Genomic DNA, 72089 nt, shown 5'->3' with positions numbered 1-72089 from the left:
GTTGCAAGGACATACACATGTGTGACTGCATATGACATTTTAACATTACTATAAGCTTGTTATTTTTTTAAGTTTAGCATTGTTAACATTAAAACGACTGAAAGGATGTATATATACATCAAAATGTCAAATTAATTTTATAAAAAAGCAGTTGTTAGTAATATCACAACAGTGTTTTTAGAGTTTAGGGTCTAAAATAAAACATGTTATAAAGAAGCGATTAGGATTTTTTGCTTGCGAGCAAAGGAATGTATATACTAAATGCCACACTGCATGTTTCTAACACACTATTATTATTAAAAAAAAAGTGTGAATATCAGTTTTAGAATAGTTTCTCTGGTGGATGAAATGGTGTTTCTGAAACTGCTGTGTACATCCTATCCAGTATATAACATTTCGTACAATATTATTGTTTACTTTTCAGCAAATATGAAAAAACGTGTTTTATTTCATAGGAGTAAAATGTACTACATACAATAAAAACAAAAAACCAAAAAAACAAAAAAAGAAAAGGACTTGATATGTTTTTCTGTTAAGGGCCAGGTAATAAATACTTTAGACTTTGTGGACTGCACAGATTCTCCTGAAAGTATTCAACTCTGCTATTCTAGTGCCAAAGAAGCCATAGAAAATTGGTAAACTAATGGCTGTGAATGAGATCCAGTACTTTTTTTACAAAATATGTGGTGTCTAGATTTGGCCTGAGTGGTTGTTTGCTGACTCGTGTTCTAGAGGTCACCATCCTAGAGGTGACCATCAGTCTGAACTTATTGACCTCCCCCAAGTCAAAGCAGAAAATGGGAAAATAAATGAACAAATATTCCTCTGGTTTCCATTATGTTCCAGGAACTGTGCCAGGAGTGCTACTAACCGTCCTGCAGTGCAGGCACAGGGCTCCGTGACAAAGACTTAGCTGGGCCACGATGTCAGTGTTGCTGAGGATGAGCCCCTCCCTACTCCTTGCTAGAGAACGTAGTCCCAAACTTGGCAGCATCAGTGTCAACTGAACGTGTGTTAGAAATGGAGACTCTCAGGCTCCACCCAAGACCTCCTGAATCAGCACCTGCATTTTAACAAGACCCCACAGATGAATGTCTCTACACATTGAAGTTGGATGCACACTGGTGCAGCCCAGCATAAGTAATGCAAACCCCTTAAAGGCAGTCACATTATTAGGAAAATTAGCATAAGAATAGTTAAAAACCTGCTCACCTGGCAAAGGTTTGTGAAAGAATTTGAAGCCATCTTTCTAATTCAGAGGATACACTCTGTCTGCTGTACCAAATTACCTCTGTGACCAATATCTGAAAAACAAAACAAAAATGTCTTTTAATCACTGAACTTTTCACTAGAGTTAAAGTAGTATACACCTGCGAGTTCATGCATAATTTTACATATGTATTCAATAACTTTACATATATTAATGGGCACCTACCATATGTGCCATTACCTATTCCAAAAACAATAAATGACAAATCTTGTTCCCATGGGGAAAATACCCTTGCCATTTCAGAAATCATTGATCATTATTTGTATACTGACTGACTGTATAGTCTTAAGTGCTGCCCATTACAAAGAAGTGGAAAAGTCAAAGTTAGAGTCAGATAGACTCAAATTCAAATCCTAACATAGTGGCATTGATCAAAGCATTTAACTCCTCTGGGCTGGGGCTACTTATTGTCGAGTATTATTGTAAAGACCCAATTAGAGAATGGTGATCAGATATCGCTTTTTGAATGTCCTCATGTGGACTGAATTGCCTGCTCCTGGAGGAAAATAATGATTTAAAAGACTCAACTCATGGTAAAGGAGCAACTTCTCCCCAAGAGTTTTATTTTAAAAGGTAGCTCTCTACCTGTCCCCTCCCCTGACCAGCCCTGTCCAGGGGAAGGGACAATGGGGAACCCTTATGTCTAAGGGATGACTTTGTCATGCAAGAAGGGTTTTTGAAATCACCATCTACCTTACAGCAGTGCTTGACACAGTGAGACACCATTCACCATGACACAAGATGCATTCTGGAGAACAGGCTTCAGTGGGAACTTTTATAAAGCCAGCATTAAGAAAAAGAAAAAGCAAATCACTTCTTGTAGCCCTGTTTAGCTGGGGAGATAAATTCTAGAACAAGAGTATTCTGTTGGTCATGCTGTGGGTTGTCTCAGGAAGTGGAGAAACTTTGTCTCTATGTAGCTCTGTTCTCATGGAACAGATGTGAAGGCAACTTTGCCAGTGAAGAAAAAAACCTGACTACTTGGACACCAGCAGTCTGTGTTTAGATGCCAGCTTTTTGCAAGAACTGTATAGTAAAGCCAAATTCAGGAGACCTCTAGGCCTGGAGAATACTGAAGCTTCAGCCAGAGCAAGTGATTGGTCCTATGAGAAGTTCAGCACAAGTGTGGCCCCCTCCAGCCAGATGGGTGGGGGTGTTCAGACCCTTGATAGCTCATTGCCTAGGATCTCCATGTTAGTTACCAAAGGTAATTTAGAGAATTAAATTTGTTGCATCACAGACATAATTTCAAGCATCAGATGCATAGCATCTGAGCCAATATTGTACAAGATACCTTCCAAAATCTTATACCACCACAGAATAAGCAAGTATTTTTTTCACTGCCGCACACAGCTCTTCAGGCTGTCTGTGTACAAAAGGCTATAATCTGAACAAGGGCCACTTATGAGCCCACTCAGTTACTACCGTTCACTTCTTTAGAAAAATATAGTGAGGGAGTGTTTATTTACTTATTCATTCACTTATAAACCAAATATCTTCCCAAATATTTACAATGTCATGCATGGAAATATCCTCTGGGGATATGAAGGTAGACAAAACATCTCTGATTATGAAGTAAAAAAGTTTAGCATGCATGGCATATATGTCTGGAGGTCAAACTGAACATGAATTAAAGTATTGTTTAAAAATCAGTAGACCTTAGACCCCATCAAAGAACATAAGCATTAGTATATATTAAAATTGTATAGCATATTTGGATGTTTAAGTTTTGGTGGAATATGGTGGCCCTGAAAGTAGATAGAACATCATATACCTATTTAGCGCTCTTCCTATCCACCTCTTCTAGGACTGCATAATACAATTTGTTAAATCAGTCCTAAATATCTTGACTACTGATTATGTTTTCAGCAATGCCATATTTTGAGTTAGTTTTCAGTTTTGTATTACCAGGATTCTACTAATATATAAGACTTTCTGGTAGAATAAATGGTATCATTTCTTAAGGGTCAACAATTAATTCAGTCTCCCAGTAAACAAAACCATTACCAGTTGTCCCATTCTCTTTTTAGAGACCTCATTGGGAGTCCTTCAGCTCTACATTACAGTCAGCCTGTGGACTGAGTGAGGCCATGTATTCCACATGGACCAGCAGGCGACTTTCAGTTCTATTGAAATCAGGGCCCATATAGTTCAGGCTCAAAGTACTTTGGTTGAAAAAAAAATAGTCCATTGATTAAAACAAGTTTGAAAACAATATAATTCTTTGCACATGTTTCTCAAACATAGTGAAGGGGATATGCAGTCCTCATTTAAAAATCACATTCTTTTTGCATTTATATCTTTTTTTACTGGTGCCTCTTTCTTCATGACTCCCCCCCCCCCCAAATAGTGCAAACCAGCTCTAGGCCATGTGCATCTTATCTTTCTATTGCTCTCTCTTTCTCTCTCTTTTTTTTTTTGTACTACTATAATTTTATTTCCCTTTCCCTACTTTCTCAATGTTTTGTGCCTCTCTGTTTAAAAGGAAAATAAAAGATATAGTTAGCAATGATAGAAAATGTCTGGGTGGGAGCGGGGGTAGGGGGAAGGATAAAGGAGGCAAATTTGAGCCTAGTCTGGATGTCAGAGGAAGAAAGACTGGGGCCACTCATGAATATTACTGGTCCATAACAGAACATGTATTTTTAAAGGCTTTTAGAAATGTTCTCATTTGACTAAGGATTTTAAGAACAACATTGGACAAATGTTTGGTAGCATTTAAAATTTACAGATCTGGCTGAATTACTAATAACAATCTGTAAATTTTTCTCAGTTCACTGCCAGTTGGTTTGAAATTTTCCCAGTTCTAATTAAATGATTCTTATGCTGACTTTTGCTATCATCAGATTTTCTACAGCCCAAGCTTCGGGGTACTTATTTAGATGAGGGACATAAAACTGCAAAATGGAGCAAGGAATAATTATACAACAGGTTTGCCTTGAGAGACAATGCAGAAATGGTCTGGTCACCAGAGCAGACTGGACTGAATCAACCTCAGAGGGTCATCGTTCCTAAGACCTGGAAAACCTGGTTACCTACTATGTTCATTCTCCAGCGTATAACAGCATTGCAGTGGCCTAGGGCTATCGTGGTTTCATTGACCAGGCAGTAGTTTATCATTGGGGGATGTTTGTATTTAGCTGTAAAATCTTTGTGAAGCTTAGTACAAGGCTCTTCCAGTAGACATACACACACACACAGGCACATACTTTCTGGGTTCAGAAGATTGTTCAGACTCAGGCCCATATTCTACCAAGAGTGACCCCTTTTTCCTTCCTATGCCTCCTGGTACTTAGTCTTGATAAAGATCCCTCTATTTCAATCCAGAATCTACCGTAGTATTTTTTGTTGGGCTACGTAACACTTCTAGCTCAGGAAAACACTGTATTTCTGTTGCATGAAATATCCTGCATATGTACCTGTCACTCTTATCTTAAATTCTTAATATTAATCCATCGTTGAATTATTGGGGATTATCTCAATTTCTCGGGCAACAGTAGGTACTTTATAAATACTGGTTGAACTGAGAAGAACTGAATTACAAAGAAGCGTCCTTGGACACTTTTCCTTCCATACTGGCTAATAAAATAGGAATAGAGTTTTAGTATTCTTTCCAATAGTTCATAGACTTTGTGGAGGAGGCAGGTACATATGCAATAGACTATGATCAAAGTGACAAGCTCTGGAATATAGATTTGAAACTACAAACCATGTTCACTGAGGTCAGTGATAGAGAATGATTCACATTGGGAAGCAGAAGGTGTAAGAATGTTTTATGATGAAAAGGACATTTGCAACGGGCCTTGAAGTCCCAGCTGACCTTTGTCAGGCTGAGAGGATGGGCGGTGGAAATGGGATGAATGGGAAGAGAGTGTTTGAGAAAGGAGGTGGTATGAAGGGCCTGAACACATTAATGATGTACTGTGAGGAGATAACAACCTCAGAGCGCTTCTGTTTGAATTGAATAAGATGATACACCTGAAGATGCTTCACAGCAACCGGGCAGAACAGGGGCTGGGAATTGTTGAACGAGTCTGTGTGTTAAATCACAACTTTTGCTTTCTCCCCTCATACTCCTTCTCTCTATCCTGGTGGTAATTTTTCAGTATTTAATGAAGGATCAGTGATGTTCCTTATATACCCAGCTTTTAAAACCATGTCAAGTTGAAATCTCTTAAAACCAGAAAATTTGTGGCAAATCACAAAGGCTGAATTGGAATATAACACTTAGTTAAAAACTAGAGCATTGGAATATCTGGGATTTCAGCGAAAAGGAAGTGTCCATCATGTAGGCAAAAATAGATTAACAATAAGACAGATTTGGGGAGAAAAGTTTTATTAGTAAGTATAAATTGACCCTAAAGAAGTATTTATTTTTTTTCAGGCTAAATACTTAAATTGCATTATTTAAATGTCTCTAATAAGAGAAAATTTATTTTAGTCTTTAGCTTCCTTTGAATTTTAAGGGATGAAACACAGTGAAGTTTAGAGACAGAGCATTCTTGTTCCGGTGTTTTACTTATCATATGTTGTCCCCGTTCATGTCTCAGTCTTACTGATGTAATTGAATCCTCAGTGAAGAAAGAGACTTTGTATAGTTGTCTCTGATCCTTACCATCCAAACTTATGCATCAGAATGAAAAGATTACACAGCTAATGGAATCACTTAGCTTTCTTAATTCTGATGCCTTTAAAGGCCCAGGGTACATGCTGTAGTAGAGTTCATCTCTTTTCAGTCAGTTTACATAATTCTCCTCAGTGTCCTTGGAAAATAAAGTGCCCTTTTTATGTGGATTTAAATGCGCCCTCAGAATAGAAAATGGCATGTTTGTTCCGTGGGAATAAATACCGTCCTGCAGTTTAGTGCATTTCTTTGTTACCCTGCTCCCCCCGTAAGTGCAAACATTCATCTGATTTTAAAAACGTCCCTCCACAAATGGCTTTTTTACCTGTAGTGTAGACACAGGCAAGAACTGAATAAAAAGGTTTCTCCACAAAACATTGTTTATTCAAAGGCAGTAAAGTGTATATAAAAAAAGTATAAAGTTTTGTTGTTGTTGTTGTTTTGTTTTGTTTTTTAACCAAGCTGACTTACAAGAATTTTCTTTTTATTCCAGCTCCGTGAACCTCTTGGAAATACCTTGCTTGTTGCACAGAAAAATTCTGGTTTCATACTTGAAAGTATTTTAGCGAATATTTATAAACAAATATAGTTATTCTTGCTGTATGTGCACAGATCATTAATGCACACGCACACATTTTTACCCTTCACACGCCCTGATCTAGCAGCCAAAAGCTGTTTCACATGAATTATCCCCGAGGACATCTGTTTGTGCAATAAATAGCCTTTGCACCCAGCTCCTTTCAAATTAATGATAACTTATAGCTACAGGCATACCCCTCAAAATAAAATAAAATAGAATTAAATTGAATTAAATTAAAAAGTGCTTATCTGTCAGGTATTTTCTAATTAACCACCTCGATATAGTCACCTGGTTAAAAACTAGTTAATGAGAGGGCAAGGCCGTTCCAAGTTTAGGCATGACTGAAACCTAACAAGTTCATTTGTTGATGAAATGAATGGTTGATAACATGAGAAAACTGTGATTTTTTGAATAAGACTAAAGACATCAAAAATATTTGAATATGTGTACATGTGGCTTATGCTATTGTCCTCTACTCACATCCTCTAGGTCATTGATTCTTCAGATTCAGTCCTGAGACCCCAGCCTCCACATCAGGTAGGAATTTATGAAAATGCAAGTCCTCGGACTGCCCCGCAGACCCGCCGAATGAGAAGCCGCTGGGCGCGGGCCCCGCCGTCTGTGCTGTGGTTCCCTCACGTAGCTCTGAGGTGCCCTGACATCTGAGAGCCACTGCTCTCGCCCATAGAGAGCACTGAAAAGAGCTCCCATACAGAGCAGTCGTTCAGGGGACTTTCTGGGATCACCTCTTTGACAATTACTTGAACCCAAATCCCTGCTTAGCATCTGTTTTGGGGGCAACCCAAATTAAGACAATGAACTTACATTATGTCAACACACACACACACAATCTAGTCCTAACAACATGGTCTCACAGCAGACATTACTTTGAGTTAAAATATATTTTCACATTTGTTTTCCTTATTTGAATAAGGAATGAGTCTTTTAAGGGCAGAGGATAGCAGGTGTAACATTTTAAAAAATATCTGCTGGGCCTAGGGAAGTGTCTGGCAAATAATAGTTGTTCAAGGAATCTTTGTGAAATAAATGTATAAATGGATGAACTTGATGATTTTAAAAATATTTGTATTAATATTGATGATAAGAAGTATATCAGAAGTTATAGCTGAATCAAGAAATGCTTAGAGTTGCTGGCACACAGCTGTGAAGCCCCAAGCTAGTTAGGCACAGCCTAATAAGAAACATATATAACCATAGTGCCTTTTAAGATTATGTAAACTATTTCTGAGAATTGACAGTGAACTGTATGTGTAGAAGGACACGTGTCATCTTGTTTCAAGTAATGTGTTGCTGTGTTTGAAAGGTAATGTTTTGTATTCATATTGGAACATTTGTTGCTACAAACATAAATGGTTGAAGTATCTAAAAAGTTATTTTTCACATAAGAACTGAGATTTCTAGGTTAGAATACTTTATTCCCATAGAGAGAAGACATAAATGAAAATATTACCAAACTTCCAGCCCGGGTGAAGGTCATGACAATGCTGCTGTGTCAAAGAAAGGAAGAAAGTATTTTGTCTAAATAGGACTGTCCCCACTGTGAGAAGTTATTTATTTCTGCCATACAGTCTGTGTGGCACAAATCTCCATTTGCTGCCTACAGGTTTTTAATTTTGTAACTTTAAATGGGTACAGTAATTTATAGCTTGTGTCCACAATATCTCTCAGAGAGATACATATTAAGAAGAAAATTATTATTACCTGTATATCTTCCCTTGAGTCACTCTTTCCTTGGTTACTGTAAACATCAAAGGAAAATACGTGAGTAGTATAACTGGCATACTTAATACTTTCCAGCAATCCTGTATATTGGATTTGACATAGACCAGGGAACTTATGAAGCAATTCCTTGCAGAGCTCCATCAAATATATTTTTAAGTATATAAAATAATTGAAACAATTCTTTCTAGTGAAACTAGGGAAGGCACAAGTTTCATTTATTCCAAAGATAATATCCTAGACCATGATCTAGAGTTCTTTCATGAAGAATAAAGAAGCCAATGGAATTCCCTATTTGGGGTGGATTAAATTTAATTCCCCAATCTTTCCTCTGTCTCCAGCTCTTTGGCACCTTTGCACCATCTTTCGTCCCTTTTTTTTTTTTCTTTTCACTTGTCTTCCTTGCACCCTGGTTAGAATAAATGTCTGTCTACTGCATGGATTCCCCTTCACTGTCATTCCGCCAGCAGAGAGGTTTCCATCTTATCCTAGATCCTGGAGGTGGCCTTGCCCTTGTTTAAAGAGCCATGGGGAGCTTATTATGGGAGTACAGCTTTAACATTCTCACCATAACAGCAACAGCAAACTGGTAATTATGTGAGGGAAAGAAAGTGTTACCTAACTTTGTTGCGGTAAAATTTCTCAATAAAAACATATCAAATTATCTCATTGTACACCTTGAACTTGCAGTGTTATATATGAATTATATTCCTATAAAGCTTGAAAAAAGTTATACTTTTTGAAAACAAACAAAAGCTCTGGAATTCCAATCCTCCAGTTCCTTCTTGGTGATTCTTCTAACCAAGATTAGAATACCCAGATTACATTTCTTTTCTGTGATAACCATAGCAGGTGATTCTATGTTACTTCAGAAATACTAAATAGCAAAGAGAATCTCGTAACTTCAGGGTGAAAGCTGAACCCCTTCAATAACAGAATTCCTAGGCAGAGATTTTTGCAAAGCAAGAAAAAAGGCAAGTAGCGGTTTTCTTAACTGCTCATTTGCTGGCTCAGTTTTTTTTTTTTTTTCCCATTGGAGAGTATCTGGAAATCTTTAGTTTGTCAATTGGAGGGTTGAGCTTTTCCAATTTTGCACTTGGTATAAAAGATCATATTTTGAGCCCAAAACTGAGCTGTTAAGTTTTGAGGTGATGCGTACTCTTAACTATTTATTTCTCCTTCAACACAGAACCACTGAGGAAAATTATACCAAAAGATTGCAGTTAAGCCAAACAAAACTTATCTTCCCCTGGAAAAGAAACAATGTGGGAAAAACATTTTCCCTTTGGTGGAGTTACTGCAGATTAAAAACAAAAATCTCCACATCAGTTGGTGATGTTTTTTGCCCCCCCCAAAAGCTATCAAGTCACTCAAATGAGTAAAAGAACAAACACAACAATAAAATATGTGGCAGACTTGCAAAGCACTTTTGGAATCTGGGGGTTAGAAATGTTACAGGTGAATATCCAAATGGTAAGAAAATAAATCTCAGGGGACTGGCAGAAGAGTTAATAAAGTAGCAGAGGATGAATCAATGTTTAACAATTTAATCATCAGTTAATGAACATTTTAAGAGTCACAATTTCTTTAAGTAGCGTAGCATACATGTCAAATTGAGAACAGTAGGGATAAATATGAAAATCAGAATAAAAGTGTTTCCACTATCTGCAGAGAAACAAACAGCCAGATGTTGCACTGTGACAGGGCTTGGACTATAAAGTGATTTCTACAATAATTAATATTAAATAATTGTTGTATTTTTTTTCATTTTCTTTGAACCCTTCTTCTGGTGGAGACATCGATAGAATACAAAGTCGTAACTTAAGCTGTTTGCTAAAAAAGGGGCGTTATGAGCTTTATTTATTTGAATTTTTAATTTTTTTTTTGTGAGTGTGACCAGTCTCTGGAGGAAGTAGAAAGGGCATCTACAAAATAACTTTATTCAGGTTATATCTAAAAGAAAATTAGTGGGAACTTCTGAATAACTTATTAGGCTAAGAGCATATATTACTGTGCTTCAGCTCGTTAATCTGATCCTGAATAAAGTTGCAAATTCCATTAGCATTTTGTATACAATTATTGTGCTGTATGAAATTAGGGTCTCAGATACCTCCAGCAACAAAGAGCTCTCTGGACCCCAAAGAACAATTGATAAATAACTATTTGCAAAAACTACGAAGTGCAACAAAAATCAACCTTAATTAGGTTTTTATTGAATTCCAGAATACAATTTATTTTCCTAATAAACGGAGCACATTTTCATACGTTTGGTGCTATATTATTCTAGTTACCTTTTAGTTTTTCAATTTCATTTTATTGTTATGATATTTTTATCCTGCAAAACAATTGCTTCCTTTCCTAAGGTACATCCCCAGAAGCAATTAATACTTTAACTTTGACTCATTAATCTCTTCCTCTTCCACTTTGCTGCCAAGTGGAGGACTCCCACCCCCTCATACAGCATAATACAAATATCACAATACATTTCTGTTCATTTCTTCACCATATTTTAAAATTAAGATAATAGACTCTTTTTAGAGGCTTTAGTAAAACATAATGTGAAGTATAGAGATTTCCCATGTCATCACTGTCCCCCACACATGTGTATCTTCTCCCATTATCAACATTCCCCACCACAGTGGTGTATTTGTTACAATTGCTAAAGCTACATTGATGCATCATTATCTCTCAATATCCATAGTTCACATTAGGGGTCACTCTGTGTAGAACATGCTATGAATTTGAACAAATTTATATTGACAAGTATCCATTATTGCACTGTCAAAAAGTAGTTTGATGGCTCTAAAAATTCTCTGTGGTCCACCTACTCTTCCCTCTCCTCCCCAGAACTCATGGTAACCACTCATCTTTTTTGTTGTCTCCATAATTTTGTCTTTTTCAGAATGTCATGGAATTAAAATCATACAGTTTGTAGCTTTTTCAGATTGACTTATTTCACTTAGTACTATGCACTGAAGTTTCCTCCATAACATTACATGGCTTGGTAGCTTTTTTAAAGTGCTGAATGATATTCCATTGTTCGGATTTACCAGTTTTCCCATTCTCATAGTGAAGGCTATTTTGGTTACTTCAAAGTCTGGCAATTATGAATAAAACTGATATAAACATATATATGCAAGATCATTCAGATGACTAAAATATCTTCCTTATATAGATTTTGTCTTTGTCCTTGTTCCTAGCTCCCAGCTCCCAAAAGATGGGAGCATCTTTTGTGATAATATTTGATCTCTTGTCCTCAGTTCCTGAAAAGGCTTCAGAGCCATAAAGGTGAAATTGGTGTCTTGTTATTCATAACAAGTACCCTTCAATCACAAATAAATTTATGTTAATGAGGTGACTTTTTGAAAACTCTTAAAGATGGGGGGTTGGTTTCTAGGGGACCAAACTACAAATAGAGGGTTGGAACTTTCAGTCCCACTCCCTGAATTCTGGGTGGGAAGGGGGCTGGAAATTGAATCAATCATCAATAGCCAATTACTTAATCAGTAATGCCTGTGTAACAAAACCTCCATGAACATTCCAAAGTAGGGGGTTTGGAGAGCTTCCAGGTTGGGAAACCAGAAGGCGTCCATGTACCGCCACAGTATGTGGGCCCCAAACTCCGTGAGGACAGAAGCGCCTTTGTTCTCTTCATCTGGCTATTGATTTGTATTCTTTCATATATGTTTTTTGTAGTAAACCGGTCATCTAATGAGTTTCCTGAGTTCTGTGAGCCACTCTAGCAAATTAATTAAACACAAGGAGGGGTCATGGGACCCTCCAATCAGGAGCACAAGTGAAAAGAGCAGCCAGTTATTGGCATCTAAAGTGGAGGGCAGTGTTGTGGGTCTGCGCTCTTACCCAGTGGAATCTGAGGCTATCTCTGGATAGGTAGTCAGAACTGAGTTGAATTGTAGGACATCCAGCTGGGATAGAGTTGCTTGTTATAAACTCACACACGCACGCGCACACACACACACACGCACACATTGGAAACTGAGGTACAGAACACTTTTAGCTGCATTATATGATAGCTTTATATTTAAACTGTTTGAAGAATATCCATACTCTTTTCCAGACAATGATTGTGAAAGTTTACATTTCTGTTAACGATGCACAAGTGTTCTTTTTCACCACATCCTGGCCAACACTCATCTCTCCTATGTTATAGTAGCTATTCTAACAGGTAAGATGTGATAAGATTTCTCATTGTGGTTTTTCATTTGCACTTCCCTGATGATAAATGATGTTCAGCAGTTTTTCAAATCTGGGCAATTTGCATGTAGTCTTTGAAAAAAATGGCTATTCAGTTCCTCATCTTAAAAACAGATTATTTTATTTGCATTTGAATTATATGAGTTCCATATATATTCTGGATATTAAACCCTTATCAGATATATGCTTTTAAAAACTTTTCTCCATTCAGTTTGCCTTTTACTTTTTTGGTTGTATCATTGTGCAGGCTTTTTTCTTTTCTTTTCTTTTTTTTTAAATATATAACCTTCCTATTTATTCCTGTTTTTGTTGCCTTTCCTTTTTGGTGTCATATTCAAAAGAATCATTGGCAATACTGAAGTCAAAAAGCTTTCTCCTTCTTTTATTTTAGAAATTTTATAGTTTCATGTCATATTTAAGTATTTAATCCATTGCAAGTTTATTTTTGCATGGTATAATACAGGGCTTTGATTTTATTCTTTTATATCCGATTATCCAGTTTTCTCTACACCATTGATTGAATAGACTATCTTTCCCCACTGAGTAAATTTGGCTCCACTGTCAAATATTACTCAACCATATATGACAGGGTTTCTTTCTGAGCTCTCCATTCTGTTCCATTGGTCTATGTGGCCATTAATAGAGTATTTCAAATAGTATAGTTTTTATATACTGTTTGAAAGAAAGTTTGATGCCTTCAGCTTTGCCCTTCTTTCATGATTGCTTTGGCTATTCAGGGTCTTTTGTGGATCCACATCAATTTTAGGATTTTTTCTTTTCTGTTTCTGTGAACAATGCCATTGGAATTTTTGATAAAGGGTTCACTGAATCTATAGATGACTGGGCAGTATGAACATTTTAACAATATTGTTTCTTCCAATCCATGAACACAAGATATCTTTCCTTTATTTGTGTCTTCTTCAGGTAAGTCACTGTTAGTGTATATAAATGCAGCTGATTCTGTTAGCTGATTTTCAACCCTGCAATCTTCACCTTTGTTTATTAGTACTCATTGTTTTTTGGTGGAATGTTTAGGATTTTTATATATGAGATAATATCATCTGCAAAGAGAGACAGTTTTACTTCTTTCTTTCCAATTCAGGTGTCTTTTCTTTCTTTTCCTTTCCTAATTGTTCTGGCTAGCGATTGGCTCCCTTGTTGTTACCCTGTCTGATGTTAGTATCGAGATTATGCTGGCCTTATTAAATGAGTTTGGGAATGTTCACCCCTCTTTATTTTTTTAAAGTTTACGAAGAATTGGTGTTAATTCTTCTTTAACTTTTTGATAGAATTCACCAGTGAAGACATCTGGTCCTGGACTTCTCTTTGTTGGGAGATCTTTAATGATAATTAAGTCTCCTTAGTCATTATTAATCTGTTTCTTTTTTGTTTGTTTGTTTCTTCATGGTTTACTCTTGGTTAATTGTATAATTCCAGGAATTTATCCATTTCTTCTAGCTTAACTAGCTTTTTGGTGTATAACTCTCATAGTCTCCTATGATCACTGCAGTTCTGTGATATTCTTATAATGCCTCTTCTTTCATTGTTGATTTTATTTATCTGAGTCTTCTCTCTCTCTCTTTAGTTATTATATTTAAAGTTTTGTCAATTTAAAAAATATTTTCAGTAAAACCAGATCTTAGTTTTATTGATCTTTTCTATTGTTTTCTGGTCTCTTAATTACTACTGCTGTGATCTTTTTTTAGTTCTTTTTTTCTGCTAAATTTGTGCTTTGTTTGTTTGGGGTTTTTTGGTCCCTTATGATGAAAGTTAAGTTGTTAATTTGAGGTCTTGTTTCTTGATGTAGACATTTATTGTGACAAACTTCTCTCTCACAATTTCTTTACTGCATCCTACAGGTTTTATTATGTTGAGTTTCCATTGTCATTTCTTTCAAGACATGTTTTAATTTCTCTTTTTGTTTTTTCTTCTACCCAGAAGTGTGTTTCTTCTGTTCAGGAGTGTGTTATTCAATTTTCACATGTTTGGACTTCTCCAGCTTACTTTCTATTACTGGTTTCCAGTCTTACACAGTTGTGCTCAGAAAATATACTTGGTATGATTTCAATCTTACTAAATTTTCTAAGAGTTATTTTATGTGTATATGCCGCATCTTCTTTATTCATTCGTCTGTTGATGGACCCTTAGGTTGCTTCTGTATCTCGGCTATTGTAAATAATGCTACTGTGAACACTGGGATGCGTGTATGTTTTCAATTTAGTATTTTTGTTTTTTCAGATATATACCCAGGAGTGGAGTTGCTGGATCATATGGTTTTCGTTTGTTTTTGTCTTTAAACCTCCATACAACTTTCCACAGTGGCTACACCAATTTACACCCGCTCGGGGGTAGGGCTCTTCAGATCCTGCTGTGGCTCGCTGGTGGCTCAGGTGGCTGCTTCAGGCTGCAGGGTGGCTCTGAGATGACCCTGCAGAGTAACGCAAGCTGAACTTCCCTTGACGGGCCGGGCCCAGGGTGCAGCCCTGGGGAACGTTCCTGCGGTCTTGGAGCTGGGTCTGCCCCTGGCAGCAAGGCACAGACTGTGGGCCTCAGGGCTCCCGGAGGTCAGGCAGGTCAGCCAGCAGCACCGGAGCGTCCACCTGGATCTCACGCTGCAGGGACTGTGCGTCTGCAGGGATCACGCGGTGGCCCGCAAGCCAGTCAACAAGCAGGGGGGCCCAGAGCAGGCCGTCGGCCCGGCCGCCCCGGGGCCCGGCAGCCACGCCCGCGCCGGAGGAGCGGTTCAGGAATTCCTCCTCCTGGTCAAAGCCCACACCCTAGCCAGCCCCGCTGCCCGCTGGTGCGCCCGAGAACACAGGGGCAGGGGCTCCTCCGCCTGCGACTTGGACCTCTGCGGGGTCACCAGGTTGACGTCGGCCGGCTCTGAGGCGGAGGGCTGAGGGGGCCCCGGGCTCTGGAGGGGGTGGGCCAGAGGGGAAGCAAGGCAGAGCAGTCAGGGCGCGGGGGCCCGGCAGCCCGCGGCGGGGCCAGGGGGCCGCAGGCGGTGGCGGCCTGGGGGGCCGGGGCTCAGGCAGGCAGGCTGTGCTGGGGGGCCGGCGGGAGGGCTGGGAGCGGGGGCGTGGGCACAGGGGCAGGGGGCCGGGCCACGTGAGCCCAGCGCTCCCGCAGACCGCGGTCAATGTTGCTGAGCACCAGCCCCGCCAGAGGGCCGGCGGAGGGGCCCCGGCGGCCCCGGCCCCACGCCCCTTGCGCTCCCGCCGCCCCTTCTCCCGCCCCTCGGCCCGCTCCGGCCGCCGCCGCCTCCCCTCCCGCTCCCGCGGGCGCTCCTGGGCCGCCACCGGCTTCAGAGGCTCAGGGGCCTCCAGAGGGGCGCGGGGGCCACCTCGGAGCCGGCTCTGCAAAGACTTGAGCAGGGCGGCCCTGAGGCCTGGCTTGGTGATTTCTGAGATGACCTTCCCTCTTGGGAGAGGCTGGTTCACTGGCCTGGGGGAGGGGCCCGGGGTGGAGGGTGCAGGGTCAGATCAGTGGTGCCAGGGAGGGGCCGTGGAGGTGGGGCTGGCGTGAGGGGGGAGGTAGTACTCCATGGCGCAGTCCCCACTGGGAGCTCAGGGCCTGGGCATCTCAATGTTGGGGTAGCCAGGCTCACTGGCCACAGTATGAGGGGTCCCTTTTCTCCACATCCTCATCAACGTTCATTATTTGTGTTCTTTTTGATAACAGCCATTCTGACAGATGTGAGATGATACCTCATTGTGGCTTGGATTTGCATTTCCCTGATGCTTAGTGATGTTGAGCATCTTTTCAAGTGCTTGTTGGCCTTTTGCATGTCTTTGGGAAAAAAAGTCTATTCATATCTTCTGCTCATTTTTAAATTGTCTTTTAAATTTTGAGTTGTATGAGCTGCTTGTATGTTTTGCATATTAACCACTTATATGTCATATCACTTGCAAATATTTTCTCCTATTCAGTATTGTCCTTTGGTTTTGTTGGTGGTCATCTTTTCTGTGCAAAAGCTTTTAAGTTTAATTAGGTCCCATTTGCTTATTTTTGCCTTTATTTCCTTTGCTTTAGGAAACAAATAATATTGCTATGATTTATGTCAAAGAATAGTCTGCCTATGTTTTCCTCTAGGAGTTTTATGATTTATATTGTTACATTTAGGCTTTTAATCCAGTTCAATTTAAAATTTTTTTTTGTACGTGGTATTAGGAGAATATTATAATATCATTCTTTTACAGGCAGCTGTCCAGTTTCCCAGCACCACTTACCGCAGACTTTTTCCATTGTATATTCTTGCTTCCTTTGTCAAAGATTAGTTGACTGTAGGTGTGTGGGTTTATTTCTGGGCTCTCTATTATGTTCTATTGATCTGTGTGTCTTCTTTTGTACCAGTTTTATACTGTTTTGATTACTGTAACTTTATAGTAAAATTTGAGGTCAGGCAGTATGACTCCTCCAGCTCTGTTCTTTCTCAAGATTGTTTTGGCTATTCAGGATATTTACATTTCCATACAAATTTTAAAATTATTCTAATTCTCTGAAAATGCCATGGAATATTACTTAGCCATAAAAAAGAATGAAATGTTGCCATTTGAGACAACATGGATGGACTTGGAGGGTCTTATGTTAAGGGAAAGTCAGACAGAGAAATACAAATGCTGTATGATATTACTTATTGTGAAATCTGAAAATATAATAAGTTGATGAAGACGTGAGAAGGAATCAGACTCACAGATATAGAGAACAAACTAGCAGTTACCAGTGGGAACACGGATGGGGGAAGGACAACACAGGGATAGAGGATTCATGGTACAAACTATTATGTATAAAAAAAGCTACAAGGATATATTGTATAATGCAGGAAATACAGGTAATATTTTACAATAACCATAGAGTATAACCTTTACAAATTGTAAGTCACTATGTTGTACACCTGTAGCTTATGTAATATTGGGCATCAACTGTACTTCAACTGAAAAAATGAGGCCGAGTTGTAAAAAAAAAAGACTATAACATCTATCTGGAGAAAGTTTTGTTTTGTGTGTGTTCAACAAGAACACTCATTCTGCCTGTGTTGAAAGGAATGTTCTCTTTATATCTGTTAGGTCAGTTTGATCTAAAGTATAGTTCAAGTCCAGTATTTCCTTACTACTTTTCTGTCATGATGATTTATTCATTATTGAAAAAGAAGTATTGAAGTAGGAGAAATTATGATCTGAAATGATCTCTCTTGGCCCTGAACTGTGCCACCTTGGGGAAGGGTTGATGTGGGTCAAGTCAAAAATTTTTTCTATCTCCAGTGCATCCACACTCATACTTTTTTGTTCTGACACTGTGCTGGAAGTTCTCCATTCAAAACCTAGACTTCCAGACAGGCTGTTTCATGTGTGAGTGATTGTCTGAGACAGGGTTCTCCAAGGGCTCCTGGATCATGGTTGGGAGGAACTGGAGCTAGTTCATGGACCACTTCAGGGTCAACAGCCAAGATCAAGGTCTACAAGCCTATTATGCAATGTGCAGGTGGGCAAGGCTCCTCCTGGGTCCCATGGCATATGGTGCTGGGTCCCATAACTCCCTCAAGGAACTTTAGTCTGTAAATAGATGCTAGATTTTTGTTGTTTGTAAGGGGGCATGAACAGATATGTCTTACTCAGCCATATCCTTGTGATGTCACCTCTTTCTTCAGTTCTTTTGTTTTATCCATCAGAGTTCAGTGTTGTTTTCCTCATACAGATCTTGTACATATTTTGTTAGAGTAACGCCTGAATATTTCATTTTCAAGAATGCTGGTGTAAATGATACTGTGTTTTAATTTCAAATCCCACTTATTCTTTGTTGATATATAAGAAAGCAATTGGCTTCTGTATATTAACCTTGTTTCCTGAAACCTTGCTATAACAGCTCAATAGTTCCAGGAAGTTTTTGTTGATTCTTTGGGATTTTATTTACAGATAATCAAAGCCAACTCCGGGCAAAGACAATTCTAGTTCTTCCTTCCCAACCTGAATAGCTTTTATTTTCTGTCTTATTGCAACAACGACCTCCATTTTGGTGTTGCAAAGGCGTGGTAAGAGGGGATATTGTTCTTTCTTCCTGGTCATAGATCTGAGTTTCAAGTTTCTCATCATTTAGTAAGATGTTAGCTGGAGGTTTTGTGTATATATTATCAACTTGAGGAAGCTCCTGTCTATTGTCTATACTGTTCAAGGTAAAACAGCTCATTCTATTCCTAGTAGCACTTCTGCTGAAAACACAAAGCAAAACAACAGAGAGGCAGGGGGAGCTGTAAGCTCATTATAGCTCATGGGTGCTTGATCCCTTCTTTTAACCCACCATGAATCCCTAACAAGTTATATGTACTCTTAAAGGGATTTGCTACCTTATTGCATAAATGTTCTATCCTGTTCAAATTAAATTTTTTCTCACTGTCTCATACAAAACTTTGCCACAGTTGATTTCCAGTACTTTTCAGTTGTTGGGGATTTATTGCTGAGTGAAATAATAAAGTGTAATAACAAAATATATGGTATAAATTTGATGATTGCATCACTGATGGTTGCATTACACTGTTTCCCAAGTACATTGGTTCTATATTTGAAGAAAAAATCCTGATTATGTATTGGCAGCCCTTGGTAACTTTTATTCCTGATGGCTTGTGCAGTGAACCAAATTATCTCAATAATTCCAGTAGCTTTTATGTAATATGGGACAGAGATCCAAATAATTCACTTATGTTCTTTAGAGTTACTTTTTTATTTACACTAGTAGGACATTTACAAAAGGGAAAAATCACTCTGTTTTTGTACAGATTCACATGTGGTCACTTCCAGGTTCTCAATAAAGCACTAGGAGATACATCATCCTATCAATAGTTTGTTGTCTCTTTAGCCAATAAGAGTTCAACTCAGAGATACCTAACAAGTAATAAAACATAAATGTTACCTATCCCTTGCAGCTGCAGAGGGCTCCGGTGTTACAAGCTCAGTCTGTGAATTATGGAGATTTAAAAACTGAAGCTAGCTGGGCTTCTGTGAGCTGCACAGCTTATTACTGAAGTGACTATTACAAATACAAAGTGAGTTCAGTTCTTACCTTCCTTCTGTTCAGATGACAAACATAGCAACATAAATGTATAAAAGACCTCCCTCCAAAATTTTATGACATTGGGACCCCATTTGTGATTGATGAATAATTATGTACAATATTTAAATCATTTTGGATAGTATCATTTTTTAACATACACCTGTAGGAATTTCCAGGGTAAGGCAATAAATTAGATAAGCATGGTCAGGGAAATCACTCTCTTCTTCCCCAACCACAAAGTACCCAATTGTTAGATGGAGAAAGGAAGGTTCATAGTCAATTACCTGAGGTTTATAAGGCTAACTCTGCCATGATAATTATGTCCTAAACAGTATCTAAAAACTGTTTCTGTTAATTAAAAAACAATGTGTGTGTGTGTGTGTGTTTCCTTAAATCAAGGGAGCAGAATAAAATAGTGCAATAATAAAAAATAGTGTGATGTAGAAACAGAATTAGTTTTATATTCTAGGTCTGCCATATGTTTATTGCATGACTTTGGGAAAATTCCTTAATTGATCTAATGTCAATTCCACAGACTTTAAATTGGTTTCCACATAGTTCTTAAATTTCAGTATTTTTGTAAGAATTAAATAAATGAATAATGTTAAGCTACTCAGTATAGTGCTGGCCACATCAGCAGCATGCAGTGTTAAGTGGAACTGTAACTACAAAATCCCAGTATCAACACCAAAATTACTTAGTGATTAAATTTAAGAAATACAGAGTCCATCTTACATCTCAAAATTCTCCTGAAGAACAAAAAGGAAGATTTTAATACATGAAGAGAGGGATTATATCCTTGCAAGGAAAGGCTTAATAGTTCAGACTTGTGAATTATCCCCAAACTCATTTAAAAATCTATCAACATTATTTCTTTTTAGGTATTAAGAATTTATTTTAAATTTTGTCATAAAAACAGATGAGTTTTCCTCAATAAAATTATCCAAGATAATCATTAGAAATTATTTCAATTCACTCATTCTGCTTAAAAATACCATAGACTGTCTTATAAACAGTAGAAAATGATTTCTCACAGTGTTAAAGCCTGAGGAGTCTAAGATGAAAGGCTGGCAGGTCTGGTGTCTGGTGAGGAGCCACCTCCTAGACGGCTGTCTTTTTGCAGTGTCCTCACATGGTGGCAGCAGCAAGGAGCTTCTCAGGCCTCTTTTATAAAGACATGAACTGCATTCAAGAGGACTCCACCCTGATGACTAAGTCACCTCCCTAAGAGACCTATGTCTTAAAACCATCACCTCAGGAGTTACGATTTCAACATGCAAGTCTTGGGGGGGGACACAAACATTGAGACCATAGTACAAATGTAATTAAAATGTGTTACTGCTAGGTTAAATAAGATCTTTGTGTCAAAGTCACAGGAAAAGGAAAAGGTGGCCCCAAGGACGGCAAGAAGTGTAAGACTGACTCCCTGACAGAGGGCCTAACACTGGTAATTCACATTTGTAACTTCCACATCCCCGTTATAAATACTCTGAATCCAGCGGATAAGAAACACCAGCAAGTCACGGCAGAATGAAACAAGCTCTAGGACAGTGTTCACATCAGAGTGCCTCTGTTTCACACACGTCTGCCTTAAGCCATAGATTTTTCTTTTTTAAGCTATCATGTTGCCTTTTGCTATTTATCAAATCAGCAAAAAGTAAATCAACATACACATTTCCATTTTGCTTTCAACTTCTCTTTGGTTCTTTAGGTCTAAAAATGTGAAGAAGAGAGGGGTGAAGAGATGAAAGTGTAATAAAGCTTCTATTTAACAAACCAGGAGCTAATATTTAATATTATTCCAATTTAAGTGTCCTTTTATTTAAAAAAAATCATCATCATCATTATCATAAAAGAGACAATTGTAAGGGAAAAGTTGAAGAAACTTAATTAGACCTTTGTAACTAAAATTCAATACCATTAACATAATTAAACATAGCTGAGTACTGATTTAACCCACTCTCCAAGACTCTAAAGGACAATAATAAATTAAAAAACACCACAAAGAGAAAACAAATAGGAAAAAACTACAGCAGAGTGCTAGAGACACAGGCCTCCCACGGGCCTGCTGTGGGCTGTCTGGCTGGGGTTTTGAAAAGTCTTTAAAAAAGAAACTGCTCACTGCTCTTTGGGGTAATTTGTCCTGGCTTTTTAGAATCTCAAGGCTCCTGAGTCATCACTTACCAAACTGATATTTGTTTTTCTCTGTCATTGTAATAAATGTGTGTGCTTGTTTGGGATACAAAATGTAATACACACACACACACACACACACACACACACACACACTTCTGGAAGACAAAAGTTATTGTTTCTCTTTATAAATTAAGAAAATCAAAACACAATAGTCAAAAACTGGAGGCAACACAAGCGTCTATCAACAGATAAATAAAATGTGATATATATATATATATAAACATGTATATAAATAATATACATATAAATATGTTTACAAATTTTCTTTCCTTTTTCCTTTTCCTTTCTTTAAAAAGGAACTTCTGACAAATGCTACAACATGGATGAAGCTTGATAACATTATGCTAAGTGAAATTAACCAGTCACAAAAGGACAGATGCTGTATGAGTCCACTTACATGAGGTGCCTGGAGTATTCAGATTCACAGAGACAGGAAGGGGAATGGTGGTGCCTAGGGATGAAAGGGAGGTGGAAATGAAAAGTTAGTGTTTAGTGGATACAAAATTTTAGTTGGAGATACTGCAAAAGTTTTGAAGTTGGATGATAGTGATGGGTGCATAACATTGTGAAGGTTCTTAATACACTTCAAATGGTTAAAATGGTAAATTTTATGTTATATATATTTTATAATACTTAAAGAAATCAGCAGATATGAATCTCAGTTCACAGACTCTGAAGTACAAGAAATTTAATTCTATTTCAAGCCCTAATTGATCTAAGGTGGCAAAAAATTTATCTCAGTTACTGAATCTTACCAGCTCCTTTCCCTCCTTTTGTTCAAATCTTCCAGGAGAGGAGGCTCACATAGAATCAAGCTTTTCAGGATGTGAGGACCTACTTTGTCTTCAACAGCTCTATCAGGTCAGTGTCTACTGAGATACCTCTTAATCCAGGACCATGCATATTCCAATTAAGAAGTCTCTTTTTTCCACAATTAAAACTGGCTTAAAAGAATCTCAGAGAGCCTGGTGCAGCTGGGGTCTTGTTGCCCACCTAGGGAGGGCTCAGGGCCCACAAGCACGTCCTAAACCCTCTCAGCTCTTAAGTCTCTTAAATCTCTCCAGGCTCTTGCTCCCTCTCTTAAGCCCATTAAACTCTCATTAGCTCTTCTCCATTTTTTGTCCCTTTTCTAATACTGAAAAAAGTCCTTTTATTTTTTAAAAATCTGAACAGTACTGGGGGATATTTAGTAAAGTTTTGTGGAAAGGTCTTTTTTTCTCCCTTTTGTTTTCTCCAAACATTTGTGGTCTCTGGTCTCTAAATGTGAAATATTTGGAAGTAAAAGTTAGAGCCTACCAACCTTTTTCATGGTTCAGAGTGTTACAATCCCTTTCCAAGGTAAAGAGCACAGAATAGCACATCTGAAGAGGAATGGAAATGTTCAAGGGAGAGAGAATGGGAGAAATAACTAACATACATAATATTCAGCTACACAAAACAATTCTGTGTTATGAGTCATATTTGCACTTTTAAATGCAAAGTAACCACTCCAAAATGTTCAGAAGTCAGAGCTGCAGAAGTCTTCATGCTGTACCCAAAGGCCAGGCAGCTCCGTGTGCCTTAGGTGCCAGAAATCATTCTTCTCTTGTTCATTCTCTTTCCCTTTCTTCCCTGTGCACTTCTCCACTTTCTTCAGCTTTCTCTCCTTGCAGGCCCTGTGAAAAACAGTGGAAAAAAGGTAATTAAAAAAGGTAGACATTCTAACAAAAACTGTAATAGGCTTCTTTGGAAAAATAATGCAAAGAATTTTTCTATAACAGATGTTCCACGTATAACACATGTGGAACATGTATGGGTGAAGTACTGAGCCAGAATTTTATAGTATTTAAACTTCCAAGAATTTTTTCAGGTAAAATAAATAGCCTAATTTTACAGAGAAGGAATCAACACCTCTGAAATTAAACATGCCGGGCAAGTTTATTCCAGCCATTCAGCTAGTAAGTGACATCTCATTCCACTGCAGACTATTCGGTCCTCAAATCTCATACTCATGAGAGAATTCTGTGTTTCCATTCACTAACACTAGCAGTTTCATAAATTTGTATAACACTTCATGCCTCTGAAATCATTTTGAAAATTTCTCGAGGCCTACAGCTATCAAACCTACACTGCTGGTGGGAATGAAGTTTGGTGAAAACAGTATGGAGATTCCTCAAAAAAACTAAAAAATAGACTTACCCTATGATCCAGCAATCTCACTTCTGGGTATATATCCAGAAGGAACTCTAATTCAAAAAGATACCTGCACCCCAGTGTTCATAGCAGCACTATATATAATAGCCAAGACATGGAAGCAACCTAAATTTCCATCAACAGATAACTGGGTAAAGAAGTTGTGGCATATTTATACAATGAAATAATACTCAGCCATAAAAAAAAAGAATATAATGCCATTTGTGGCAACGTGTATGGACCTAAAGATCATCATTCTAAGTGAAGTAATCAAGAAAAAGAAATTTTGAGAGTTTGAGATTTGCAAATGTTAGCTACTATATATAAAAATAGATTTTAAAAGGTTTCTTTTGTATAGCACATTGTGCTGTACACCAGAAATTAAAAACAAAACAAACAAACAAAAACATGTCTTTAAAATAAATAAAAAAAAGTCTGATAGCCAGGACAAAGTCCCCTGATGGCTTCCAGAACAGGTACTTTTTCACAGGGAGATAACTTGCTGTTTTTCTCACAGCCCTGCTGTCCATAGAGTGGTTTCCAGGTCTCTATTGTGAATTCTCCCTTCAAGTGAGTTGGGTTTCATGTTCTGTTCAAGGGTGTGTGTGTGTGTGTGTGTACATGGTTTGTGTGGCAAGAAAAAGACAAATTCTCATGCAAAATTTTACAAATAGATCAGGAAGTATAATGGAGTAGAGAATCTTTTTAAAAAGCAAAATCAGTACTATGATGTAAAAGATTATAGCTCATTTAAAGTGAGACAATACACAGAAAAATACACCAGAACATATGTGATAGTGCTGGGAGACAAGTCAGGAATTGTCAAAGGAAGGAAACATCAGCAATTCAACTTGTAGCAAAATGGCTCATTTTTTCCCCATACATTTTAATTTAGAGCAAAATGCCATAAGGAAGTCAAATAGAATGCTGAAAACAGCATCAGTAGTAGGAATGTCAGAGATGTGAAAGCAAAACATAGTAAGTGAGGTTCGTTTGATGTCAGATTATCCAGTTTCAGTTATTGATCTTGACTGCCTGCCAATTGTCTATCTACATCTTTTCTGTTTGCCAGAATAAATGTTTTTATTTTACATTAGTCTATATGTCATTTGCAGAATACTGAATTATATGTCCAAAATTTATTTTGAAAAGTGTTAGTTTGCTTTAAAAGCAAGTCAGGCCATTTGACAACTTCAGTTTCTTTTTCTAATGTGTATGTTTGCTTATTTATTGAGTACATATTTGTTATACCAGAACTCATAGGCAGTGCTGAAGTTAAAATCATAATAATCATTAAAGTGAAATTTAAAATAATGAATATTATTGTAACAATGTATATTAAGTTGTCACCAAATGCTAGACAGCATGCAAAAGGGCTTTATGTCTCCTTAAGTAATAATAATAAACATTCATTGAATGTTTATGCCCTGAGGAATTTCAATTTTGTTTATATAAAGAACATATGTCATTCTCAGGATCACTCTAATGTAGGTACTGCAGTTATTCCCATATTCAGATGAGAAGTTGGGGCAAAGAACAAACTAAGTGACTCGATCACAGATAGTAAGTGGCAGAGACAGGATTCTAAGCCTCTTAATCACTGCAGTTTTTTGTAGGTATTGGTGTTTTTGTCATTGTGTATTTAACTTTACTATCTAGAAAGCAAATAAAAGATCAAAGTCCTCCAAAGGAAAGCACTTAAATTCCCATTTGCCCACAAAGTTTACCTAGAAGTTTACTTAGGAAGTTTAATCCCTCTTTCACAGCATCTCCTTTACTAGATATGACAGAAAAAGCCTCAAGAGCATTTAGTGTGTTGCCTCCAACCTCACAGCTATTTTAAAATGTCAGAGCCACCAGTTTTGGGATACATTGCTGTACTGAAGGACTCAAACAGGAGTAAGGGGCTCAGTTTGCATCCATTTTTTCCTGATTTTGCCTTCAAGTAATTACTTTGTAATAACACTTACTTTTACAAGTTCGTTCTGCCCTATATCTCAGGCACAATACTAGGTTCTACTATAATGATTATGATTTTTGTAACCTGTCCTAGTGAACATTTTTGTATTTTTTAATTGCCCTTGAAATCATTCTTTCTGAAGACTTTCAAACCCTATTAGATAATTACTTGACGATGGGAAATCTTCTTTTGTCTGTTTCACAATGACCCTTCAGCCTTTCTTGGAGTAGAAACTCAGTAAATGTTTGTTGAAATGCATTAAAAGAAACTGACCCCCAGTGATGGTAAATGGCTCACAAATACTATCATACATTCTTTAAAGTGTACTTAAGTCTAGAGGTTTGAGGATCTAGGCAGATTAGAAATTTTGTTCTATATATATTTATTCAAAGTTCTTACCATGTCTTTCTTTTTTTCTTATATGTACCCCCAATACATTTTGTTGAATTTACATATAATGAAATGTGTGTATTACAAGAGCAGAGTTCACTAAGCTCATTCAAAACTAACAAATACAAATAGAATATGATAGTATTTCATCAGTGCACAGGAGGCATCTTAACAGATGTCATGAAGAAAATTATTTTAATTCATACACTGCTGTTATGGGTTGAATTGTGCCCCCTAAAATTTATGTGTTGAAGTTATTACTCCCAGTACCTCAGAATGTGACCATACTTAGAAATAGGGTCATTGTAGAAATAATTAGCTAGGAATACAGAAAGAAAACCATGTTAAGATTGGAGTTATGCTGTCAGAGCCAAGGAGAGAAATTTGAACACATTCTTTTCTAGCATAATGCCATGAAACTAGAAATCAGCCACAGAAAAGCAAAGGAGGACTAAAACAACATTATGGAGATGAAACAACTACTAGTAAAAATGGGTCAATGATGAAATCAAAGAAGAAATCAAAAAATACTTTGAAACAAACAATAATAAAAACACAACCACACAAAAGCTATGGGATGCAGCAAAAGCAGTCCTAGGAGGTAAGTTCACAGTGACACAGACCTTCCTCAAAAAACAAGAATAATCTCAAGTAAACAGCCTAACCTGCCACCTAAAAGGATTAGAAAAAGAAAAGCAAACAAAGCCTAAATTCATCAGAAGGAAGGAAATAGTAAAGTTCAGGGAGGAAATAAAATAGAGATTAAAAAGTAGGAAAAAATCAAGTAAACCAAGAGCTTTTTTTTTGAAACAGTAAAAAAAAAAAAAAAAAAAAAAAAAAAAAAAAGACACACCTCTGGCCAGGCTCACCAAGAAACAAAGAGGAAGAACACAAGTAAAGTAAGAAAGGAAAATGGAGAAATTACAACCAATACCACAGAAATACAAAAAAAAAAGTAAGAGAATGGACAATCATATGGAAACAAATTGGACAACCTAGAAGAAATGGACGAGTTTCTGGAAACATGCAGTCTATGAAGACTAAATTAAGAAGAACCGGCGCCCGGCTAGCTCAGTCGGTAGAGCATGAGACTCTTAAATTAAGAAGAAATTGACCACTTGAATAGACCAATCATTACAAATGAAGTAGAATCAGCAATTTAAAAAAAGCCTCCCTACAAACAAAAGCCCAAGTCCAAATGGCTTCACCAGGGAATTATACCAAACATACAAAGAAGAGCTCATATCAGTCCTTCTCAAACTCTTCCAAACGATTGAAAAGGAGGGAGTACTCTCAAACTCATTCTATAAAGCCACTATCACCCTGATATCAAAACAAGACAAAGACATAACCAAGATAGAAAATTATAGGGCAATATCATTGATGAATATAGATGTAAAAGTCCTCCACAAAACATTAGCAACAGAATCCAACAGTACATTAAAAAGATCATACACCACGATCAAGTTGATTCATCTCAGGGATACAAGGGTGGTTCATCATAAGAAAATCAATGAATATGATACATCACATCAACAAAAGAAAGGGCAAAAACCACATGGTCATCTCAATAGATGCAGAAAAATCATTTGATAAAATTCAATACCCATTTATTATTAAAACTCTTAACAAGGTGGGCATAGAGGGAACATACTTCAACATAATAAAAGTTATTGATGACAAACCCACAGCCAGCATAGTACTCAATGGTGAAAAGCTGAAAGCCTTCCCACTAAAACCTGGAACAAGACAAGGATGCCCACTCTCACCCCTTTTATTCAGCACAGTCTTGGTAGTCCTAGCCACAGCAATCAGGCAAGAAAAAGAAATGAAAAGGAATCCAAATTGGAGAGAAGATGAAAATTGTCACTTTATGCAGATGACATGATACTATATATACAAAATCCTAAAAGCTCTACACAAAAACTACTAGAGATGGTAAAAGTATGGCAAGATAGCAGGACACAAGATTAGATTAACATACAGAAATCAGTGCATTTCTTTACACTAATGATGAATTAGCATGAAAAGAAAGTATAGAAGCAATCCATGTCAAAATTGAATCTAAAACAATAAAATACTTGGGAATTAATCTGAACAAGGAGGTGAAAGACATACATGGAGGCTTATACAAAATATTAAGGGAATTAAAGATGACTTAACAAAATGGAAGACATCCCATGCTCTTGGATTGGAAGAATCAATATTGTTAAAATGGCCACATGGCCCAAGGCAATCTACCAATTTAATATGATCCATTACAAATTATAGTTGGGAAAACCCAGGACATTTTTCACAGAACTACAACAAACAATACTAAAACTTATGTGGAATCACAAAAGATCCAGACCCGCCAAAGCAATACTGAAGAAAAGGAATGAAGCTGGAGGAATAACTCTCCCAATCCCAGACAATACTACAGAGATACAGTAGTCAAAACAGTGTGGTATTGACATAAAGACAAACATATGGATCAATGGAACAGAATAGAGAACCCAGAAATAAACCCACAGACCTACAGTCTTTGACAAAGGAGGCAAGAACATACAAAGGAGTAAAGACAGTCTAGTCTCTTCAGCAAGTGATGTTGGGAAAACTGGACAGCAGCATGTAAATCAGTGAAGTTAGAGTGCTCCTTCACCCCATACACAAAAATAAGCTCACATTGGCTTAAAGACTTAAATATAAGAAAAGACATGATAAACCTCCTAGAAGAAAACATAGGCAAAACATTCTCTGACATAAATCTTAGCTATGTTTTTCCTATGGCAGTCTACCCAGGCAATAGAAATAATATAAAAAATTACCAAATGGGACCTAATTAAACTTATAAGCTTTTTCACAGCAAAGGAAACCACAAGTAAAAACAAAATGACAACGTACAGAATGGGACAAAATATTTGTAAAAGATGAAACTGACAAGGGCTTAATTTCCAGAATACATAAATGGCTCATACAACTTAATAACAAATAAATAAACAACCCAACCCAAAAATGGGCAGAAGACCTAAACAAGAAATTCTCCAATGAAGACATACAAATGGCCAATAGGCTCATGAACAAATGCTCAGTATCACTAATTATCAGAGAAATGCAAATCAAAACTACAATGATATATGACCTCACACTAGTCAAATGAACATGATTCAAAAGTTCATAACAGATAAATGCTGGAGAGGGTGTGGAGAAAAAAAACCCTCCTACATTGTTGGTAGGAATGTAGTTTGGTGCAGCCATTATGGAAAACAGTATGGAGATTCCCCAAAAGACTAAAAATAGAATTACCATATGACCCAGCAATCCCAGTGTTGGGCATATGTCCAGAGGGAACTTTAATTTGAAAAGATACATACACCCCAGTGTTCACAGCAGCACTATATACAATAGCCAAGACATGGCAGCAACCTAAATGACCACTGAAAGATTATTGGATAAAGAAGTTGTTGTATGTTTATACAATGGAATACTACTCAATGATAAAAACAGAATAAAATAATGCCATCTGCAGCAACATGGATGGACCTAGAGATCATCATTCTAAGTAAGACAGAAAAAGAAAGAAAACATCATATGATATCACTCATATGTGGAATCTTAAAAAAAAAAAAAAAGGACACTGGTGTACTCATCTACAAAACAGAAACAGACTCACAGACACAGTAAACAATCTTATGGTTACCAGGGAAAGAGGGTAGGAAGGGAACAATTTGGGAGTTTGAGATTTACAAATATTAGCCACTAAATATAAAAATAGATTAACAGAAAAAAGTTTTTCCTATATAACACAGGGAACTATATTCAATATCTTATAATTACATTTAATGAAAATGAATATATGTATGTATATGCATGGCTGGGACATTACAGTGTACACAAGAAATTGACCCACCCATTGTAACTGACTGTAATTAATTTTTTTTTAATTTAAGAAATATGATAAGAAATCAGTGAGCTAGAAGAAAAAGTGAGACACCTCTGGGACAATATAAAGCACACAACATTCACATTATAAGGGTTCCAGAAGGGGAAGAGACAGAGAAAAGGCCCAAGAAAATATCTGAAGAGATAATAGCTGAAAACTCCCCTAATGTGGGGAAGGAAACAGTCACCCATCCCGGGAGTGCAGAGAGTCCCACACAGGATTACCCCACAGAGGAGCCCACCAAGACATATTATGCTTAAAATTTCAAAAATTAAAGATAAACAGAGAATATTAAAAGCGTCAAGGGAAAAACAACAAATAGCATACAAGGGAACTCCATAGGTTATCAGCTGCTTTTTCAGCAGAAACCCTGCAGGCCAGAAGGGAGTGGCATGATATATTTAAAGTGATGAAAGAAAAACTACAACTAAGAATATTATATCCAGCAATGCTCTTGTTCAGATTTGTTGGAGAAATCAAAAGCTTTGCAGACAAGCAAAAGATAAAAGAATCAAGCACCACCAAACCAGCTTTACAACAAATGCTAAAGGAACTTCTCTAAGCCAAGAAGGAAAGGCCACAACTAAAAACAAGCAAACAAAAAAGCTTACTGGTAAAGAGACAAATTTCAAATACATTCTCAAGCCTGTCACATCTTGCCTCCCAAAGGTATTCACTCAGCAATACTGGCATGTCTTCTTGGCCAAGTGCTGGGCTGGAGACCTGTAACACACTGGAAACCAAAGCATAGGCTCTGTTTCCAGGTGGCTGAGCCTCAGTTATAATAAAATACAGAGAAGGCTGTTGTAGACAGAGTACCAGATAATTAAAATCATGACCTATCCCCTTCTTACAATTCTTAAAATCATTATTCATTTTTCTGAACCTGATACTCCTTCAGGATACACAGGATCTTAGCAAAGTTCCCCAGGGCAAAGCAGACTCAGGGCTGGGCAAGGGAGACATTGTGGACCCCACCCTGGCTGTGCTGAGTAGGAGAATTTCCCTTTGAGTGACTGCCACTGAGACCTACTGCCCACATTCCACTGTCTCCTAGGTATTCAGGGGTAACCCCACTGTCTTGTGAGCGGATCACTTGCTACTCAAAGATCTACACTGCACAAGCAGAAGGCAACATGTTTTAAAATATCTCTGCTCCTTTACACTGATTGTCAAAGTATTTTTCTTAAATTTAGATGGTTGAGGGGAGAGGGGAAGAAAGAGAAGTGGACATAGATAAGGGTTGGACACAGAATTTCACATATCTAGGTGTCACAAGGGACGACTTCCACTCAGTGGCTCACCTTATATTTGTGACTTTTAGTAGACTTTAGCTTCCACATGAGATTGAAGAAGAAAAACATATGTGTGTGCATATATATAAAGATACACATATGCTTTTATAAATATATATAGGTATATATACATATATACATCATATATATGGGGTGATTGGCTGACATCAGGGCATCTCCTCAGTGGCTTTACCAAGTGGGACCTTTAGCAGATTCAGAAGTCTACTTAGAATTTTGGCTTGTGGTTTTCTAAGAACTAGGTCTGTAATGAGTCACTGCGGTGGAGTCTGAGGGGTGGTAGGGCCTGTGATCACTCCCCAGGACCCTGGCATGGGGCTCTGAGATGCCTGTAGATCCTCATCTAAGTCTCTTTCTGCGCACATGAGCTCAATTGATCACATCCAGGGCACTTGCTTTAACAGGTGACCTGCCTTATTTTTCATTTGAAAAAATTTTATTTGATGCAAAAAAACAATGATAATCAATCTCATATATTACTCAGGCAGACACAATAGGCACATAATAAGTAATGACTGATAAGAATAATCAGGAACTGAATAGTCATAGACACATAAGGAACACTGGAAGCCCCAGCACTGCAGGTGAGGGGAGTCAGGAGAGACTGGCTAATACTGATGGCAGTGCCCTTTGCTCTGGCTCTGGAGGTGTCACAGGCAGGAGACATGTAGCTGGCTCTAGGTCTTCAGACGTATCCACAGCGGGTTCCGGAGCTGGTGCTGTACTTCCATGAAGGCAAACTATCATCAATACAGCTGTACTTCCACATCTCTCCCAAAGACAGGAAAGTTCTCACTGACAGTCAGAGATGTCTCAGTCCCACATCCCACCCCCAGGTCATTTTTCCAGGCTGCAGTCCAGAGGAACAGTGATCTAAGCCTCCTCATTGCTCCTGGCCCTGTCCCAGCCTCAGGAGGCTCTGTTGTGTCTGGTCCAGGGCCTTCCCCTTCCCGCTCACCCCATCACCCACCCTGCATCCTCCTCACAGCCACCTGCTGCCTCTAGACCCCAGGTGCTCCAGCTGTGCCAGGAGAAGCTGGGCCTGGTGTTCCAGGTCTGAGCCAGGCATGCTGAGCTCTATGTAAGCCAGTAGCTTCTTCAGGCAAGGAAATTCTGGGGGCTGGTGGAAATCTTCTGCATACTGGTGTAGCCAGGGACCTTGGATGGAGGACATGGCCCTGCTGGTTGTCAGGGGGCAGCAGATTCAGAGGCCTGGCCTTGCCTTCCACACTGCACTCCCAGGGCAGCCCTGTGGGGACATGGGATTCTTTGCCTTTGGCTCCTGTCATTCAGAGGCCAGTTCTAATCCATGTCTCATCTAAACTGGCAGTCTTGGCAGAGGCAGGCTTGGACCCAGAGGTAGGACTGTGTCAAGCCTTTGGAAGTGACAGCCCTTGATCAGTGGTGTGACAACCTCTCCACATCTTCAAGGGCACTGCTCTGACACACTGCTCTGTCCCTCTCACTGCCCCTTCCCACCGAATGTCCTCGCTGTGAGTTCAGGTAGGCTGCCTGCTCTGGGCATTACTCTCTCAGGAAGACAGGAGCTGCTCTGTGAGCATCTGACCCAAGAGAGAAAGAACAGGCTGAGTCTCCCACCCAGGCTTCCGGTGGGCCTCCTCACATCTCAGACTTTAGCTCCTGCACCTACCTGCTGTCTGATATTCCAGGGGTCCTGCGTGGGTTGACTCCTGCCCCCACCACTCACCTGAGATGTCCCCTGAGGCTTACTCGGTCCCCTGTGCACCAGCTGAGCCCCACCATCGAGGCTTCACCAGAGGCTGAGCAGGCTGCTCTCTATCCCTTGTGTTCTGGGTCCCAGGAAGGGGATGGAGGCAGGGCTGAGATCAGGAGGGAATGGCTATGGGTTTCCTGGGTGCTGACTCTTCTCTGACTTCCCAGATGATCCTCACAACACCAAAGCCTTGTCCACAGCTCTCCAGTTCTCCTTTCCTCTTTGGCAGGAGAAGCCATAAGTCTTCTGCTCTCAATCCAGAATCGTAAGATGTGTGGGATCCAGGGTTCTGCCTGCACCTGCCCATTCACAGAGCTCACAGCTCCAGTGTTTTGGGGGCAGGGAGTTCCTCCTTCTTCAATCAAAGAAACTCACTGTTTCAGCTGGTCCTGGGGTCTGCTTACTCATCACAGTAAGAGCGGATGCATCTGTATCTAGAGAAGACCAGGAAGCTGTCTCATGTTTGTACAGAGGGCTACATGGACGTGATGTCTATTGTGACAGTGTGACTCCCGGTAGAATGGAAGCCCTGGAGAGCAGACTTGGTGTCTGCTCAATGCAGTAAATGATGGTTTTCCCTAGAAAAGCACCTGTCCTATTTGCCCTTCCTGTATCAGTGTGGAATGAGCTCAACCAGCCCTATCACACAGGTCAGAGTGGGCTTCTGGGACCACACTTCTCCCTCCCAGGAACCCCTGCTCTCACTCTCCTAGGACAGGGACACCAAATGGAATCACAAATACTTTTTTAACTGTAAATATGGGTTCCCTACTCAGGCAAGCAGTAGCCCAAGATACTCTTAAGTAATGAGCCCTAGACCTCTCCAGATGGAGCCAAATCTCCTGAGATTTGCCCTTTTCTCACAAGAGTCAGCCCACTTCCCTGGGGAAAGTAATTCTCATTATTAAAAGTCAAATTATTTTTCCTTGAAGGGAAGAAATCATTCCATCACCAGATTCTGTCCTTCATCACTCCTGAGATTAACTCCTTTCCTCTGTAAGGATGGATTTTCTTCTCAGGTGAGTGTGAATCCAGCCTCTCTCAGCCAAATAAAACCATATCATCTCACAAGGGGCTCAGCAGTCTCACAAGATTTGTCCCTTTTCTTGCAAGACTAACACCAGTGCTCTGGCAAAAGAAATCCCAATTACTGCAAAATAAAGTTCTTAAGTATGTGAAGAAATCCATCCCTCACCAGATTCTTCTCTAATTCACACTGGAGACTAACTCCTTTTCTCCGCATGTAGAGTTTCTTTATTTGCAACATGTGATTGCCACTGTCACTGTCGAGTGATCACTCAGGGATTCTCTTCCAAGTGGGTTTGAAAGTCTTATGGGATTTGAACCATTCACCATGAGACAAAGACTGGTGTTCTGGCAAGAGAATTCCTAATTATTGCAAGCAAAATGATTTCTAACTCCATGGAAGTAATCCATCCATCTTTACATTAGGTTTTACTTTACCCAGGACAGTTTTTTTTTTTCTCAACATATACAGATTCCCTTCTAAGAAGAGCAGAAACCCGGGCACTCTGTGGGGATTATTAATATTTTTTGTCATATCACAATTAGGATCACAAATCTCATGGAGTTTTTAAATTTCTGAAGACACAAAATCATTGCTCTTGGGAGAGTAATCACCATTATGGGAAGTTGAGTCTATTTTTAACAGAGCTGAAAAATCAACACTAGATTGTTTTTTTTTTTTTCCTCAGTCCTAAGAATAAATACCAAGAATAAAACAGTAAATATGGGTCCCTTCTCTGGAAAACTGTAGCCCAGACATTCTTAGGTAATCGCCCCTAGTCACCTCCAGGTGGAGCCAGGTCTCACATGTTCTGTCCATTACTCAAGGGCTTCACCCCCCTCCTCTGGGAACAGTAATCCTTATTGGAAATCAAATCTATTCCTTGAAGGAAAAAAATGACTCTTTCGCCAGATTCTGTCCTTCATCACTCCTGAGACTAAGTCCTTTTCTCTGTAAGGATGAGTTTTCTTCCCAGGTGAGCATGAATTCAGTGTCTCTTAGCTGAAAAAGCCCATATCCACTCACAAGGGGCTCAGCAGAACTGCAGGACTTGTACCTTTCCTCATGAGACTCAGCACCCTTCTCTGGGGAGCATAATTACAATTATTCTGGGGCACATTTCCTCTTAAGTCTGTGAAGAAATTTTTCCATCACCAGAATCTTTCCTACTTCATACCAGAGACTAACTTCTTTTCTCCTCATATATGAGCTTCTTTATCTGGCAAAGTGTGGCTTAGCCTCTGCCCAGTGGTTATCCAGGGTTTCTCTTCCAAGCAGATTTGAAAACCACGTGGGATTTGAAACATTCCCTGTGAGACCAAGCCTGGTGTCCTGGCAAGTTAATTCCCAAGAGAAGGGACAAACCTCACAAGGTTGCTGGGCCCCTTGTGAGAGGACATGGGTTAATGCAGCCAAGAGAGGCTGGACTCACACTCCCCTGAGAAGAAAATCCATCCTTACAGAGGAAAGGAGTTAGTCTCAGGTGTGATGAAAGGCAGAATCTGTCGATGGAGTGATTTCTTCCTTTTGGGAATGATTAGTTTTGATTTTCAATAAGGTGAATTACTTTCCCCAGAAGAACAGGCTATATCCCATGAGAAAATGGCAAACCTCATTAGATTTGTCTTCACCTGGAGAGGGTTATTATTGACCACCTGAGAGTGCCTGGGCGACAGCTAGCTTGAGAAGGGAGCCCACGTTTACACTAAAAGTGATCTGTTCTCAAGACTGCAAAAGGGTATAGTTAGCCGTGATGATTCCTTTATCTGTTAAAAACACATTTGGCTTCTAATAACAGGGATTACTCCCCTGAGAGACAGGAGAGATTGCTGAGTCCCTTGTGAGAGGATATGGGTATATTCAGCAGGCAGTGGCTGGATTCATGCTCACTTGAGAGAAAAAAAAAGAACCTATCCTTACAGAGGAAACAGATTTACACTCTGGAGTGATGAAGGACTGAATCTGGCTATGGGATGATTTCTTCCCTTCAGGGGGGAATAGATTTTATTTGCAACAATGAGAATTCTTTTCCCCAGAGTAGTGGGCTAAATCTCATGACAAAGGGGAAAATCTCCTAAGATTTGGCACCACCTGGAGAAGGTTATGGGTGATCACCTGAGAGTGCCTGGCTACTTCTCAACCGATGAGGGAACCCATATTTACAGTAAAGAGGGAGTACAGTCAGGACTGCAAATGGAAATAATCTCATGATGATAATCGATAATTTCTTCACCCTTGTTAAAAACTGATCTGGCTTCCAATAATGGGGATTACTCTCCCAAGTGCGATGAGATTTGTAACTCCATAAGAGGGATTATCTCATATTTACCATACTAATTATGATAAGATAAAAAAATTGCTCTAGAGTGCCTGGGTTTCTATGCTTCTTAGGAGGGAATCTGCATATGTTGAGAAAAGGAGTAACTCTCAAGGGTACCATAAGACACAGTGTAAAGATGGATGGGTTCCTTCACCAGAGTTAGGAGTAATTTTGACTTGCAGTAAGTACGAATTATCTTGCCAGAACACCATGCTCAGTCTCATGGGGAATGGTGCAAACCCCAGGAATTTTTCAAACCTGCTTGGAAGAGAATCCCTGTATAATCACTGGACAGTCGCTGAGCCCACTTTGCCAGAGAAAGGAACCTATTTATGGAGAGAAAAGCAGTTAGCCTCTGGTGTGAAGTAGGAATCTGGCATTGGATGGATTTCTTCATGGACTTAAAAGGACATTTGCCTTGCAGTAATTGGGACTACTTTCCACAAGGCAGATGTCTTCATCTTGAGAGAAAAGGGACAAGTCCTGCAGGATTGCTGTGCTCCTTGTGATGGGATATGGGTTTATTCAGCAGAGAGTGGCTGGATTCATGCTCACCTGAGAAGAAGATCCATCTTTACAGTTGAAAAGGGATTTGTGATTGGATTAGGTGTCCCTGTCCTAGGAGAGTGAGAGCAGGGGTCCTTGGGGGGGAGCAGTGTGGCCCCAGATCCACTCAGACCTGTGTGATGGGGCTGGCTGGGCTCATTTTTCAAATATGTAGGAAGGGCCACTAGGGACAGGTGATTTTTTAGGAAAAACCATCATTTAACGCATTAAGAAGACACCAGGTCTGCCTTCAGGGCTTCCATTCTGCAGGGAGTTGCACTGTCACACTAGGCATCACATCCAGGTAGTGTTCTTGGTACAGCCCGTGTGATGGCATCCTGCTCTCCTCTACGTAGCGATGTGCCCTCCCTTACTGTGATGAGTACAGTGGACCACTGGACCTGCTGAAACAGTGAGTTTCCTGCTTCAAAAACAGCATGGAGCTGGGGCTTAGTCAATGTGCAGGAGCAGGCAGAACCATGGATCCCACACAACTTACGATTCTGGCTTGAGAGCAGAAGTCTTAGGGCTTAGCCTGCCAAAGAAGAAAGGAGGGCCAGAGAGCTGTGGGCAAGGCTTTGGTGCTGGGAGGAGCATTCAGGATGTCAGAGGACAGAGTCATCCCCTTGGAGAACCCACAGCCATTCCCTCTGTCTCAGCCCTGCCTCCATCCCCTCCCTGGGACCCAGAACACAAGAGGTGGAAAGCATCCTGCTCTCCATCTGGTGGAGCCTCAATGGTGGGGACTCAGCTGGTGCTCAGGGGACCCAGTGAGTCTGAGGGGACGGCTCAGCCTGCTGTGTGGGAGGTGAGTGGCAGGCGCAGGAGGAGACCCAGGCAGGGGCCCTGAAGGGTTAGACAGCAGCTAGGTACACGAGCTGAAATCTGAGTTGTGAGGGGGTCCATGGGAAGTCTTGGTGGGAGACACAGCCTGCTTTTTCCCCTCTGGAGTCAGATGCTCATAGAGCATTCCTGTCTTCCCAAGAGTAGTGTCCAGAGCAGACAGCCTGCCTGTCCTCACAGAAGAGATGTCCGGTGGGGAGGGGCACAGAGAGGGACAGAGCAGTGTGTCAGGGATCCCTGAAGATGTAGAGAGGTTGTCACACCACTGATCAAGGGCTGTCACTTCCAAAGTCTTGTAGAAACCCCTCATCTATGCTCAGGCCTGCCTCTGGCAAGACTGCCATGTTAGACGGGACACTGAGTAGAACCGGCCTCTGGATAGCAGGAGCCAGAGGCAAAAATGCCCATGTCCCTGGGAGTGCAGTGTGGAAGGCAAGGCCAGGCCTCTGACTTTGCAGCCCCCATGGCTACCTACAGGGCCAAATCCTCCATCCTGGACACCTGGATGCACCAGTGCCCAGAGGATTTCCACCAGCCCCCAGGACTCCTCTTCCTGAAGATGCTACGGGCTTACATAGAGCTCAGCATGCTTAGCCCGGACCTGGGGCACCAGGCCCAATTTCTCCTGGCACAGCTGGAGTGCCTGGAGCCTAGAGGAAGAGGGTGACCGTGAGGAGGATGCAGGGTGGGTGATGGGGTGAGTGGGAAGGGGAAGGCCCTGGACCAGACAGAGCAGAGCCTCCTGAGGCTGGGACAGGGCCAGGAGCAATAGGAGGCTTAGATCCCCTGGACTGCAGCCTGAGAACACCCCCTGGGGGTGGGATTTGAGACAGACATCACTGACTGTCAGTGAGGACTTTCCTGTCTTTGGGAGACATGTGGAAACGCAGTCAGATGGATGATAGTTTCCCTTCTTGGAGGTACAGCACCAGCTCCAGAACCCGCTGTGGAAACACCTGGAGACCTAGAGCCAGCTACATGTCTCCTGCCTGTGACAGCTCCAGAGCTGGAGCAAAGGGCATTGCTGTCAGTATTAGCCAGTCTCTCCCGACTCCCCTAACCTTCAGTGCTGGGGCTCCCAGTGTTCCTTATGTGTCTATGAATATACACATCCTGATTATTCTTGTCAGAGATAGTTTATTACTTGTGGCCTGCTGGGTCTGTCTTTATAATACATAAGGAGAGTGATTATCATTGTTTTTTTACATTAAATTAAAATTTTGCAAATTAAAACTAAGGGAGGTCACCGAGTTAAAAGCAGTGTCTTGGATGTGATCCACCCGAGGGAATTTCAAAACATTAGAGGAATCATGGAATACTTGAGGTCCATCTGCAAGAACATGTAGCCAGTCTGCAAGGGCCTTCCATTCCCCTTAGAAGTCTCCCAACTGTATATTCTCCGGGGTTTGCTTTTAAAAATCCTTCAACCTCTCAACCACCTAGGAACATACTTTTAGTTATAGGTAAAGGCTGTGTATTCCTGGTCTGCAAACCTTGCAAAAACTAAACCAGTGCTTTTGCTTCAAGTTAACCCTGATTCTTTTCCAGGATTTAATTCTACTTTTAGGAGAACATCAACAATAGGGCATAACTCAATTAGATTTACTGTGCAAAGAGCAGACTGGGCATTGATTGAGGAGCATCCAGGTTTGGGAGAAGCTCTGAATCCACAGAAGGAGAGAAGACATGGTGTGAATTGCCTGCTATCCTAGGAAAGAATGGTAGAGACCATGATCAGAGCAAAAAACACATGATCATCTCAATAGATGTAGAAAAAGCATTTGATAAAATCCAACATCCATTTATGACAAGCTATTTATGACAAACCTACAGCCAGCATAGTACTCAACAGTGAAAAGCTGAAAACCTTCCCACTAAAATCTGGGAAAGATAACATTGTCCACTCTCACCACTTCTATTCAACAGTCTTGGAAGTCCTAGCCACAGCAATCAGGCAAGAAAAAGAAATAAAAGGGATCCAAGTTGAAAAAGAAGCAGTAAAATTGTCATTATATATGGATGACATACTATATATAGAAAACCTGAAAAGTACCTTAAACAAACAAAAAAAAAAACTCTAGAGCTAATAAAAGAATTTGGCAGGGTAGCAGGACACAAGATTAACATACACAAATCAGTTGAATTTCTTTACACTAACAATGAATCAAGAGGAAAAGAAAGTAAAGAAACAACCCCTTTTAAAATTGCATCCAAAACAATAAAACACTTAGGAATAAACCTGACAAAGGAGATGAAAGACTTACAGGTGGAGAACTACAAAACTTTGATTAAGAAAATTAAAGAAGACTTAAAAAAATGGAAAGACAACCCATGCTCTTGGATTGGAAGAATCAATATCATTAAAGTGGTCATTCTGCCCAAGGCAATCTACAGATTTAATGCAATTCCTGTCAAACTACCCAGGACAGTTTTTACTGAACTGGAACAACAATCTTAAGATTTATATGGAATCAAATAGGGAATTTCAGGGTTGGGGAAGGTGGAGGAAATGAGGGGGGAAATCTGGATTTGGGTGGTAGCAGCTGAGGGACGCAGCGAAAGCTAAGGGCATAGTTAGGGAACTGGAATCAGCTTAACTCCTTGCTTTCCATTCATCTTTGTATTAAGCCCCTCTGACACCTTCTTAGCACTCCAGTTCCAAGGATGGTTTAGGAGGGAAGAACCTGACAGGATCCCTACTTTGCCCCCTTCCCTCTTTTTTCCCTTTCTAGTTCTGCCTCCTTTGCATCTTCCTGTGTCTTCTCCATTCCACATAACTACTCACTCCCCCCTCACAGTTCCCCGTTCTTTTCCTCAGAATCTCCTCTCCCCTTCTCTAGCTCGATTTCTTCTGCCTCACAGCTGACCACCACCTGCCTGCTCTCATGAGTGAAGTCATGAAGGTGAACCCGAAGCAAGCCATTTTGCAAGCTTGGAAGGAGCAATGGAGTGACTACCAGTAGGCAATCAACATGAAGAAATTTTTTTCCCAAAGGAGCCACCTGGGACATTCTCAACCTAGCAGAAGCACTACTGGAGCAGGCCATGATTGGACCTTCCCCTGATCCTCTCATCCTGTCTGACCTGAAGTACGCCATCAGTTCCCAGATGGTGTCCTGCTCCCCTGTCCTCACAGCTATCAGGAAGTTTGATGACTTTTCCCGGGACCTGTGTGTCCAGGCCTTGCTGGGCACCATGGACATGTTTTGTGACTGACTTAGCTGTCACAACAAAGCAGAGGAGTGCATCCGGCTGTGCCGGGCCCTTCTCAGCGCCCTCTACTGGCTGCTGCGCCGCCCCGCAGCCTCTGCTGAGCGGCTCTGGGACGGGCTGCACTCCCGCTGCTGCTACTGGGAAGCAGCTTGCCATGTGCCTGCAGCGCCTGGAGAAGACCCTCAGCAGCACCAAGAACCGGGCCCTGCTCCACATGGCCAAACTGGAGGAGGCCTCCTTCTGGACTGCCACTGAGCACTGCCTTTTGAAGCTTGAGGCTATTCTGGCTGGTCTCAGTAGCCCCCAGCTCCGGAGACAGGCCGAGCGGCATGGCACGCGCTTATCAGGGGGCATCCCCATCATGCTGTCCGTGCACTCGGAGCAGCTGCACAAGACTGGCTTCCCCACCGTCCATGCCGTGGTCCTGCTCGAGGGCACCAAAAATCTGACAGGTGAGACACAGCCGCTGGTGAAGAGCAGCATATGCCCACCCCACCTTTTGTCCTGGAGACCTGGAAAGCCCGCTTCGTGGGTCTCATCGAGTCTCCTGAGGGTACTGGAGAGCTCAAGTGGACAGTTTTCACCTTCCTTAAGATTCCACAGGTTTTGGTGAAATTGAAGAAATACTCTCATGGGGACAAGGACTTTACTGAGGATGTCAATTCTGCTTTTGAGTTCCTGCTGAAGCTCACCCCCCTTGCTGGACAAGGCTGACCAGCGCTGCCACTGTGACTGTACAAGCTTCCTGCTCTAGGAATGTGGCAAGCAGGGGCTTCTGTCTGAAGCTAGTATGAACAACGTAATGGCCAAGTGCAAAGCAGACCGGGAGCATGCTCCGTGGCTGAAATCAGATGAAAATGCCAACCTGTAGCCCAACCCTGGGCTGACCCTCTGTGTGGAGCCCACAGTCACCAACATCCTCAGAACAATGGACGCAGCCACTCTGAGTCCCTAGAGAGGCTGCTGGGGGTCCTGGGCCACATGCTGTCAGTGAAGAGCCTGGACTTGTTGCTGGCTGTGGCTGCTGCCACTGGGAAGCTTAAATCCTTCACCCAGAAATTCATCAATTTGAAAGAATTCACTACACACGGCAGTGAAGAAAGCACCAAGGTGGCCTTGGTTTGAGCCTTGCCCTTTGACATCTCCTTCCTCATACGGTGCCATGTAGCCCAGACCTATGGCTCAGAGGTCATCCTGAGTCGAGCACAGGAACAGAGGTGTTCTTCTTTGAGATTTGGATGCAGACGTGCATGCCTGAGGAGGGCAAAATCCTGAAACCTGACCACCCCTGCTTCCGGCCTGACTCCACAGTGGAGTCCCTGTTGGCTTTGCTCAGCAACTCCTCGGAGGTGAAGCTGGTGCAGATGAAGTGGCACGAAGCCTGTCTCAGCATTTCAGTGGCCATTTTGGAAATCCTCAACGCCTGGGAGAATGGGGTGCTGGCCTTCGAGTCCATCCAGAAAATCACTGATAATATCAAGGGGAAAGTTTGCAGGCTGGCAGTGTGTGCCGTGGCTTGGCTGGTGGCCCATGTGCAGATGCTGGGGCTGGATGAACGTGAGAAGCCACTGCAGATGATCCGCCAGCTGGCAGGGCCGCTGTACAGTGAGAACACCCTACAGTTCTACAGTGAGAGGGTGATGATCATGAGCTCCATCCTGGAGCACATGTGTGCTGACGTGCTGCAGAAGACAGCCACGCAGATCAAGTTCCCATCCACAGGCATGGACACCATGCCCTACTGGAACCTGCTGCCCCCAAAGCGACACATCAAGAAGGTGCTGATGGACATAATTGCCAAGGTGCTGGAGAGCGGATGGGTGGACAGCCGCTCCAGCCACATCTTTGACACCCTGCTGCACATGGGAGGCATCTACTGGTTCTGCAACAACCTGATTAGGGAACTACTGAAGCAGATGCAGAAGGTGCACCCGCTGCAGGCAGTGGAGCTGCTCTACTCCATCTTCTGTCTGGACACGCAGCAGGTGACCCTGGTCCTGCTGGGCCACAGCCTGCCTGGCCTATTCACCGACTCCTCCAAGTGGCACAGCCTCATGGGCCCCCCAGCACCTCTGTCGCCAAGCTGGCCATCTGGTGTGCCCTGAATTCCAACTCCTCCCACAAGGGCCAGGTGTCCTTCTGCCGAAAGACATCGAGGATTACATCAGCCTCTTCCCCTTGGATGACATGCAGCCCTCGAAGCCAATGAGACGGCTGAGCTCCAGTGAGGAAGCTGCAAGTATCCTCTTGAATCTCACTGACTGATCCATGAGCAGCTAGCTCCCTGTCGGCCTCCCAGCTCCACAAAGTTAACATGAGACCCGCTGAACCGAGTGCTGGCCAACCTGTTCCTGGTCATCTCCTCCATCCTGGGGTCGCGGCCCGCACACGCAGTCTGTGCAGTGGTTCATGGAGGAGGGCGTGGACTGCCTGGAGCAGGGCAGCTGGGGCAGCATCCTGCAGTGCATGCCCTTCACCACCACATCAGCACTGGTGCAGGTGTCGGCCATGCCCAGCCCCAAGGTGGTTCTGGCTGTCACAGACCTCAGCCTGCCCCTGGGCCATCAGGTGGCTGCCAAAGCCATTGCCTCCCTCTGAGGGGCTTGGAGTGGCCGCCAGGGCTGGCAGGGGAGGGTCCCAGCCCCAGGCACCTCAGAAGGGAACCGTGAGGAGGGATGAGACATCATTGCTCATAGCCACATGACATAACAGCCCTTGGTCAGTTGGTTTCCAGATCTTTCCCCTGCTCTTGACTTCTGATCTTTAAGATGGCTCCCAGTCTCTTTTGTAATTTCTTCCCACTGCCAGCACCTGGTTCTTTAGCTCAGGGCAGCCTCCCTCGGTCACACCTCTCCCACCACTCCTCCCCTCCCATGGGTAGCTTTACCTCTGAGGGACTGCACAGGTGCAAGCTCTGTGTGTATATGTGTATATGTGTATATTTATATGGAATCACAAAAGGCTCAGAATTGCCAAAATAATATTGAAAAAGAATGAAGCTGGAGGAATAACCCTCCCAGACCAGACAATATTACACAGCTACAGGCATCAAAATAGCATGATATTGGCATAAAAACGGACATATGGATCAATGGAACAGAATAGACGGCCCAGAAGTAAATCCACAGACCTATGGTCAATTAATGTTTGACAAAGGAGACAAGAATATACAATAGAGAAAAGACAGTCTCTTCAGCAAGTGGTGTTGGTTAACTGGACAGCAGCATGTAAATCAATGAAGATAGAACACTCCCTTCACCCCATATACAAAAATAAACTCCAAATGGCTTAAAGACTTAAATATAAGACAAGACATGATAAATCTCCTAGAAGAAAATATAGGTAAAAGATCCTCTGACATAAATCTTAGCAATGTTTTCTTAGGGCAGTCTACCCAGGCAATGGAAATAAGAGCAAAAATAAACCAATGGGATCTAATTAAACTCATATGCATTTGCACAGCAAAGGAAATCATAAGCAAAATGTAACGACAACCTACAGAATGTGAGAAAATATTTGCAAATGATGCGACTGACAAAGGCTTAATTTCTAGAATATATAAACAGCACATATAATTTAATAACAACAACAACAACAAAACATCACAATCCAAAAATGGGCAGGGCACCTAAACAACCAATTCTCCAGTGAAGACATACAAATGGCCAATAGGCATAAGAAAAAATGCTAAACTTCACTAATTTTAAGAGAAATGAAAATGAAAACTACAATGACATATCACTTTACACCAGTCAGAATGGCCATCATTCAAAAGTCCGTGAATGAAAAATGCTGGAGAGGGCATGGAGAAAATGGAACACTCCTACACTGCTGGTAGGAATGAAGTTTGGTGTAGTCATTATTGAAAACAGTGTGGAAATTCCTAAAAAAACTAAAAATAGACTTACCCTATGATCCAGCAATCCCACTTCTGGGTATATATCTGGAGGGAACTCTAATGTGGAAAGATATCTGAACCCCAATGTTTACAGCACCACTATATACAATAGCCAAGACCTGGGAGCAACCTAGATGTAATAACATTTCACTGGATAAAGAAATTTTGGTATATTTATACAATGGAATACTACTCTGCCATGAAAAAAGAATAAAATAATGTCATTTGCAGCAACATAGAAGGACCTAGAGATCATCATTCTAGGTGAAGTAAGCCAGGAAAAGAAAGAAAATTACCACATATCACTCATATGTGGAATCTTAAAAAAAGAAAGGACACTATGAACTCATCTACAAAACAGAAACAGACTCACAGACTTAGTAAGCAATCTTAGGGTTACCAGGGAAAGGGGGTGGGGAAAGATAAATTTGGGTGTTTGAGATTTACAAATGTTAGTCACTATATATACAGATAGATTTTTAAAGAATGTTTCTTCTGTATAGCACAGAGACCTATGCTCAATATATTGTAATAACCTATTAATGGAAAAACTGCTACAGCCACCACCTGACATAAAAGAGGAGTTATTAATCTTGGGCCAGAACCCAGTCCTTCACAAGTCCTTGTTCATGGCACGGAGAGCACTGAGTCCTCCTCCCATGAACAGGCTGACATGAATACACATTTCCAGTGAACCTGGGGCAGCAGGGGCTGCCCCCAGGACAGGCCACAGGGAGATGGGGGCAAGTCCACCTGCTCCCCTGGGGCAGCCCCCCTCACCTGGCCACCACTGCCCCCTGACAGCACCGTGCCCACCTCCTAGGAGCCAACTCACCTGGAAACAAGTGTCCCAGGAACCTGGGGCAGTGGTGGGGAGAGGGGAGCTGCCCCTGAAAAGCTGGTATATTTGCACCCATCTCCTCTGCAATATGGATTGGGGGCGGCCTTTGCTGCCCCAGCTTTGCTGGAGGCACCTCCTCATGTCAGCCTGCTCCCTGAGGCAGGCGGGGTGTGGTCAGTGGGCAGTGGTGGTGGGTTAGGGGAGCTGCCCTGTGTGAACCTGTGGATGTGCTTCAATCTTCCCCACGTCGAGTCTGGGGGCTGCCTCTGCTGCCCCAGCTTCCCAGGATGCACGTCTCTTGATCTGCCTGCTCCTGGGAGGTAGGCTTGGTATGTTCTGAGGGTGGCAGCAGTGGTAAAGGTGGGATTGGGGCTGCCCATGCGAGCAGGGGCTTTGTTCCCATTTCTCGCTGTCACTGCTGCTGCCCTCCCCACACTGACTGCACCGCGCCTTCCTCCCAGCAGCAGGCTGACCTGTAACCTTTATCCCACCAACCTGGGGCAGTAGAGGCCACCCTAGTCCAGGCTGCAGGGCAGATGGCAGCAAGATGACCAGGGCAGTGCATCCAGGGGAGGCCCCCTACACATGCCTCCATTGCTGCCCTCACAACCTGACCTCACTGTGCAGGCCTCCTGGGAGCAAGCTAACTAGGAGACATGCATATGGGGAACCTGGGGAAGCAGATGTTCCTTCAAGCCAGGCCTCAGGGGAGATGGAAACAAATCCAGGGGCTCACACCAGGAAGCCCCCTCCCAACACAGCCGCCTCAGCCCCCTGACCGCACTGTGAGCAGGGCTCCCCAGGAACTGGCCCACCTGGGGATGTGCCTCCAGCGAACCTGCACAGCAGAGGCTGCCCCCAGGCCACCGCGGGGAAGATGGGAAGAAACCCACCAGCTCTCACAGGCAGCTCCCCTTATCCCGCCTCCACAGCTGTCACACCTGCCATCGTCTCTGCTGCTCTCTGACTGGATCGCACAGGCCTCTAGTGCACAGTCTGACCTAAAGACAAACGTGAGGCAGCACAGGCCACCCCCAGGCCAGGCAGCGGGGGAGATGGGAGCAAGTGACTGGCTCCCAAGGGGCAGCCCCTCTCCCCTCACCACCACCTCAAGGCTACCGCCTCTGCCATCTTCCCAGCCCCCTGGCCACACTGTGCCCATGGTCTTACTAAAGTGGGTATAGAGGGAACATGTCTCAGCATAATAAAACCTATGACAAACCTACAGTCACCATAATACCCTACCAAGAGAGCTGAAAGCCTTTCTGCTACAATCTGGAACAAGACAAGGATACCCACTCTCATACCTTCTATTCAATATAGTATTGGAAGTCCTGGGCACAGCAATTAGACATCAAAAAGAAATAAAAGGGATCCAAATTGGAAGAGAAGATGTAAAATTGTCATTATATGTGGATGACATGATGCTATATATAGAAAACCCTAAAGGCTCCACACAAAACCTGTAAGAGCTAATAAAAGAAATCAGCAAGGCAGCAGGATACAACAGCAACATACAGACATCAGCGGCATTTCTTTACAAGAAAGTAATAATCCCTTTTAAAACTGAATCCAAAAAAATAAAATACTTAGGAATAAATCTGACCCAGGAAGTTAAAGACTTATACGCGAAGACCTACAAAACACTGACTAAGGAAATTAAAGAGGACTTAAAGAAATGGAAAGATTTCCCATGTTCTTGCATTGGAATAATTAATATTGTTAAAATGGCCATACTGTTCAAAGCAATCTACAGATTTAATGCGAACCCTATCATATCACAGTTTTCACAAAACTACAACAAATCAACCTAAAATTTATATGGAATCACAAAAGACCCAAAATTACCAAAGCATTACTTTAGAAGACCGAAACTGGAGGAATAACCCTCCCAGACTTCAGACAGTACTACAGAGCTACAGTTATCCATAGTATTGGTATAAAAACAGATGTATGGATCAACAGAACAGAATAGAGAGCCCAGAAACAAACCCACACACTTTTGGTCAATTAATCTCTGACAAAGGAGGCAATAACATATAATGGAGTAAAGACATTCTCTTCAGCAAATGGTATAGGGAAAACTGGACAGCTGCATATAAATCAGTGAAGTTAGACTACTCCCTCACCCCATACACAAAAATAAATTCAAAATGGCTTAAAAACTTAAACATAAGACAAGACACTATAAATATCTTAGAAGACAACATAGGAAAACATTATCTGACATACATCTCAGCAATGTTGTCCTAGGGCAGTCTACCCAAGCAATAGAAATAAAAGCAAAAAACAAACAAATGGGACCTAACTAAACTTACAAGCTTTTGCACAACAAAGGAAACCATAAGCAAAACAAAAAACAACCTCTGAAATGGAAGAAAATATTTGTAAATGATGCAACTGACAAAGGGTTAATTTCCAGAATATGTAAACAGCTCAACGGAATAACAAAAAAAAAAAAGCAACTATAACCAAAAATGGGCAGGAGACCTAAACAAGCATTTCCCCAATGAAGACATACAAATGGCCAATAGGCACATGAAAAACTAATCAATATCACTAATTAAAAGAGAAATGCAAATCAAAACTACAATGAGGTATCACCTCACACCAGTCAGAATCGCCATCATTCAAACGTCCACAAAGGAGAAATGCTGCAGGTTGTGTGGAGAAAAAGAAACTCTCCTATACTGTTGGTGGGAATGTAGTTTGGTGTAGCCATTGTGGAAATCAGTAGGGAGATTTCTCAAACGACTAAAACTAGACTTGCCAAAAGCCTTGATCTCAGAGGCAGGCCAACCAAGCTCCCAAAGGCCCAAGTCTCACCCGTTATTCCGACCTGGAGGGTCCGAAGAGGCCTCCACTCGCCAGGCAGGTCCACCTACGCAGGATGGCCATGGTCTGAGGCCCGGCCGGAGGTGCTCCAGGATCTGTCCGGCATCCTCCCACCTCCCATGGCTGCATCCGCTTTCCCCAATCCGTGTGTGAGCGGCAGTGAAGACGCCGGGTTCAGTGATTGCTAATGTGGGCAGAGGGAGCACCATAAACCAGGGATGCCCGCCCCGCCCCGCCTCAGGCTCCTAACGGGCCGCCCCTCCCGGGCCTCACCTACACACCAGAGCGCCTCCCCAGCCGCGCAGCCCAGGCCTCACCCGCCGGCTCCCCGACCTGCGCGCCCCCGTCAGCGCCCCCTTACCTGCCCGGCGGCCATACTGGAGGCAGTGGCAAGCGACAGCCCAGACCCTAGGCCGGTTCCTCCTCAGGGAGCTGACCCAAAACGGCCAGGCTCCCACCAGCTTCCACACGCTCTGGGCGGGGTCCGGCGTCCGCCCGTCTGTGTGTCCGCCCATGCGCGCCCTCCCCTTCCCGCCGCAGCGCGCACACTCGGGCGGGCGATGGGGCAGCCCCACCCCGCCCACCCGCTGCCGGCCTAGGCTGCTGGGTCCCCGTCCCCGAAACAGCCCCACCCTGGCACCGCCTGGGCCCGGCACCCAACGAGATCCACCACCAGCCCCAAGCCAGGCCACACGCCTCAGCCTCACTCCCCCTGCTTGCCCCCCCCCCCACCGTCACTGCCCCCTCAATGCTTAATTGTGTATTCTCATATGCACAATCTTCTTAGCCAGTGGCCTTCACATTGGAGCACATCTCGGGGCACACAGAGACTGCGCAGGGCACGTGGGCACAGGGAAAGTGGGAGACAGGATTTCCAGATCTCCATTTCCCACGTGTGTTCCTCCTCAAAGCAGACCTCTGACATGAGGCTGTCCTTTGTCTGCTAGCCTTTCATGGGGGCTTTTTTCACACTCGAATAAAAGCGCCACCAAATCATCTTCATCATCTGCAGGACGCTGTCCCCACAATGTAAGTATAATGATCCAATTTGAAATATGGATTTTGATATGGTGTAGTTAGTAAGTCTGATGAGCAGTAAATACTTTTGTAGATTAGGTGATTTCCATTTTTTTTTTTTTTTGCTTTTAGCAAAACTGAAGGGGGATTTAATGACATAGTTATCTGACTTTATAATGAGTAGTAATTAATATTATCATTATATATTAATTAACTTAAAAATCACATAGCTATCATCAAAATAAAAAGTTATAATAGTAATAGCTTATTACTTTATAAATAATACTTTATTATTGTTTTTTTGATGATAGGTCACTATGTGGTATTTTCACCTCTATCTTGGGATATAGAAGAATTCTGTTACTTTGCTATAAAATATCTCTTTCTTGCCCTCTCTAGTTTTTATAAAAATCAGCTTTCTTAGCACCTATGTCTTTAAAAAGGAACACTGAAATACAATTTGATGTTGAACTACGTCATTCCAGAAACAAGAAATAGTCATCCTGTGTGTGAACTAATTCTTAAAAGTCTTGCCTATATATTGGGATGCATTTCAAATAAAATTTTACTTTCATGTTTAGTAAATTAACAAATTCATAATATATTTCAATTTTGATCAATGTGTACCAAAATGAAACTCAATCTAAGAAATTATTTAATATAGGATTGTGTTACTTAAAATTTAAAAATATATTTAAACACAAATTTTTGTTGTAGAAAGTTACATAAAATATAATAATGCATGAGTAAAAATATTTGGGACAAATGGAATGAATATATGGTTTGAAGGTTAAAAATGAACAATATGTAATCTCTGACTATTAAAAAAAACTCACTGATTTTGTTTAATGAATGATGGTGAATTCAAATCACTATCACCTAAGATACTTTTAGTCAGAAAAGGAGAAATATGATTAAGTAATTGATAGTGAAATATGCTGAACATTATACCTTAAGCTTATATTCAACAATTTTAGATATCAATTAAAAATATACTAGTGAATATTCCTGTTTAAAAATTATCTTAGCTGTTAAGCAAGCAAGGATGTTTGAAAATCATTGGCTCGGGGATTGCAGGGTTTTGTATTTGGGTGTTTTATAATCACTTCCGGGAAAAGATATGTAGATGTGCTTCTTGATGTGCAAATTTGAATTTCATCTCTGTTTTGAGGGAAGGGATCCAGTAAGCACAGCAGTGAGAACAGCCATAAAAGCCTGGGAGAAATAAATGCTGCTGCTGCAATGGCACGTGCACCGGGGCTGGAGTCCTCAAAAGCAGTGACTGGAGAGCATGGTGTTTACACTAATTCTTTAATGATACAGTCAGGGGCATAAGCATCCACTTTTATCAAATAACTATAATTTATGGAAATTATCATTACTATTTGATTAAAATGGGGAAAACTGAATAATATTACTTTATATATTATTCAGAATTTAAACAATAATAACCACAAATATTTGCTAAACACATGTTTAAGTACATAATTATATGCAGTTTGACTTGCGTGGATTTAGGGAATGTTATTACCAAACATCTGCTCGTTACAATGTGAGGTGAAATCACACAGCCCACGTGCTTCCAAGGCGTCAGCATACCAAGCCCCAAGTTGTTAATTGATATCTTACTGACACATACTTTCAGTTTTCTCATAGACATGTGAATAATTTAAATACTTCTTTCTTGTTTTAGGCAATTCAAACCAACCTACAGAAGTGACAGCACTGTATTTCTTTGAAGGACAACAACTGGGAGATGAATTTTCAAGCTGGAGACAGAATCAAAGTTATATCGAAAACAGACTCATGTTTTGATTGGTGAGAAGGAAAGCTCTGAGGTCAAACCGGCATTTTTCCAGCCAACTCTGTTACCATGAATTAAAGTTCATTTTATTTCCTTCTTTGAGAATTACAAGAAAATTATTTCTACACTCACAGGATTTACTATCCAGTTAAACAATGTTTAATACAAGTTCAAAAACCCTTCTGTTTATTCCATAAACTTTTATCCTGTATGTAAAAGATTTTGTTTTTCTATATGTAAATGGTCACCTTATGTATCTTTAAATACTTTCCACAAATTTTGTTACATATACTATTTAATAGTTAATGTCTTCTAATTTATATGGTCACATTTCTTTTGTGTTCATTTTCAAAAATCCATTAACGTTTTATTTGACTTTGTACATGATGACTTTAATTTGGGAAGCTTAAGAATGGGGCATGAATTCTAACTGGGTATTAAGTAATACTCAGAGTTGTAGGTACTAGTCAGAATATTAATTCTTAAAATTATTTCTATACCTTGAAAATTTGCATACATATGTTTCATGTACATATATGTAACATGCTATTACAAAGAAATTCAACCACTATTCATTAAAAAAGATGACATCTATTAACTTTTCCTCTTTGTGAGGTTATGTTCATTTGTAGCAGTAGAGTATATTTATGTTGACATGGTTCTCTTGTCCCTAAATAAATGTTTTTAAATGCTAAGTTAATGTTTTGGTCTTGTTTTTCTTATTCACTTTTTGTAAAGTAACCAGAGGTCTGTGGTTGGTCTGCAATTCACCTCCATGATTATACTGCTAAATTCTTTCTTTCAGCTTTATAAACATAAAATTGACAAATAGAATAGCAAAAAATTTAAAGGTTCTGTGATTTGAAATGAACAGTCATTGTGAAAGGATTCCTACTGAGTTAATGAACACATTCAACATCTCACATTTTTTTTTATTTGATGAGAACCCTTAAGTTCTCTCTTAGCAAATTTCAGTTATAGAATGCAACATTATAACTGTAGTCACCACACTGTACATTAGATCCCCAGAACATACTCCTCTTAGAAATTGGAAGTTTGTACCCTTTGATCAACATCTGTTAATTTTGCTGACCTCCCAACCCCTGGTTAACACCAATCTATTCTCTGTTTCTATTAGCTTGGCTTTTTTGAATCCCATTTGATACTATGAAGTATTTGTCTTTCTCTAATTTATTGCATTTAAAATAATCCCCTCAAGTTTCATCCATATTGCTGCAAATTTCAGGATTTTCTTCCTTTGTTTATATATATGTATGTGTCATTTTTTCCTTATCCATTCATCTGTTGATGAACATTTAGGATTTTCTATATATAATAACATGGCATCTGTAAGCAAAGATAATCATACTTCCTCCTTTCCAGTTTGAATGCCTTTTATTTCTTTTTCTTGCCTAATTTCTCTGGCCATGGCTTCCAGCACAATGCTAAATAGAACTAGTGAGAGTGGACGTCCTGATTGTTCCTGATCCTGGAGGGAAAGCTTCCAGATTTTCACTGTAGATTATGACGTTAGCTGTGGGTTGGTCAAACAAGAGCAAGTTGTTTAATCTCCACGTATTTGTGAACTTTCCAGTTTTCTTCTTATAATTGATTTCTTGTTTCATACAATTGTGGCCAGAAAAAGATGCTTGATATGATTTCAATCTTCTTAAATTCATTAAGACCCGTTTTGTGCCTAACATAGGCTCTGTCCTGGAGACTGTTCTATGTACACTTGCCAGGAATGTGTATTCTGCTGCTACTGGATGGAATGTTCTATAAATGTCTGTTACGTCCATCTGGTCTGACACATTATTTAAGACCAATGTTTTCTTATTGATTTTCTGTCTGGATGATCGATCCATTGATGAAAGCAGGGTATCAAAGTTCCGCCCCCACAAAAAAGTTTGTATTGCTATATATTTCTTCTTTTACAACTGTTAGTATTTGCTTTATATATTTAGCTGCTCCTATGTTGAGCACATAAATATTTACAAATATTATATCCTCTTGTTGAATGGACCACTTTATTATTATATACTGACCTCTGTCTCTTATTACAGTATTTTGATTACAGTCTATTTTTCTAATATAAGTATAGCTATTTGTGCATTCTTTTGCTTTTTACTTGCATGGAATATCTTTTTCCATCCCTTCACTTTCAGTCTGCATGTATCTTTAAAGCTATTGAGTCTTTTGTAGGTAGCAAATAGTTAGGTTTTTTTTTTTTTAAATCCATCTAATTACTCTCTGTCTTTTGATTAGAGAATTTAGTCTAGTCCATTTACACTTGAAGTAACAATTGATAGGTAAATCCTTACTATTGCCATTTTATTCATTATTTCTTGGCTGTTTTGTAATTCCTCTGCCCCTATCTTCCTCTCTTGCTCTCTGTCTTAGTGATTTGCTGATTTTATGTAGTGCTATTCTTAGATTTCTTTCTCTCCTACTTTTGTATATCTACTGTATATTTTTGCTTTGTGTTTACCATGAGGCTTACAGAAAACATAACAGTCTGTTTTAAGCTGATAATAACTTTGTACCACATTAAATCTCTGCATTTTTACTCTGTCTCCACATTTTATGCCTTTAATGTCACAAGTTATCTATTTTTACCTGTGTATTCATCAACAAATTATAGTTACTTCAATGCTTTGTTATTTAACCTTCACGCTAGATTTATAAGTGATTTAACCACCAGCAGCATTACAATAGGAGAGTATTCTGAATGTAACTCTATTTTTAATTTTACTAGTGAGTTTTAAGCTTTCATATGCTTTCCTGTTACTAATTTGCAACATTTCATTTCCTCTTGAAGAACTACCATTAGCATCTCTCGTGAGGCATTGTTAGTGGTGATGAACTCCTTCAGCTTTTGTTTGTCTGTAAAACTCTTTATCTCTCCTTTAATTCTGAAGGACAGCTTTGCTAGGTAGAGGATTCTTGCTTGATGGTTTTTTTTTTCTTTCAACACTTTTAATATATATCATCCTGAGAGCTCTCTTCTGGACCACAAGGTTTCTGCTGAAAAATCCACTGGCATTCTTACGAGGGTTCCCTTGTTATAATACGTTGTTTTCTCTGGCAGCTTTTAAGACTGTCTTCTTGTCTTTGACTTCTAACTGTTGATTTATAATGTGCCTCGGTGCGGGATTCTTTAGATGCAGCTTATTCGGAGTTCTGGGCTCCCTGGGTCAGGACATCTATTTCTCTCCCCAGTTTAGGGAAGTTTTCAGCCATTATTTCTTTGAATAGGCGTTCTGTCTCTTTTCCTTTCTCTCCTCCTCTGGTACCTCTATAATGTACATGTTCACCTGCTTGGTGGTTCCTGAAAATCCCCTTAATATCTTTACTCTTCATTCTTTTCCTTTTCTGTTTACTTCTTGAATAAGTTCTACTGCCCTGTTTTCAAGTTTGTTGGTCATTCTTTCTGTTCAGTCTAGTCTACAGTTCTGTGATTGCTGTTTTGTACTTTTCAATATTTTCTGTCTCTTGTTGAAGTTTTCACTTTGTTCATGCTCCTGAATCAGTGAGCACCTTTATGATTGTTATTTTGAACTCCCAGGGAAATCATTTCTTTCTATTTCACTATGAGAAGTTTCTGAAGATTCTTGTTCTTTTGTTTGAAAACTATTCCCCTGCTTCCTCATTTTCCTGGACTCTCTGTGTTGGTTTCTGCACATCAGTTGAAACCGCCACCTCTCCCAGTCCAGACGGAGTGGTCTCATGTGGGAGTTGAACCCTGGCAGTCAGCCCAGCCTGAGCTCCTGGTTGTCTGTCTTGAACCTCTGTGATTGTCCAAGCTGCTATCTTTGTTTTCAGTGGCTCCCAAGACCCATCAGTTTTCCGAAGGGGAAACTCTCAGTCAGCACCTAAATGTGGGTTGATTGGAAGTTGGACCCTCAGAGAGGACTGAGAAAGTATGTAATGAAGGCCTTTCTATGGAGAAACTGGGAGATGAGTGTTTTCACATGCTCATTCCATGCTGAGGTGCAGGGTGTAGCTGGGGGTATTCTTGTGTCCATTTAAAATGTGCATCTTTGTTTCAGTCCTGTGGGACTTGGGAGTGTAAGTCCTGCAGGCCACCAAACCCGGGTGATTGAGGGCCCATCCCTCGAATGGCAGGTATAAAAGCTGGGGCACTAGATGGGTGGACAAGCTCCTTCCAGGGAGATGTTTGGTTTTACTGTTGGAGTGAACCAGAGGGAGAAGGCAGGGCTCTGGGGAGGGTCACAGCTGGCACCTGGATGTGTGCTAATTAGATGCTGGGCCCCAGGCAGCCCTTTGCAAAGTCTGCAACCAAACCCCTTCCAGGCAAGTGGAGGCGGGAAGATGGTATTTCTTACTGCAACCTCTGAGCTGGGGCCTCGGGGAGTAGCCCAGTGGGTGCTGGTGCTCCCACTGGCTCCCTGTTGGCTGTGTTCCTGTAGGACAGGTGGACACAGGCCCTGCTGACTTTCAGAGCTCAGAGACCCGGGAGCTCGTCCCTTGGATGGAAGCCTTAAAGCTGTGGGGGGTGTTAGTTGTTCAGTTTGGACCCTTTGCTCCGCAGGGAGAAGCTGGGAGTTGGGGGTCCCCTCAATTGCAGGGCTCTGTGCTGGGGGTGGGCTGTATGGTGGGGATATACCTTTCCTACCCTTTTGGATAGGGGTGTTTTCTGTTACCCGATGTGTAGGAATCACTCAGCCAGGCTCTGGGCTTCTCTCAGAAGCAACTGCTCCATGAAAAGCCATGGACTCAGTGCCTCTGTGGTAGAAGGAAATTCAGGAACCTCCAAGTTAGCATCTTTGTCCTTCTAACTTCTTTCTTGAACTCCAGACCCATATCTCCAACTGTGCATTTGGCAGCTCTATTCGGACGTGTAATAGCATTTCAAACCTCGCTCATCCAAGGTAAAGCTCGCCCTTGCTTTCCCACCACTAAAGCCTGCCCCTCCCACTGAGGCCCTCTTCAGCGACTGGAAACCCCACTTGTTACTGAGTCAAAACTCATTCTGCTTGCTGCACAACAGGCCAATACATCAGGAGACAAGGTACTGGGGCAAGGAATAGTGACTTTATTAGGAAAGCTGGCAGACTGAGAGGATGGCAGACTAATGTCTTGGAGAACGATCCTACTCCAGTCAGACTACAGGCTCCTTTTATACAAAAAATAGGGGAGATGGTGTGGTTGGTTGTTGCAAACTTCTTTCCGCAGGAAGTCTTTGTTCTTGCAGCCATCCACGTGGGTCAGGCCATGGTGTCCCTGTAAACCGCCTACAAAATAAAGGTTATTCTCTATTTTGCAACGTGCCATCTCTACAGAAGTGTAGAACTGCTAACATCCTTAAAGGTCAGAGCCCTGAGAATAGGCTCTCCTGTAAATTTCAGGCTAAAGGCAACACTGTTTTACAAAAGGTGCAGAGCTAGCAAGGCTAAGCCTGGAAAATGGTGCACAGTGAGTAAAGCTAAAGGAACAGATCTAATGTGGAGTCTGATTTGTTCTTTTCCGTTACAGAGGGACATAGTGAGAGCCTCCTGGCAATTGGCTGGAGGCATGGCCTGCTGACAGCAGCCTGGCGGTTGGCTAGAAGGGCCATGGGGGTCACAGGGAGCCATTATGATGCACCACAGGTGGTTATAAAAGCCGGGCACCGCTACCAGGGTCAGCCATGGCAGAGATGGCCTTTCTGGTTCTCTTGCTGGTTGTGGCCGTGTCCTCTACCGCCTTCTCTGTGCCCAACTCTGACTCACTCCATGCCCATTCCTCTTGTCCTGGGCCCCTCACCCACACCCTGCACTCTAATGCTGGGATCCACCTTCGGGCCCCTCTGTGGGCCAGCATGTCCGTGCACCCACCCTCGGCACCTCCTGCACCAGCATGGGCTGGTCTGGCTCCTCTCCTTCTGGTTCCAGCCCCACGGCAGGGGATCAGAGTCAGCCATTGTTCCCGGATCCCTTTTCCACCTCTAGCACCACAGTCTAGCCCCTTACTCAAGTCGGGGGACTCGGCAACGCAGGATGACAACTTCACTGTGCAGCCTGCTGTGTAGTTAGCTGTGGCCAAGGAGACAGAAGTAAAAGAGTCCTGAAAGCCTCTAAGATATTCCTTACAGACAGCTTATTCGTCCCTTCTACCTACTGTTGCTGGAATACAGTTGTGACGGCTGGATTTCTACCCACCATCTTACTTCAGGAGGACGAAGGCCACACTAGTGACGGCAGACCATTTAATGGGTTGTAAGGGCTGCATAAATCAGATCTGCCACATCAACCACAAAGTGCCTGCCCTGGAATACGTATGTAAGAGACAGAGTAATCTTACTTGGATAAGCCATTGACATATGAAATTCCAAGCAGCAGGCTGTATTTCTGACCAAAAGCTCAGCATTAACTCCATCCACAAGATTAGTAATAGTGCCAAAGTTAACCCACATTAAAAACCAAGACCAAAGTACACAACCTTTCCCACAGGAAACAAAATAGCCATCTGGAAAGATCAAACACCCAACCCTGATTAAAAACAAAAGGAGCAAACAACCTGGGACAAAGGATCACTGACATCGTAAAGATACTACCTGAAATCCACATCCACTTCCAAATCTGGCCCTCAAGCCTCAGGCCGTGATAAACATTACCTTAGGAGCAGACAGCTACATTGATCAGTTTTAGCCAGTGAAATAAGATACAAAGCTAGAAATCAAAAGGACAAATTTATGAATATGGATCATAGAAAATACCCCAATGTCCTATGGAAGCTGTCTATAAATCTTAATAGGTTTATCTTAATTATCAAAATGTGACTTAGATGCAGTATCCCTAATAAACACTAGATATTTAAACAACAATTGTGAGGACTCTGATTTTTGGAAGATGGACAAGTACTTTCCCCTATTCCACTTCTAAGTACCCTGAAATTCCTGGACGTTACACGTGAAACAGTCATCTGAAGGCTCTGGAAGGCAGAGGGAAGGAGGCAGAAACTCAGGACAAGGAATGGCATGGAGGTAACACCTGGGGCTGTCTCTTTGCCTCACGTGTCCCACACTGAGCGCTGGAGATGCAGGTGGCCCAGAAACACCAACAGGCATAACTGTGAACTCCAACAAAAGCCAGCTCTCTCAGACCAAAGACTCAGGATAGGGCAGCCTCTTGAGAAGAAAACGACTATACAATAACTCTCCTACTCCAGGCAAACCATCAAAGAAAATCTGAAAGTTTCCACCCTTTTCAGGCTGTGATGAAGGACCAACCCCAGGCTGGGCTGTCAGAGAGGCCATGCAGAAAGCTCTACCTTTGATTTCAGCCCACTGTTAATTCATGGCGCCACCACACCTTGCTCCACGTAGTCAGTAAAAACTAATAGCTTTTTCATTCCTCTCTCCCAGTAAGAAGCCAGAACTCCTGCACAGCAGGAAGGTGGTACTCCCACTCCAATGAGTCCCAACAAGCTCCAAACAGTGTGGAGCTTGAAGTTGTACCCCAATCTGGCAGCATCAAGGTGGTGGTACTCACCTTCCTTCACCAAGTATAGCCATGGGAAACCAGCCAAAAGAAAAAATTCCACATAAAAGAGCCTCATACTTAATATCCAGGTTCCAATCAGAAATCACTCATCATACCAAGAACCAGAATGGTCTCAGTGGATGAACACATAATCAACAGACACCAACACCAAATGACAACAAGATTTTAAAGAAGTCATTATAAGAATGATTCAATAAACAACTACAAACATGCTTGAGAAAGTGAAAAAACAGAAACTCTCAGCAAAGAAATAGAAAATATAAAAAAAGAATCAAACAAATTTTAGAACTAAAAAAACAAAAAAACAAAAACAAAACAAAACAAAAAAACCAACCCAGAAATAAAAAGCTCAACAGATGGGAAGAACATCAAAACAGAGAGGACAGAGGAAAGCTTAGTGAACATGAAGAAAGAACAATAAAAACTGCCCAAAATGCAACTGGAAAAATACTAACCTCAGGGACCTGTGGGACCTGTGTAACAAAAGATCTAACATTCGTCTCAATAGAGTCACAGAAAAAGGGGAGAAAGGTGGTGGCTGAAAAAATATTCAAAGAAATAACAGATGAAAGTTACCATATCTGACAAAATACATAAACCTGTACATTCAGGAAACAGAAAATTCCAAAGAGAACAAACAAGTCTACTCCAAGACACAATATAGTCAAACTTCAAAAACTAAAGCAACAAACGTGAAGCAGTGAGGGTAACACCTAACCTACGAGGTAAGACAAGACAGATGACAGTGGTTTCCCATCACTCTTATGCTAAAACCAGACAGTGATGACAGAAGAGAAAATTATAGGCCAATATCACCAATGAACATAAGTGTAAAAATCCTCAATAAAATACTAGCAAAACAACTCCAACAATACATTAAAAGGATCAGACACCATCTTCAAGTGGGATTTATCCCAGGGATGTAAGGCTTTCTTAATACCCACAAATCAATAAACATGATACACCACATTAACAAACTGAAGTACAAAAGCCATATGATCATCTCAATAGATGCAGAAAAGCGTATGACAAAACTCAACACTTATTTATAATAAATACTCTTCAAAAAGTGGGCATAGATAGGACATACCTCAACATAATACAAGCCATATAACATCATACTCAATGGGGAAAAACTGAAAGCGTTTCCTCTAAGATCAGGAACAAGACAAGGATGCCCTGTATCACCACTCTTATTCAACACAGTTTTGGAGTTCCTGGCCACAGCAGTTGGAGAATAAAAAGAAATGAAAGGAATTCAAATTGGAAATGAAGCAGTAAATCTGTCACTGTTTGCAGACCTCACGATACTTATATAGAAAATATGAAAGACACAAACAGAAAATTACAAGAGCTCATCAATTAATTCAGTAAAGTTGCAGGATACAAAATTAATACAAAGAAATCTGCTGCATTTCTATATACTAGCAACAAAATATCAGAAAGCAAAACTTAGGAGAGGCACCAAGATGGTGGAGTAGAGAGACTCAAAGCTTGCCCTCTCCCACAACTACACCCAGAATTACATCTCCAAAACCAATGAAGCACAAAGAACACCTACTGAACATGGGCAGTGTCTCTCACTTCAAAATATAGGAGGATCCTCACAAAATCTGGGTGGGGGATGTGGAGAAGAAAAAAGAAAAGGAAACTTCGGAGCAGGACCAGCACTGCAAGGAGGGAGCGGCGCAGGAAGACAGGCATGTTGATGCGGGGACAACCCCTCTGCAGCCAGGAGGTCAGCTGGGACAGAAGTGGAGCTTCTGAGGCTCAGAGGACAAAGTGGCAGCTGCTTGGTGGCCAGCACTAAGGAACACTGGCATGATCCCCAGCCCTAGACGTGAGCCAGCAGGGACAAGCTGGAACTAGCTGCTGGAGGCTGATGGGGCCCCCGAGCAGAGGGCTGAGGCCCACTGCACAGAGGCGGGGGCCCGGCAGCTTCCCAGGCGGGACTGCTATTTGTTTACAGCTCCCAGCAGAGAGGGCAGATGTGCTCTCTCTGGACCCTTTGTGGACCCAGGCCTCTGGGACTAACAGGCACAGAGTGGAGCTCTGGCACATGGCAGGGGTGAGTGTGGGGATTTACAAGAGGCCGGCTTACCGTATGTACACGGAGGTGGGGCTGGCATCTGTGCTGGCACCTGTGGCACACCACAGATTCAGGTGTGTGCCTGCACGCTTACTACGGTGGGTCCTACCACCTGAAACTGGCAGATCAGGACTGGTGGTTCCTGGGGCCCAGAACATGGGGGACACCAGAGTAGGTGGCCGACATTCCCACAGCTAAGGTGGGAACAAAGGCAGAGTCAACAAAGACTTTGTAAGCCTGTATAAAAAGTGACAGACACCACCACAGAGGGCACGTCCCAGGGGCTCTCCTGTGGAGGTGCACTCAGCAGCCCTTCTCCCAGCTGAAGCACCCCAACCATGCCTGCCACACACCACAGCTCAGAAACGGGTCTAGCAGCCTCTATTCCAGCAACAGTGGAGAAGACTCAGTCCCTGGCAAGGCTGTGTCAACCGCAGAACAAAAAAGGGGGCCATGCTCAACAACAATGATCAGGGTGAACTCTGATCACCATAACACCAAACACACCCTCAATCAAAGGGACAGCAGCCAACACACACACAAGAGACACTGCAATCACACATACTAGGAACAGCCCTCACAACAAAATTATCAGATGCACACAGTCTGCACAGGAACACATCTACTTTAAATGAAAACCAACAAAAAATAAACCAGCCCTTCAAGACCGCAGTAGATAACTGATACTCCTAAATCCACAGAGCCAGAGAAATAGAAGTAAAATGAAGAAGAGGAACCACTCCCAACTAAAGAACAAGAGAAGTCCCCTGAAGGGAAGAACGATGAGATAGGCTTCAGCAATCTACAAGATCTTGACTTCAAAAAGGGGGTGATAAAAACACTGAAGGAAATAAGAGAGATGATGAATTAGAGACAGAGAATACTATGAAAAGAAATACAAACTATAAAGAGGAGCCAATTAAAAACAGGAAACTCAATGGCTGTTAGAAGAGCTGAGCTAAATGCCATCAAAAGCAGATTAGATAAAGCAGAGGAACGAATAAGTGACTCAGAACACAGGATAACAGAACTCACCAACCAGAACAACAGACAGAAAAGCAAAAACCAATGAAAGCAATATATGGGACCTATATTGGAATAATATAAATTGTGCCCCAGAAAGAGAAGAAAGAGCAAACTGGATTTAAGCGGTATTGGAAGAAAGCATGACTGAAAATCTTCCAAATCTAAAGAAAGAAACAGATATCCATGTTCAGGAACCAGAAGGGTCCCAAACAAGAACCCAAAATGACCTACATCAAGACATATTATGGCTCGCGGCTCCCTCAGTGGTGCAAGATGGAGGGAATCTCCCTGGACGAGCTAATCCGGAAGCGTGGGGCTGCGGCAAAGGGGCGGCTCAATGCCCGATCAGGAGTTGGAGGTGTTCGATCTCGTGTTGGGATCCAACAGAGCCTTCTCAGCCAGCCAGCACGCACGGCCACTTTCCAGCAGAGATTTGATGCTCGGCAGAAAATTGGCCTCTCAGATGCCCGGCTCAAGCTGGGAGTCAAAGATGCCCGGGAAAAGCTTTTGCAGAAAGATGCCCGGTTCCGGATCAAAGGGAAAGTGCAAGATGCCAGAGAGATGCTGAACTCCTGCAAACAGCAGAGCGCAGTGCCCCAGAAGCCTCGCCAGGTGGCTGACGCCCGGGAGAAGATCAGCTTGAAGCGGAATTCCCCTGCTGCCTTCATGAGCCCACCCATTGGGACGGTGACCCCTGCTCTGAAGCTCACTAAAAGCATCCAGGCTCCACAGCAGAAGACCATGGCACCAATTCATGCTCATCCTGCTGGAATGAGGATCAACGTCGTCAATAACCACCAGGCCAAACAGAATTTATATCACCTAGATGAAGATGATGATGTTGCAGCTCCTATTCCTAGTAAACAGATGAAATTTGCAGCCTCAGGCATCTTCCTACACCATGTGGCTGGGCTGAGCATTTCCAAGCTTTCTGTATCCAAGGCCCTTCCTCTCACCAAAGTGGTTCAGAATGATGCATACACAGCTCCTGCTCTCCCCTCCTCTGTTCGAACAAAAGCCTTGACCAACATGCCCCGGACACTAGTGAACAAGGAGGAGCCCCCCAAAGACCTGCTGCCTGCTGAGCCTGTCCTCAGCCCTTTGGAAGGCACCAAGATGACCGTGAATAATCTGCACCCTCGAGTCACTGAGGAGGATATTGTTGAGCTTTTCTGTGTGTGTGGAGCCCTGAAGCGGGCTCGGCTGGTCCATCCTGGGGTAGCAGAGGTGGTCTTTGTAAAGAAGGACGATGCCATCACCGCATATAAGAAGTATAACAACCGGTGTCTGGACGGGCAACTAATGAAGTGCAACCTTCACATGAATGGGAACGTTATCACCTCAGACCAGCCTATCCTGCTACTGCTGAGTGACAGCCCCTCAGTGAAAAAGGAAAGTGAGCTGCCTCGCAGGGTGAATTCTGCCACCTCACCCAACCCTCCTGCTGAAGTGGACCCTGACACCATCCTGAAGGCACTCTTCAAGTCCTCAGGGGCCTCTGTGGCCACACAGCCCAAAGAATTCAAGATCAAACTTTGAGTGGGGGAGTGAGACAGCCAGGGGGCAGAGGAGGGTGGCTTTGTTTCCCAAAGCAAAGATTGTGACCAATGGGCCGTTGGACTGGGGGCCCCTGAGCATGGGAAAGGTCACTGGGGAGTAGAGAGCTTCCTCACTGGACGGTACCCGCCTTTCTGTGTTGTGTTCTACTCTGTACTCTTCTCTACGTTAACATTTCCTGTAGTATGTTTCTTCTCTCTCCGTCTCATCACCAAGGTAGGCTTCTGTTGCTCACAGTGTCTCCCCCTAACCTCAGCCCCAAATTGATTTTTTAAAATCTGGAAATGGTGCCCTAAATTCTCTGGACAGCTTTCTTGTGGCCTCGTGGAATGCAGGGCAGGGGCTGTTTGAAGGACAGTGCTTTCTCCAGCTGTGAGAGGTTGACTCCCCCGTTCTCTTTTTTAAACTTTTCAAACAAAGTGGGGATTGGAAGCCCCTGCCATCCTAATAGGAACCAGCTGCCATCCTAATAGGAACCCAGTCAGCCCAAGAGCTGTGTTGCACACTCTCCTGGTCAATAGAGATGGCCCAGGTGGAGATCAGGTCACAGGCCTCTTGTCCTCTTACTGCAATTGACTCCAGGCCAGTCTGCTAGACACAAGCCTAGAAAGTATACAGGGGACCTGAGACACCAAGAGCCTCTTATGAGCTGCTTGGGGCCAGCCCAGTGAAGAAAAACTTGGAAACTCAGGTTTCCACAGAGTTCAGTCTGTCAAGCACGAAGGACCCAGGGTTGAACCAGCGCAGTCCTTTAGCTCTGAGGTTGCCCAGGCCTGGGAAGTGCAAGGAATGTGCCTGATGGTGTTCCACTTTCCAGTTCTTTAAAGAATGCTGCTTTTGTTCCCTTCTACCCCTTTGAATAGGTGCAGACTTAGTTCTGTTCAGCAGCTGGAAGACATTCCTCCTACACTTTCCCCTTCTTGGCCCCAGAGAGCACCCACAAGACAGTAGGACCTGGTTTCTCAGGTACTGGAGACAGTCAGATCACTGCTTGGACTCTGCTTCCAGTAGGGATGGTAAATATCCTGCCTGCATGGTTTTACCCTCCTGTCTCCCCTCCAGTCCCATGCCAGGCTGCTCTGGTTATCACAGGGCTTCACTGAGCCCAGCTGCAGCCACCTGGCCATCAGGACCCTGTCCTCTGGGTAGCCATACGGTACATTGTGGGATAGAGCCTGTTTGCATCCCCTATTCTACAGGATGTCATCGTGGGAAATAGAAGGTGGTGGGCCAATCCTTGTGTCCCTCTCCACCTCCCACTCCCTTGCATTTCCCACCTGTGTCTCATTTGTTAAAAAGGAGAGGAAGAGGCATTAAGGGATGGAGGAGACTATGTGTTACTTACCCATTTCTGAATAAACATTTGTTATTCCTAAAAAAAGAAAAAAAGACATATTATAATTAAGATGGCCAAGGTTAAAGATAAAGAATTGATTCTAAAGGCAGCAAGAGAAAAACAAAGAGTTAGTCACAAGGAATCCCCATAAGGCTTTTAGTTGATTTCTCTACACAAACACTGATGGCCAGAAGGGAGTGGCAAGATATATTCAAAGTCCTGAATGAGAAAAAGCTGCAACCTAGGATATTATCTGGCAAGACTATCATTTAGAGGAGAAGGAGAGACAAAGAATTTCACAGAAAAGCAGAAACTAAGAGAACTCAGGAATATTGAACCTAACAGAAACATTAAAATGTTCTACTCTAAACAGAAAGGAAGCAGGATGCTATAGAAATGGGAATGCCATAGTTGGAAACACAATAACAAGTTACAAGAGAATAAACATGAAGATGTAAAAAAGAAAAAGGACATCAAAACAAAACAAAAAGGTGGGAATGGGAAAGGGGAACAAGAAAATATAGATTTTTTTCCTTTCTTTCTTTCTTTTCCTTCATTAGTCTTAGGATGTGTTGGAACCTACGTGATTACCAGTCTGTAGGAAATAGATATAGTAATGGGTTGACATACTTGAAAAATAAGGTGACCACAAATCAAAAGCATACATTAGAGTCGCAAAAAAACCCAGAAAGAAACACACTCAAAATGGCTTAAAGACTTAAACATAAGACGCTATAAACCTCTTAGAAGAAAACATAAGCAAAACATTATCTCACATAAATCTCAAAAATGTCCTCCTAGGGCAGTCTACCCAAGCAACAGAAATAAAAGCCAAAAATAAACAAATGGGACCTAATTAAACTTATCAGCTCTTGCACAGTAATAGAAACCATAAGCAAAACAAAAAGACAACCTATGGAATGGGAGAAAATATCTGCAAAAGATGAGACTGACCATGGCATAATTTCTAGAATATATGAACAGTTCATACAACGTAATAGGTAAAAAAATAAACAACCCAATCGAAAAATGGGCAGAACAACTAAACAAGCAATTCTCCACTAAAGACAAACAAATGGCCAATAGGCACATAAAAAAATGCTCAATATCACTAATTATCAGAGAAATGCAAATCAAAACTACGATGAGTTATCACCTAACACCAGTCAGAATGGCCATCATTCAAAAGCCCACAAATGATAAAAGCTGGAGAGGCTGTGGAGAAAAGGGAACCCTCCTACACTGCTGGTGGGAATGTAGTTTGGTGGAGCCATTGTGGAAAACAGTATGGAGATTCCTCAAAAGAAAAAAAAAAAAAGAAAGACATCACTTGATCCATAAATCCCACTCCTGGGCATATATCCAGAGAGAATCTTAATTCCAAAAGACACCTGCACCCCAATGTTCACAGCAGCACTGTTTACAATGACCAAGACATGGAAACAATCTAAATGTCCACTGACAGATGACTGGATGAAGAGGTTGTAGTATATTTATACAATAGACTACTACTCAGCCATAAAAAAAAATAAAATAATGCCATTTGCAGCAACCTGAATGGACCTTGAGAAAGTCATTCTAAGAGAAGTAAGCCAGAAAGAGAAAGAAAAATACCATATGAGATCACTCATATGTGGAATCTTAAAAAAAAAAAAAAAAAGGAAAGAAGACAAACTTATCTACAGAACAGAAACAGACACAGAGACATAGAAAACAAACTATGGTTACCAGGGGGGAAAGGGGGTGAGAAGGGATAAACTGGGACTTCAAGATTTGCAGATACTGACTATGTATAGAATAGATAAACAGCAAGTTTATACTGTATAGCACAGGGAAATATATTCAATATCTTATAGTAACTTATGCTTAAAAAGAAAATGAAAATGAATACATGTATGTTCCTCTATAACTGAAGCGTTGTGCTGTACGCAAGAAACTGATGCAACATTATACACTGACTATACTTCAATAAAAATATTTTTAAATAAACCAAAAACTAAAAAAGAAAAAAAAGAAAAAGAATATTATCAAACCAAAAGAAAAAAGTACTGATTCAGGCTACAACATGGATGAACCTTGAAAACAGTATGCTAAAATAAGCCAGACACAAAAGGGCAAATACTGTCCTTTAAGGTGAAATGTATCTAAGCATTCATTGTGCTACTCCTGTAAATTTTCCAGAGCTTTGAAGATTTTCAAAATAAAAATAAAGTGTATTATTCATTAAAAACCATAAAATGATTCCTCACAGGAGGGCTTTAAGGATAAAATGTAGAAATGAGTGTAAAGCTACTGGAACAACACTTTGCACGTCCACAGTCACTGCTGTCTCTGCCTCCACTCACTCCCCGCAAACAGGAGTGAGGGCCTGGGCTCTGACAGGCAGGTGCTTCAGTGACCGTGAAACTGGATCAGACACAGCCGCGCCCCAGACTCTGTGTTACCCAACTTTCTTATACAAACTGCTCCATGTAACATAAACACGCTACAGGGATGTATCTTACAACACAGGGAATACAGTTAATGTTTTACAATAACTATAAATGGAGCATAACATTAAAAATTATGACTCTATTGTACACCTGAAACATATAATATTGTACAACTATACCTTTATAAAAAATTGAAAAATAATTTAAAATTTTTATCACTTTAATATTCAATTCGGTTTTTGAATAACTAGTAAACACCTTAGAATGTATAAAAGCAATTAATTGTGATGTCTGTTTACATATTTTCTTTCAGCCTCCTGCTAAAAGAGAAATTAAACAATTTTTAAAACACAACTTAACAACAATAACAAAAAACACAAAAGTGAGAGTGAAGAGAAAATGGAGATTCAATACTTAAATGAAATCGGGGGAGGTAAAGCCATAAAAATGCATGCCATGAAGTCAGGGTAAGTGTTAAAGGCCGACCAGAAATTCAGCTCTAAGATTGTTGGCAAGCTGAAGCAAAAAGAAAAAGATGATGGGGTGGGTGGTACAGCCCAGTGGCAGAGCACTTGCTTAGCGGGTGCACGGTCTCCAGGTTTCAAGCCCCAGGGCCTCCACTAACAAACAAATACACCTGATTACCTAACCCGCAAAACAGCCCCAAAGAAAAGAAAAAGAAAAATTTCTTCTTTAAAAAAACTGATATCAAGTTTAGATTAAATACTTTAAAAAAAAGAAAAATAGGAAAAGATGAGTGACAAAAGCCATAATGCCAGTGAGATAAATCGCGGTGGCTGCTGGCAGGTCCCCATGTCCCACTGCGAAAATCTGAAACATCCTTGTCACCACTCAGAGTCATCCTCAGCCCACCCCACCCCTCCCCCGTTAAATGCAGGAGCACAGGCAGGGCCGGCCTTTGCTCTCTAGGTGTCATCACAGTGAGACAGGATGGAAGGGGGAAGAGCACAGCCATTCAAGGAAGGCCACAGCAATTAACACCAAAATAGTGAAGGATTCAACCCCCAATAGGCCTTGAGGCTCAGTATGAAGAGATTTAAATTCTAGCAGATCTTGAGCTTCATTATATACCCATTGTAATAGTAACATGGTGAGTAACACGCCCCCAGGCACCATGGCAGTCCCAAGGCTAGCCACAAAAGGTCACAGGGTGGGAAATGACCAACTCCCTGAGAATCCCAGCCCCATGCCCTTAGGCTGGCCCTTCTACTTATTAGCATATGAAGCCACCAAACCCATGAAAACCAGAAACACAGCACCGCCTCCCACTCTCTCTCCCTCTTCGGAGAAGGCCCACACTCTGTGGAGTGTGCATCTACTTTTAATCTGAGCACCCAACCCCCACACCTTGTGGCCTTTCTCTTGCCTTTTAATGTATCTCTCTGAATAAATCTACCTTTACCCAACAGTGGCTTGCTCTTGAATTCTTTCCTGCATGAAGCCAAGGACCCACATCTGGAGGGGCACTTCCCAGGGGCTCAACCAAAGCCTGGGACACAGTCCTTCTCATGCCCCACATCTGTTTTCTTGTATCAACAAGACTGGGCTGTGAAGGGAGCTCTGAGTCCCCAGCTAAGAGGCAGAGGCAGCCCCCAGGGTTGGACCTGGCAGGTAGCCCCTCCCCCAGCAAGGCCCTCGGGTCTGCCCAGTTCCCTGTTGTGCTGACTCCCCACCCAGAGAGCGTTCTCTCTAGGCCTGTCCCCACAAAACCCTTCTCTCCAAAATACAAGCACATCATGTCACAGTCCTCTTGTTCAATCAGGAAATTTTCAGCCCCCTCTTTTTCCTTCCCCAGTAAAGAACCTAACTGTCCTCCCTCCCATCCCACCACTTCTTTATTTCTGAGAACTCTGCACTCTCCACACACTATCCTGAAAGCAGATGCCTTGCTGGCTGGGACCGAGATGTTTCAGTCTCATAGATCCTGCATCCTTTCACTTTCCCCTTTCTACCTTAAAAAAGCCTTTCCTGAGTCTCCCACCCCTCTGATTCTGAACTTGACAAAGTGCTGAGGTTACAGTCACTGCGTGCATACCCCCCAGGTCTTGGCCAGATTTCCTTCACAAGATCTTCATTAAGGAGCTGCATTAAGGAGTTTAAAGAGGCTATTCTTACATCTGAGTGGAGGAGCCTGCGTTGAAATCCAAATGGCTTTGAAGAGAGAGTTAACCAGACACAGAGAGGTCACAGGTCCTAGTCAAAAGCGTCATGAGGCAAAATGTTCTTCAAAGGCTCAGAGTGGCTTCTGAACACGGAGTCAGCAGGGAGGAGGTGCCAGGCAGTGAGTGGGGTGAGTGACACTGGCCCCCAGCTGGGGAAGTATTGGATTTTTTTCTAGTTTTCCAATTTCTTACTACATTTTCCCCTTATTGTCACATACCATTTCCTACGAATTAAGAAAATCAATGTCAGTCATTTGGGCTGCTTGGGAGAAGCTACACGATGCCATTCACAGGGCTGGGATATGACAGCCACACGAGTCCAGGTTGAAAGACCAGTGGGGGTATTTCCAAGGTAATCACAGGCATGCAGCAAACTCCCCAGCTTCAATGACCTCATCTCAAAGGTGTGGCCAATAAAACTACCGAGCAAAGTGCATGAAGATTATGGCCAACATCTGTTTACTAGGTAATTGCCCGTGACAGCTGCCACTTAATGGAGAATGAGTATGATCAACGAGGCCCAGTCTACCTGGCCACACGCGCCCTGCCTTCCTGCCTTGGTGCAGCAGCAGAGCTTGTTTAGCTGAGATGAACGCCCCCAGAGCAGCCCCAACGGGAAAGCTCCCAGCTCTGCACGGCAAGGCGTGTTCCTTTCCTTCTCAGAGCTGATCGCAGTTTGCTGTCATCTGTTTTTATGTTTATCCCTTTATTACCTGCCTCCCCTCTGGAGTTTTTGCTTAAGCAGCACAGGGCCAGGTGTGTCTTGCTGCCTGCTGGATATTCTGGGCTGGGAGACAGGCGAACCCACGTCTGGCTCTGGTGCTGAATGGAGAGGGCAGAAAACCAGGGGCCCATGCTGAACTGAGGCCCCGGCACCCAAAATTCTGGTCTGACTTTGGGCAAATTACACAGTCTTCTTTACCCTGAGATTCCTCATCTGTCTATGAAAATAACTGCCCATGGTACATAGAGTTACAAGGATTAAAGTAAATCACCAAATTGACAACCTATTCAAGGGGCTACCAGTGCGTCCTCAACAGACACATGCTGCCTTTACGGGTCTGACGCACGCCAAGCGGGGCGGCTGCACACAGTAAACACTGCTATGTGCCAAACAGTGTGTTAAGAGCTTCATGTGTGTTATCATAGTGTTTACAAATTTCAAAAAACACAGGAAGAAGCGAATATCATCATGCCCATTTTACAGATTCACCAACAGACTAAGGGAGGTTACATTCTAGTCCAAGGTCCTATGGTGAGGAAATGGTGATTTAAACGTGAAGCTGGAGTGCCCAGGCCTGTGCTCCTTCTTTCTCCCATTCGCCTGACCATTTACCTGTGAAATCCACCTACCTAATACACAAGTTTGCAGCCGGCCAGCTCTTAAATGCAATGTGTGCCACCGTTTGTCAACGCTGGTTAATTACCATAAACTGCTCTCAGAAACCGCTACAGAAAAGACAGGCGGACCCACGTCCCTGACCACAAAGAACAGGAAATTTGCCTTGCCTTCTCCTGTAACGTGCAGAACCCATTTCCTACACCACCAAATCCAAATGTATGCTTCCTCTGTGTTTATGTTTGCACAAGGCTTATTAAAACACAAGTTACCTGCAACAATTCCATCTCAGTTTCTTTCCAAGTTTGCACATTAGCCCAAATCAGATCCAGAACAGACACAACTCATCAATTCCACAATGGAACACACTGGATCAGGAACCAAAAGCGTGTTCTAGTCCCGAAAAACTACGGGTCCCTCTTTCTTCCTGTCATTATACAATCCCACCAGAAATCATTAATTTGCTGTCTTCTCACCTGGCAACCAAACTCAGAGAAGAGTCAACATAGCAGAGCGCCGTGCTGGGGAGAACCCCCTGCAGCAGCACGGTGGGCGGCCTGCCCTCCCGCATGCTCTGCTGACCGCTAGTTTCCTCCATGGAGACCAGGCCAACAGAGCTGTTCCCAACAGCTGCAAAGTCCCACAAGTTAAATAAAAGCATTTTATTTTATACAATACATTACTTATATACCCACCTCTGAAAACAGCTTTGCCAGAAGCCCAAATCTTCAACATTAATCTGCAAAGGCAATTCCGGTCCCCAAGGGGAAGCAAGTCTTAAGATGATACTAAGTCCTCCAAAGTCCTCTCCACCACCATCATACAAACTGCCTGCAGGTCTGCAGCTGCAGGCGGCTGCATGTCTGTTTTTAAAGCAACCCCTTCTTGCCCTCGGGCGCTACAATGTCCCTCTACTCCCTCCCATCTCAGGGTAAGAGCAGCCGCTGCAGAACCTTGCAGGGCAGCACTGACAAGACTGGACACAGAGGATCAAAGCTAAACTAAGCCTTCTGATGACACGAGCTTGTCACTCTGTCACTTTACAGATGAAGATATATATAGAGAGAGGTGGGGTGATCGTGCTCAAGGTCACACAGCTAATAAGTGGCATAGTCTA

At 42.0% G+C, this 72089-nt stretch overlaps 1 protein-coding gene and 3 pseudogenes across 2 annotated transcripts; 3 read left to right on the top strand and 1 right to left on the bottom strand.

The window, feature by feature from the left end:
- LOC102532514 (pituitary homeobox 2 pseudogene) overlaps positions 1–35 on the top strand; it is a 1016-nt pseudogene extending 981 nt beyond the window's left edge.
- Positions 36–14978: 14943 nt separating this feature from the next.
- On the bottom strand, positions 14979–16076 carry LOC140687650 (mitogen-activated protein kinase 7-like; annotated as a pseudogene).
- A 24718-nt stretch (positions 16077–40794) lies between these two features.
- Positions 40795–43708, top strand: LOC102532760 (mediator of RNA polymerase II transcription subunit 24 pseudogene; annotated as a pseudogene).
- Positions 43709–62398: 18690 nt separating this feature from the next.
- On the top strand, positions 62399–64701 carry LOC102532997 (polymerase delta-interacting protein 3-like). Of its 2 annotated transcripts, XM_072944735.1 has the most exons (2): positions 62399–63566; positions 63626–64701. In XM_072944735.1, exons 1-2 carry the CDS (start codon positions 62399–62401, stop codon positions 63727–63729), a joined length of 1272 nt encoding a protein of 423 aa, XP_072800836.1. In that variant the 3' UTR covers positions 63730–64701. The 2 variants fall into 2 exon arrangements, with proteins under 2 accessions (XP_072800836.1, XP_072800835.1); XM_072944734.1 differs by having other exon boundaries at positions 62399–64701.
- Positions 64702–72089: the final 7388 nt, after the last annotated feature.

This window comes from Vicugna pacos, chromosome 20 (genome assembly GCF_048564905.1).
Source record: "Vicugna pacos chromosome 20, VicPac4, whole genome shotgun sequence".
Taxonomy (NCBI): Eukaryota; Metazoa; Chordata; class Mammalia; order Artiodactyla; family Camelidae; genus Vicugna; species Vicugna pacos.
Note: the sequence above shows the minus strand (reverse complement) of the source record. Positions and strands in the feature narration are given on the sequence as shown.

Bases quoted from the DNA above. Each gene is read 5' to 3' on its own strand.
- LOC102532997 (XM_072944735.1), top strand. From the start codon at position 62,399: ATGGAGGGAATCTCCCTGGACGAGCTAATCCGGAAGCGTGGGGCTGCG. The intron at 63,567-63,625 runs CTGCTGAAGTGG...TCAGGGGCCTCT, and splicing joins TGCCACCTCACCCAACCCTC to GTGGCCACACAGCCCAAAGA.